This window comes from Diplotaxodon limnothrissa, linkage group LG20 (assembly GCF_057381915.1).
Source record: "Diplotaxodon limnothrissa isolate DT_005_m linkage group LG20, D_limnothrissa_male_GT1.1, whole genome shotgun sequence".
Classification (NCBI taxonomy): domain Eukaryota; kingdom Metazoa; phylum Chordata; class Actinopteri; order Cichliformes; family Cichlidae; genus Diplotaxodon; species Diplotaxodon limnothrissa.
In genome coordinates, this window is record NC_140615.1 from 14,460,903 (window position 1) to 14,532,991 (window position 72,089).

The 72,089-nt window shown below is 40.7% G+C and overlaps 1 long non-coding RNA gene across 1 annotated transcript; it reads right to left on the reverse strand.

Moving 5' to 3' along the window:
• Positions 1 to 33,384: 33,384 nt before the first annotated feature.
• LOC146610706 (uncharacterized) lies at positions 33,385 to 37,658 on the reverse strand. The gene is made up of 5 exons (XR_014905015.1): positions 37,407 to 37,658; positions 35,815 to 36,077; positions 35,550 to 35,721; positions 35,045 to 35,165; positions 33,385 to 34,740 (listed from the first exon to the last, which is right to left on the reverse strand). It is a non-coding gene; the product is annotated as an uncharacterized LOC146610706 (long non-coding RNA).
• Between the last annotated feature and the right edge of the window lie 34,431 nt (positions 37,659 to 72,089).

The following is a 72,089-nucleotide window of genomic DNA, read 5'->3' on the forward strand; positions in this document are numbered from 1 at the left end:
CTTTCACCTCTCTAATATGCCTAATCGGTGGTGGAAAACAAAGGGGCCTCTAAAGGTGTTAAAATTCAACTTATGGAGAAGATGTCTGTACGGAATTTCACAGCAATCTGTTCAATAGCTGTCAAGAATTTGTTTCAGTCCAAAGTGGGAAACAAATGTGTGATTAGCCTTTACTCCTAGCCATAAATAGGGTAAGTCCCAGTGTTCGTTTTGGTTTAGTTATCTTGTGCTGTGCACTGGCACAATCAGAAATGCTGTTTCATTACAACATAAAAAGTTTGATATGAGCAGAGCACAAGAAATGGGTCCTGCTCAAGTAGAAACAAAGGCTATTTTTCCTTTTCTCTGCTGTAAAAGAACATTCATGTGCAAAATAATCTAATTGGTTACATAAACAAAGAATAACTGTCAAGTCAGTCGATGCTGTAAAACTCTCAAAGTCAGAACACTGCTTCTGATGACTGCTTTGCTGCTTCTGTGTCATAATTGAGGGCATTGTTATTACAGTGATGAAAAATAATATACACAGTGCAAACAAGACTGCAGCATAATTCTCCGTCCAATGTGCAATTGATTCTGTGCACTGGGCCATGCCGGGGCGCTAACCCAAACTCAAGTCAAGCACGTCCTGGTTAAATTGCACAAGAGGCTGAGCTCCCTTTTGGGCAAATTAAGCCCCTCTGTCGCCCCGCTGCTGACTGCCCCAATCCTTCGCTGCCTCGTTCACACTGCTCACACTCTCTATTTTCCTTACAGACTCTGTCTCTTGTCCTCCATCCTGCACTTTCTTTTCCTAATGTGCTCTGTCCCCTCCCTCCCTCCTTGTACAGTACATACTTACACAGCTGAGCCGAGCCAAGCTGAGCTGGCCAGACCCGCCTGCTCGCCGTGATAGTAAAGGCTTTAATAAAAACACCGTTTGGGGGATGAGAATTGAATTTCATACTTGGACGCCCCGACACTACATGTGTTTCTTTTAAATAAAGAAAGAAGAGCGAGTGCGAGAGAGAGCGAGAGCAGAGCAGTGCAGAGCCACCCGGCCAGAAGGAGATAGGCCGAGGCTTTTCTCATTTCTCCTCACATTCCTGCTTCCTTAAGCTCAGCTGTGTGCCTGCTGTTCTGTGGGGGAGCCAGAGGGGACATCTGGGTTGTCAATCAGTGCGATTCCACACCTTTTCCAGATAAAGCCGAGTGTTCAGTCTTTTCAAAAACAGGCTTTCAGACTTCTTTCCTATCTCTCCTTTTATTTCTTTTAGACAGTTTTGGAGATGCTAGAAGCCAATGAACGCCTTTGCTGCTCCATGGCTGCGGCTGATTTAACACAAGATTCACTCCACTTAATGTATATGCAATTAGATTTTAGACACATGGGTTAATAGCGTCATTTGGATTTGAATAAGTTTGTTAGCGATAGCTAGCACGAGTAAACATTCACACAAAGGAGGTATAATTATGAATAACAATGTAATGATGTCGTTTACAGAGTTTTATTTCTACTACGGTACTACATCTAGTTCGGTACTTGAACTGAACAGTATAAGTACCATTTGTAGGTCAGTGGGTCAGCAACGTGCTTGGGAAGCTTTTTTCTCTACAGTGGATCCAGTGCTTTAGGCACCGAGCTGTGAAGCAGAACTGAAGTTATCTGGTCGAGGGTTGAAATGTTAAAATCTCTACTCGTAGGTTGGCACATGAGAGGCACTACTTGACACTTGGCACTCCTTGAGGTGCAGCACTGTCTAAGAGACATACATAGCACATATATATTTATAGAGAACTGCCTGGATATAATCCAAAATGCTTATGGTGACAAAGAGCCTATCAGCAGACCTGCCTGGGAAATACGATTCAGTCAGTGATGCAGTCTTGTAACTGAGTGTACTTTTTTCTTGTTATTCTTCTCTTATTACATCTATAACATGAATTAACATGGGATGAGCCAGAGCTGTGTACCGTACCTTGATGAAGTAGTAGTCAATCTCTGTGCATGTGTAGAAGAATAACTTGTGGGGAAGAATGCTGTTTAAGATTATTTTTGGTGGCCATGTGACCATTGAAAAAAAGGAATGCCTCTCACTCCTCTTGAATAATCTGCCCCCATCTTATGTCAGCAATCTCATATCAGCCCAGTAGAGTACGTCGCTCTTGCCGGTTTACTCGTATTTCCTAGAATATTTAAAAGTAGAATGGGAGACAGAGCCTTCAGTTTTCAGGCCCCTCTTCTGTGCAACCAGCTCCCAGTTTGGATTTTGGACACAGACACCCTAAGGGCCGGCCAGGTCACCCTGAATCCTTTCTTACTTGCGCTACAATACGCCTCAGTTGTTGGAGACTTCCCGTGATGCACTGTGTTTCTTCTTCACTCACCATGTGTTTATACACCAGTCTTAATCATTAATTATTATTAATCTCTTGCTCTCTTCCAAAATGTGTCTTTTGTCCTGTGTTCCTTCTCTCACCTCCAACCAGTCACAACAGATGGTGTCTTTCCCTGAGCCTGGCTCTGCCGAAGGTTTCTTCCTGTTAAAAGGGAGTTTTTCCTTCCCACTGTCATCTAGTGCTTGCTTATAGCAGGCTTGATTGTTGGAGTTTACTCTTTATTATTGTAGGGTCTTTACCTTACAATATAAAGCACCTTGAGGTGACCGCTGTTGTGATTTGGCACTATATAAATAAAATTGAATTGAATTGAACTCTCATTTAGACAGGGTTTCAACATCACTGCCCAGGGGTATTACCGATGTGGCTACAGAGTAGTAGATATCTTCTAGAAGGAGTTTGATGAGACTATTGTCAGAGATTATTAGCTTCTTTATCAATAATGTTTCTGCAATAGATTTTTCGTTCATTCACTTTTGCACAGGTTTGTTTTCACAGCCCATTTCTTCTCTCAGCGGAGCCTTGTGACTTTTTGCAGCCACGAAGAGGCCACAATGCATCTGTCATAACTGTAAAATCAAGACAATTGTTTCAATAAACAAAACAAAAAACCTTTATTTGTCCCCCTTGTCACTTCAATTCGGGGATCTATGAGAAATCAATTTCCCGACTATGTCTGGAAGAATAACCATATGTCAGTATTGTCAAGTTCCATGGATTCTGCCACTGAGTGCTGTTGTAGCTTTGCAGATGGATAGCTGAGTACAGCAAGCTTGCGTTGGTGAAGATGCAATTTCAGCATGTATAAAAGTAAAGCTCCAAGTCACACCAAATTACTGATTGCAAGAAGCAAGGAGCTCAGTAAGGTCAGGTTGTGTAATTTGATGATGATTAGAATGTCAGCGCTGAATAACTCTTTGCCCTCTCAAAATAACTGAAACGGTTCAAGCATTTCTCTAAAAATTTTCTTAAAAAATAGCTGAAAGGGGAGCCTAAATAAACATGATTTCGACCTCAGCCTCTTGTAACTGACTGAGATTTGATTTCCTTAACACATCTGACCTAAGCTTACTGCTCCGTGGTGCTGCATGGCCTCTGACACACTGGTCAAGAAACAGAGGCTTAGTGTGCTTTTATTCCTGCAGGAGCTGCTCTCACATCAAACGCACACAAACAAAACAAAGCACCACGAGTGAAGACATAGTATTTAATAAAATGCTTTGGAGACTTTGCCAACCATCTGCAGAGACTCAATAACAAGTAGCACAATTCCAAATATTGGCAGAAAAATAATTTACCCTCTGTCAAAATTGCACATTTGTATACGCGCACATACACACACACCAGGAAAGATTGCTGAAAGCTCTTTTGGATTTTTTCTCCAGTTGTTCTGCATTATCCATCATAGATGGAAGACCAGGGGAATTGCTGTTGAAGCTTGCTGTGTAGGAAAAAAGGAAGGAGAAACAAATGCAGGGAGAAAGCAATGAATGAATTAAGAAGGCAGGATAAAAAATGACAGAGGCTAACACAGACGTGTGTCGTGTTTGGCTAACAGCACCTTTCAGCACTGCCTGTCTGCTTTGAGATATGATCGGCAACATTTCCATATAAATACATGTCAGTTACTCTGTTGAGCAGAGTAATGTTGCACAATTGTGATCCATCCTTTAGCTACATCCTTTATGCTTTACGCTAATGTGATTACTTAACAGCTAATGCATTGTTATCCTTTTTTTTTTGGGGGGGGGGGGTCTTCTGGGTTTTTGATGAAAAGTTAATGTTTTTATTTCACTTTAGAGAGAAATTAAGTGTAATGACAATTGAACCAGTAGTAAGGTCTCTGATATACTTGTGCCCTTTAGATGAGTGGAGGACATGTCATGTAAAAAAATAATGGATTGGGTAGGTATTATACACAGTAAACTTTAGTTGATTAGATCCATGTCTTATAGTGTGGATTGTTTAATTACGTGGTGAACAAGTGCCTTTATTGGGAGTGTGGGAATGTGCCTTATGGAAACATACTAACAAGGGAAGTGTGTTGAGATGGTGGAAGGAGTGCGTTGAGAGGCTGACAAATGAAGAAAATGAGAGAGTGGTAGGAGAGGTATGGATGGAGGTAAGTCGATGAATCAGGAATTGAAGAGGATATAACATACCTGTGGATGTATGGAGATGATCAAGAAAGAGAGCTGTGGACTTATAAACTGATTGTTTAACACAATGTTGGAGAGGAATCGAGATGAAGTGCACTATAACTGTTTTTCAAGATAAAGTTTTATCCCTCTGTTGTAACTACAGCTGCTGAAGCTAGGTTCAGAAGGGATGATCTGATATCGTTGTGTTGGTGTTGTTTCCAGATCATCATGAAAATGTTGTTCCAGGTTTAACATTGCAAGTGACCAATCACATTGTTGTGACGTTATTCTTTTGGGCACCAAGCCATTCCTGCATTTATGAAATTCCAATGTTGCAAGGACAATATTAATTCTGCTCACCGTTTATTAAAGGGTTAGGGTAAGGGTCAGTGTTAGGGTCACGGTCCGTTGATCGGCGGACAGAGGCGGTTTCTCGCAGCTTAAGTACAGTGTTTTGTTTTACGGCGGTTTTTCCCAAAGTCGCAAAAGTAGGACGTCACAACATTCTGATTGGTCACTTGCAATGTTGATCCTGGAACAAGATTTAGTATGATGATCTGGGAACAACACCAACACGACGATATCAGATCGTGCGTTAAGAAGAAAGGTGACGATCAGGTCACAACGGTATGGTTTCATGCTGAGAAAGAGCACCACAGATTTGATGTTTACTTTAAGAATATTGATGGAGAAGTATGCCTTTTGCAACCAGAAGTGGTAACAAATAGTAACAGCAATCAGCTAATGCTAGCAAGCTTGGTTAGCAAGTCAAATCGTAAGCTGTGAAATTTCTCTCACCAAAGCTGGAGCACAAACTTCCTGCATGGTCTTTACCACAAAACAAGCCATCTCATTTGAAATTTAATTAAATTTAGCACATGCCCCAAAAATACAAACACAGCTGCTAGTCCATTTCAGTAACTGGGAATAGCAAGGTTCACAACTTTAAGACATGCCAGTATGTAAGTGATGTAAGTATAGCTATAAAAATAAATTCAGCCATGGTACCATTTTTATGAAAAGGCAAACCATCCACAGAGACTAAAACTATATTTTTATCACACTGTAAACTTGTCTTTTGGTGCTGTTTAGTTAGACATTTTAACATGGGAGGCTACTGGGATTGATTTCCCAGCCTCAACTGGTCATTAGAGGAACTGCAGGTTTTGTTTTTTGTTTGTTTTTTACCCTTATTGAGTTCACCTTTAAACTTCTGATTACATAGCTCTGCCGCATTTGCTGCCTACAAGCCAACAACAAAAGTCGATGGGGATTTCCTACATTGTATAAATGGGATTTGTAGACACCGTCTTTACACGTGCCAAGTTAGTTGTCAGTCTTTATTTCACGGAGAGCTTGCCTCTGCTTGTTAATGCCACCTGTAGGATGCCTGGGATGGTTAAAAATGAACACATGTCAAAAATACAAGAACAGAAAACCCCCAAAGCAACAAAACAAAACAACCAGGCCATCAATTCTCACACAGTGCAATAGAAGATAAAAGGGAGCCATAATAGAGGCACAAAAAGAGAAAAGATTGAAGTGTGTTTTTATACTGTATATCACTGCAAGTTAGCCCTGGATATCAGGCTATCATGAGAGCATGCAGGCCTTAATAGAAAATGGCTGTGTTGTCTCCCACTGCATATGAAATGTGGTGCAAGATGACAGTTTTTTAAGTTGCATGCCATCTCAGGAGGAGGAGAAAACCTCTTAGCACACACACACACACACACACACACACACACACACACACACACACACACACACACACACACACACACACACTCATAGACAGTCTTTTAAGAAAAATGAATAAATGGATGACATGTCGCATGATTTTGAAGGCAGGAAAAAAAATACCTGGGTGAAGAGGCAGATGAGAGAAGGGCCAAGTGGAAGGAAAAAAGATTATGAGATAGAAACAAGAGTGAGCGATAGTGGAAGGAGGGAAAGAAGGAGGAAACCGGTGACAAATTGCAAATGCTGCCTAGCAGCTCTGACTGACAGGCCAATCATCTTGCTAGCACATCTCGAGGCAATGCCTGGCTGACTGTTATTAATTGAAATGTGATTGGAGGATAGGGGGTGGAGGGGTGGCCATGATGCTCACATCTAATCCACATCAGAGCAATTAATAAAGCACTCACTCGTCTCGTCCCCTCTCTCATCGCCACTGATATTTCCAATGGTGACTAGAAATTAGAAAAGGAGGGAGAAATAATTGAAAAGGGATAATTCCAAAAGGGGAGCTGGGGGCGAATGATGGAATTGGGAAAGGGGGATTAATTTGTGTAACAATTCAGAGGGCCGCCCAGGAGGGGATTTTTCTTTTAATTCCCGCAGAGATTTTTTTTTAATGGCTAAAATCTCATGACTCACTTTCATTCATTCCATGTCCAGAAAAAAGAAGAGAGAGGAAAGAACAGCAGCGAGAGCCAGAGAGAGAGAGATTGAGGGAGGGAGAGAGTTCCCAGGTTCATTAACTTTCTTCCTTCATCAAGCTTTAAATAGGCAGGTAGTGTTAGCAGAAGTACTTATTCAGATGAAATCAGCTTCAGGTCACAAAGTAAAGGTCATATTCTTCACGTTCCTGGATGATTCTGCGCTCTTTTCCCCCTCATCTTAACAAAATATAACATTATACTAATAGATTACGCATTACTATTGTAATTTCCTCCTACGAATTTCTGGAGGAAATGTAGTTTCTGCCTGGATTACATTCACTGGCAATATTTGTATCCAACCTAGGAGGTGTGAAATTATTATACTACCAAAAGTCACAGGAGGCTGAGTGGAGGATTGGTTGGGTGTACAAAACACAGGATACTGACATCAGAGAGTAGGATTTGTATTCTGGGTCCCAACTGCAGTCAGTGAGTATGTTATACATCCTGTGTTGTGCAATCATAGAATAATGCATTTGTAGGACATAGGAAGTAGATTTACCAGACATGTGGTGCTGTTGAATCCCAGTGTAATGACTTTCTCCCCCACATGTTGTTCCTCTACTCTAGGTGGCCCAGTACCACACCAATCAGGCACAACATTATGGCCACCTGTCTAATATTGTGTCGATCCCGTTTTGCTGCCAATAAAAGCGAACAACTACAATGCACTTGCTTCTGAAATCCTTCTTTCAGAACCAGCATTAACCTTTTTGGCCTCAGTAGCTCGTTTGTTGGATCCGACCACACGGCCCAACCTTCGCTCCCTACATGCATCAGTGAGCCTTGGCCTCCTATGACCCTCTCACTGGCTCACCATTGTTCCTTCCTCGGACTGCTTTTAATAGATACTGACCGCTGCAGACCGGGAACAGCCCACAAGAGCTGCAGTTTAGGAGATGCTCTGACCCGATCATCTAGCCATCACGATTTGGCCCATGTCAAACTTGCTCACTTCCTTACACTTGCCCATTTTTCCTGCTTCTAACACATCAACTTTGAGGTTCACTTGTATGTTGCGCTCACTAAGAGGTGCCATGATAAAGAGATCATGTCACCTCTCCGTGGACATAATGTTATGACTGATCAGTGTACACTTACAGTGTGGATGAGTTCTTAAAGTTCTTGTTAAAAGGTCCAATTATCTCTAAAGCATCTCTCATGCAAGACTCGAAATTGAACTGCAAGGGTCAGCTCACCCCACAGAGTGGTTTGAAACAAAGTTAGAGCTGCTTTTCCATCTGGTTTTAATCTGACATTCTCAGTTTTGGAGAGCTGCTCTATAGTTTTACACAACAATAAGATAACAGCATTGTTTTCTGGTTTTTACATGAATAACTTGCCATGCTCTGGCATGCTCGGCACAAAAATCAGGTTAGATTTCTTCTCCTGTCTTTTCCTTCACATGTACTCACATTACACACATCTCACTCTATATAATGCTATTTATCCAGCCTAAAGTGCTTGTAGTCTGCTCTGTATTTTCTCATTTCATTTTGTTATTACTATATGTTCCTTAAAATCTGAATCAGGCTGACTTTGCAGCTCCATTCAAATCTGTCCAAACACAGTAAACCCAGAAAGATAAAATCAGGCAGCATGAATATTGGCAAAACCAAGCACTGAACTGACTATAGCTGTAAGCATGCTTTGCACAGGTCGGCCTTGAACCATCCAGGATTGGCTGGAATGCCACATCTGGCAGAACCGAAACGACATATCACATAAAACTGCCAAAGCATGGTAGTGGAGGGGTAATGATTTGACTGCAGGCCCTGGGCCTCCAGTGACATTTGCTTCCTAGAGTCAAATGTGAGGTCATCTGTCAGACAGCTAAAAGCTTGACTGAAAGCGGTTCATTCAACAGAACAATGATCCAAAGCACAGCAGCCAAGGTACAACAGAATGACTGAAGAAGAAAAGAGTCAAGGTGTTACAATGGCCCAGTCCCAAAGTCCAGAAATCAACCAGACTGAAATGCTGTGGTGGGACATAAAGAGAGCTGTGCATCAACAAATGCTGAAGCAATGTAGTAAAAAACGATTGTCCCAAAACTTCTGCACCATGATGCCGGAGACTGATAGATTCATAAAGAAAATGATCGCTTCACGTTATTGCTGCTAAAGGTGGTCCTACAAGCTAATGAATTATGGAGTATACTGCACTTAGTTTCTCACAGGACCATGGCTGGGCCGTCAGGCTTGGTCATGGAGGGTGGGTGCTGGCCCTGCTGCTGATCCCTGTTGGTTATAGCCTGTTCTCACTCTCGAGGTGTAATATACTGCCAATTTGTCAAGTCCCAAGGCGTTCCTGAGGAACGCGAAAGGTGGCCTTCCATGTTCCAGCCCAACTATAGCCTTAAAACAAACGTACATGTGTAGATTAATTAAACAGCTCTCATATTTCCTCATTTTTCCAATTTTGTAATGTAGGATGTGTTGTGTACCCGGAAGCGTAAGATATCATAAGATATCGATGATTTGTCACCTAGCGTAAAATGTTACGCTTTAGGAGTGAGAACGTGTTGATTGCTGCTTTTCCAGGGATGTGGGAACTTGGTGAGTACTTTGAATTGTATCTACATATTTCTTGGTTGAGTGGCTGAACAGACTGTATATCAGAATACTTTTAAAAACATCTTATAAACAGCTTTTATATGCTGGACTTAACAATTTCATCTGTTTTTTTCCTTTCTGTCAGTTACGAGTTGCTTCTCCCTTCCATTTTCATCAATTTGCATCATTTCCCTTTATCCGTATCTTTCTTTTGCTTAGAAACTAGCTTTCATTTATTTTTGTGGGTTAAAGAACATCAGTGCTAAACTGCTTGTTTACTTCGCCTTAGGCTTTTGAGAAATCCCAGGAAACCCAAGAAAAAGTTGATTCAACTCTAATATGAAGTCAGCAATGTGGGTCTCAGTGGATATATGCCTTTTGGAGTTGATTCTGAACATCATATCACAAACATTTCCTGCACAGCATGTTCAGCTCAGTGGAGTCCCAAATAGTTTCTCCTAGAATCTAACCTCTAAACGCAAGTGCCAGGCTCAGTTGTTGCAATACAAATTCTGGAGCAACATGGCTCCAAAAACACTGCAGGGACATTAAAATTCTGTTGATGATGATAGGTGAGTGTGCAACCTGGCCTTGAGTGGCAGCTTTTAATGTGTAGCAATTTATTAGACATATTATTTTCTTTTAGAAAACAAATCTTTTTGTCAGTTTTACCCTGACATTCTCCCTCTCGCTAAGAGCACTTGTTCTGTGTAGGCACACAAATACACAGATTGTGAATGCCATCTCAATAAAATGACTCCTCTATTGAGAAAGGGCTGTCATTATAAGTGAAGCTGGATTATTGTGAACCTCTATGGTGGAGAGTGAAAAGACTCTGAAAGCAGTACAGCAGCACATAGAAAAGCCGTACAAAAACTTAAGGTCTTCGTTCTTTCTGTGGCAACCTTGGCCCTTTATATTCAGGGGAAAAAAAAACTACACTCTGAGACCTCAGAGTGTGTTTATCATGTGAAAATGGTTTGAAAGAGACGTGAAAGAAAGTAATCTGGTGTAGTTCTGTGTGCACAGACAGGCACCAACACTTGACGGGTTTCTAAAGTTTCTTCTGGACTTTTACAACCTACAAATTCATTGACGTAACGCGGAAGATTTTTCATGAACAGGACACAAAAGAACAGAATATTACAAAGTAGTTTGCAATGGGAGCAGGATCGATAATTTGACAGCAATAATAGATGTGATTTCAGCCTTGGGCGTGTTTTGTTGTCTCGCAGAACATTTTTGATAGTCGTGCAGTTTGGAGTGTAAAACCTTGAGAAAAACGTGGAAGCACAAATACATCCCTTTGTTTTTGGGTTTCCGCAATCTTCATCTGTGCGTCTTATGAGTCGGCTGTGCTTTAAGCCACTGAAAAGCACAGATCACAGCTGAAGATCGCTTCCCTGACTCTCTCTTCCTCCTCTCAGCAAGCAGGAGTTTTGTTTGTTTTGCCTTCGATAAACTTTGTTACTTTAATTAATCTAGACTAATAGCCATAATTTCCCCATTTGATAACCTAACTGTTGAAGCATCCCTGTTGTCAACAAATGCAGGAAAAAAAGCACAGAGAGTACGCCTGATTGTAGACAATGTGTCAGTGAGAACAGCCTGTCTGTTTGCCAGCCTCTGCAGTGGAAGACTTGTTTTTAAGAATGCAGGGCGAGGTGCCTGTCTCGGATTAATCGCAGGGACTGACTGGAGGAAATCAATGAGCTAAATGCTGCCACTTTGGTCAGGAGACAGACAGACAAACTGGGCTGAAGACAAGTCAAGAGGTGACGCCTTCAGTGTACTGAAGGAGAAAGATCAGTGAGTGTGTTCCTTTTCCCATCATAGTTTTCCCATAGTTAACGGACAAAGGATAGGGCTGTTACACAATAACACATATTCACACACATTTTATTCATTTGAATAGTTTCTCTGGTGTGGCATGCACAAGAAAATGGTGTCGCTAACAGTTCGGTTGGTTGGCCGTTTTTTTCTTCACACCTTTGGTCATTCCACCCTCTGCCTCTCCAGATCTCTCATTTCAGTTAAATTCTCTTTCACTGGCATTAATTCAAAGCACTTCAATATTTTATTATTATCTCTGTTACACATGCGAAAGATGTAGAGTTATTTGGTTGTGACTAGTAGAGCTGGAGTGAGTGATCGCAACTGTACACGAAACACTTTGCTTTGGTTTGAAACTTGTGTTTTTTTCCAAATGTTATGTAGCATTACCTAACTTATCAGGTCATGCTAATACGCTAATATGGGTGCATCAGAGACTTTTTATTGTCATTGTGCAGTTTCTTATACATGGTGTATGCGTAAGAAACATTGAAATAGAAACATTGTGGGGCTGTATACAAGGGCAGTTATATAATATAATAAATAAATAAATAAGGGTGGAGGGGCTATGGTCATGTAGGGTGGGGATGGTAATTCCACTGAGACCAAAATATTGCACAGATCACACATATCAGTGCTAGGTAACAGATAAAATACTAAGATTTCACAAACTCAAACTGTAGTGCAGGCTTTCTGGATGGGCCATTTGTAAAATTAACCCCATTGTTTGTCAGATACAGCAATAGGAGCCCAACGTTTTCACTCCCGAGGCGTAATATACTGACGATTTGTCAAGTCCCGAGGTGTTCCTGAGGAACGCAAAGGTGACCTTCTGCGTTCTAATGCTACACCCTGGGATGAAATCCAGTAGAATGACACTCCCGCTGTAATACACGTTCCATACATGTATTCCAGCCCTAACCCTAACCTTATTCCTAACCTTAACCGGCACTTTAATGATGTTAGATAGTGTTTTCCAAAGCAATTTAAGTAAAAAGGAACGTACATGTGTAGATTCATTCCAAACGGTTCTCATGTTTCCTAATTTCTCCGATCTCATAATATAGGGACGTGTTGGGTGCTCTACAAGGGCCTGATATCCACTTACGAGGACATTATACTGCTACTGTTCTATCAAAATTTTAAACGAATATCCTGATATGTGGCTCTTATTTTTCTTAAAACCAAAAATAAGGTAAAAAAAATAAATTGGTAATTCTTTGTTGTTACATTCATCGGGCCCCAATCAGCCCAAATATCAAAGAGAAATTAAAAATGCCGTGGAAGAGTTCGGGTCTTAGGAGGTTAATGGTTCTGGACTCTGGATTTTGAATCTTAAAGTTTTGACTGCTGTTTTCACCATATTTGAACAAGAGGGTTAGAACAAAAAAACACCAGGCGCTTCTACTTTCAGCTCATCTTTCATAATTTGCCAGTTGCTTATCTTTTTGCTGCTCATTGCTGGGCAGGTCGAGCATAGAAACAAAAACAATGAGCTAACAGACACCAAACTGCCTTTGACTGTGTTATCATCACTAAAAATAAACTCCTTAACATGCACAGTCATTTAATCTGTTGATGGGGTGATGAATATTGATTATGACAGCTTTAAATTTATAATACTGACTGCTGGCTCTAAGCTGGGAAGAAAAGAAGGATCTCTTCTATTCTACTGTCTCCGGGCTGTTGCAGCCCTATAACGACACCACTTTGCTTGTCAGAGTCAGCAGTAATTATTCATATCATCAAAAGAGGTCCTTGTAAGGTAGATGCAAATTGTTTTTGGCATTTGAACAAGCAGTGGGTTTTTTTGTTTTGTTTTTCTGCTGAGTAGAATCACTTTATTTTCTTCAGCAGCATCATTTTTCCTCATCTCCTTCCTCTTTGCACTTCATCCCTCTTTTCTATCTGTTTTCCATCATTTCCCCATCTCTTCTGTGTTCTCACACGTCTTTTCCCTCTTTTTACAAGCCTCCTCTTTGCCCCTCCCCCCACCCCCATTCATATTTTATTTTCATTCTCTTTGCTAGTTTTCCTCTCTTACTTGATTTCCTCTGCCTCTCTGAGAATCTGCTTTTCACACGACATCGGCATCTTCCTCTTTCTCGTGCTGATACCCCCTCTTTGCGCCCTCCCTTCCCTCCATCTCCGGGTCTCCCTGGTCGTTTATGCCTCCTCGGTGAGTGCTATTACAGCATCGCTTTGCATTTAGATAACCATCGCCTTGCCACCCCAAATTGGTCAGAATGGGGAAGGAAGAAGGAGGGGGCGGCAGAGGAACGTTAGGACAGGGGGGCGGAGGAGGTGATATTGAAGTTCAAGCCGAACCGTTCCAGTAGAAATAATTGCACATGTTGGAGCCCCTGCGGACCGCGGCACATGGGGAAATTTAAGGGGGAAATACAGACCAGCAATTTCACCACCAGCAATTATGATCAACAGCGTCCCCCCCGCTTCACACTTTCATGTGCCGCTTCCCTGCTGCGTCTTTTACACACATTTATTTTGCTCCAGAATCCTTCCTATCCTTATCAGCACAGTTCTATTATAATATTTGTATCATGGCAACTGTTCCACTTTTAAAAGCCACAGAGCTGTAAAAAAAAAAAAGAAGCTCCCCAACATTCAAAGGTGTCTTTTTTTTTTACTGATGCACAGAAGAAAAACACAGCTCTATCTGTGTTTACTTACAAGACAACCCACATCTATCAGCACATGCAGCTACAGTAACTTTACTGAATCATTTTTCCAGTTGAACTTCCCAAATGAGCTGTTTATCCAAACACTAAATCAATCCATCTGATGAAGTTCGTGTTTACATGCACCACTGCATGCAATTATAAAAATTAGACAAAGGGGGGAAAAAGTCATAGATTATCTTGGATATTTTCTGGTGTTATTTGCCTCCAGTGAAGCAAAAAATAATAATATTTGTAATTTGAAAGCAATAAGTCAGCACTGAATTTTTTCCCCTCTCTTATTGAAAGCAAGAAAAAACAACAACCTGCCACATGTATTAGCGTGTTATAGCTTTAATGGATTTTTTCAGGTATGTGATGGACAGTATAAAAAATCCCAACAACTAGAATTCTCATCAATGTAAAATATAATACGCCCAGAGGAACAAGGGAGCTTAAGCAGAAGGAACACATTAGCGAGACAGTATGATTAGTCTGATAACGCACGCTAAAGCCTGCTTTGAAATGTGTCTAAAGGCAGCGATGACATAGTCACAAAGCGTCTGATAACTCAGCTCCGCATACAGTGGAACACAAGTTTTCTGCATGTGTGAGAGCGTGTGCGCGCTAGCTGTAAGCACCAGTGGCTGTGCGATGGTCCGTATCTGCTTCTGTTGTTGAATCCCAAATGAGGGACTGGAGTACAAACGCATACCATTTGCTTTAGCTGCAAGAATCAAGCCTGGCTAAGAGATGATACCGTCGCGTGCAGCAGCTGAAGGGCTCCACGTCGTCTCATCATGCGTGCACATTTCTCTGCGTGTAGATGTTACTAGTAAGCCAACATATATGCTGCAAAGAAAAAGAACAACTTTCAAAGCCAAAAATATCATATTCTGATAGCATAAGGTTAAGAGTACTGACAGCTCAAAGGTTTAATGTTGGATGCAGACATAGACTTTATATAAAAGATGGTCTTAGCTTCCAGGTGTGAAAAGTAAAGCCAGTGCAGAAATGTCTTTAACCTGTATTTTTCTTAGTGACTAGCAGGAAGCGACTCCTGTGGCTTCAAAAGCACACAAAGTAGTGTAGACATCTATGGGAAAATTGCTCTCAGCCTCCTTATTCTGACCTCAGTGACCACTGTCTTCAGAGTTTATGGAGTTTATAGTAGTTTCAAGTCTGAGTACAGCATGAAGTTAATTTTGTATGGTTTCAGCATTAGAGTCTGAAAGGAGGTTGTGTTCAATGGCTCATAACATATGCGACTGACAAGTTGCTTGCTAGTGAGTGTACGATATCCCTTTGTTTCAGTCAGATCTGCTCACACTCATGATGTCTGGTTACAAAATGCTAAAATGGTCAAAATGACAGCAACAGCAAATGAAACACCTTGAAGTTTCACAGTGGGACTTTGGAAACCAGTGGAGGACATCACAGTGACAATGCTCATAGTTTGGGCTGGATCGGGTGACCCAGAATCCTCCCTTAACTATGCTGCAATAGGTCTAGGCTTCTGGGGTCTTCACATGATGCACTGAATGTTTCTTGTTCACTCACCTTTTGTGCTTACACACCACTCTGAATTTAATCAATTCTTATTATTAATCTCTGGCTCTCTTCCTCACTGTTTTGTTTTTTCGCCTTGTTTTCCTTTTCATCACAGCAGAATACCGCCCTTCCAAGAGCCTGTTTCTTCCACAAGTTTCTTCCTGTTAAAACTGAGTTTTTCCTTTCCACTGTTGCCAAGTGCTTGCTCATAGCAGGTTGTTTGATTGCTAGGGTTTTCTCTGTATTACTGTAGTGTCTTTACCTTAGAATATAAAGCACCTTGAGGAGACTGTCTTTGTGATTTAGTGCTATATAAATAAAAATGAACTGAATCTTTTATATACACTCTCTTGATCCAATTTAGTCATGACAGTAGCTTTTCAAGTAATTTTGAGAAAAATTCAGAGCTGACCTCCATGATTAAAACAGCTTACAATAGATGAGTGTTTGGAAAAGGCCCGGGTTTTATACAGAGGGCTAAAAATATATATATTTTTAAGAAGGGCTAAAAAATCAGGGTTGTGCATTACCAGCAAAGTGTGGACAAGTTTGTAAACCTAAAGCAGATGATAATGTTACACGACACATCACAACTGCCAAAAAAGGCTACACAATCTGACAAGCCATATCCCAGTCTCTCCTTCACCACGGGGAGCAATTAAGAGACGGCACACAGTGTTGTGGGTTTCAAAATATTAGCTTCCAGAACAAGTTAGCATGACACTTGGAGACTTCACAAGATAGCTTATGATGTTACTTACTTGGAAAAATACTGAGAGCATGTTCTTCTGGTGTCCCTCAGAAAGTTTTTCGAGCCACATGCAACAGCAGAGCCCGTATATAAACATCTATTTTTATTCAAAGTTATGGTCTGAGGCAAATATCCCCTTTGGGGTTACATCAGGAAGGGCATCCGGTGTAAAACTCCAACTGCCAAATCAAACATGCGGAGCTACTCTCTGTGGTAAGGACAAGAGAGCAAATCTATTTCCAGTATTTTTACAGTATGTCGCTCATACTGAAAACTTTTTCGAATGAAGCTTGTGCTAATTATTGTGATTTTATGTATCTGAACAAGCAAAAACGTGACCCTAGGTGAAAATGGCTCTTAGTAAAGATAATGACACGTCATCTTCATTGTCATAATTTAAACAAAAACCAAAGTCACATTGAAAAAGTAAGTATTGCTCTACATTTATCACACCATCATACCCGTAAAATTTTAATTGAAGTGTGACAGTTAAAGGCTCATTCATAAATAATGACCAATTTCTTCAACAGAAAAGCTTGTATGGGACCGGAAGTGGACCTTTTTAATAGGATAATGGTCCTAAGCACAGCAAATCCACCGAGGAATGGCTCAAAAAGAAGAAATGGTTATGAAAGGGTCTAGTCAAAGCCCAGATTTGAATCCCATTTAGAGTCTCTGTTATACTGGATTTTACAGGGATTTGCAATATCCTGCTCATAAGTTACCACAGCATTATACACATTAGTACACACATGTGTCTGCAGTGAAGGTGCTGAGTCGCTCAGACTCAGGATAGCCTGGACAAGATTAGAAAGAAAAAATGACAGTGGCGGCATCAATCCAGCATTATGAAGACGTTAAAAAAGAAATCCACACATGATAATCCGGAACAAAGAAACAGGGGCGATTCTGAGTCTAGGATCAAACTTTTACCAGCCCCTTTTCACCACTGTAAACCTCAATTCAACTGCATACACGTCACAATGATGCTTTCAAGAACAACCATTGTAGGATAATTCAGAAGAATAACACAGATTTTAAAATAATACTGCAGTTTTACGGTGGATGCTTTCGGTATGAAACCTGAGGCAAAGGATCAATCGTGATGGTTGTTCAGAAGTAAGCTGAAGAACTATCTGTTGCAGATAAGAGGAGAAATATGCACAGGATTGTTTTGGTCTCCTAACCTCATCCACCGAATCATCAACCAGTTAGAGTAGCATTATTCAGTACAGACATAACAATCACACTGCCACCTCATACACCTGGACTAGAAGAAACTGGTAAGAGAGCTGCTTTTACAAGGCTTTCAAATTCATGTATTATATCCATTACAGTGCAGCCTCAACACACGTCCTCGCGCACACCAGTCCGTGTAGTGCCAGCCATCATGTTCAAGCCATGTTCAATGAATCCTGTTAAATGCTAAAATTCTCACTAATGAGTGTCCACTGACATTTTTAAACGTGCTACATAAAACATGTAAGAAATGCATGTTAAAATTCTGTGTTCTGACATTCACACACAGACACATTGTATTCAAATAGCACAACAGTAATTTCAGTTATTATTACAACAGTAGGCTGTGGCCACACGTTTGATAACAGTATAACACACTGCCCAGTCATGTGAAATCATTATCGGTGAATGTGATCAAACAGAAGCTACCTTGGCTTTACACTGTGGTGCTTACATTGACCACATGTCCATCGCTGCCTGCTTCTTTTTGCTGTCCGTCCTCCTCTCCGAGTCTTTATACTGTCAAATGTAAAAGTAACAGTGGGACAGACTTTACAACCCAGTAAAGTTTCTAACAATATTGTAAATGAAGATATACTACAGGCTGTAGTTTACAGGTAAAGTCGATTTAGCTCACTCTTACCTGGATTGGGAGCTGTAAACGACCACTGAAGGACAATTAGACCAGAACAGGAAAACTTTAACAAGCTAAGACAGAGTACATCAGTCCTTGGCTATCAACTACTTATACATCAGCAGCCTAGAGGCTCAGAAGGTTAAAATTTGCTAAAAAATCTTAAGTTATCTCGCTCAGAGGTGTTCACAGAAGTATACAGAAGCTGTGTCCCAAAACCTAGGCCGCATCCTTCGGAGGACCCAGCCTTTGCGGTCTACGTGGGCTGGGTCCTTCGAAGACCGAGAAGGCCGGAAGTGCTGTTTGACGTTTATTCAGCTGTGTGAAAATCCTGGAGGAACCCACCCGGTGGATTAATAAAGTTTTATTTAATCTAATAACTTTGATCTCAGCCAAACCAATTTACTCTGGAACAAATAAAACACAGAAAAAAGCCAAACAATAACATTTTTAAGTTATCCAAGTGACTTATATATCATGTTTAACCTGAGTAGCGAAGACAGCGGGGATCTGAAAACGATGAAGCCGGGATTCTGCTGCTCTCGCCGGCTCGAGTGACCATTGAACCCCCCGGCTAGCTATCGAGCGGGTGGGTAACAGGCGTCTCCGAAAACGTCGGTGCACTTTTGCAAATATGCGATGTCTTGATAAACCAAGCACATATTTGAAGTTTACACAGCTACTTTCTCACCTGAAAATATGTTAAAAGTTTATTTTGTGACCCAGAAAGATTAATAAGAGTGATATTAAAACTTAGTAGCGGCCGCCATTGTTGGAAACTGGAATTGGCTGGGATATGGTGGGCCACGAGGACACACCCGACCCATCCTTCAAATTCGGGGAAATGAAGGACGCATTTGAAGGAGTCGAAAAATTGGGACAGCCTTCGTCGCCTGGCTGTGACTGCGGAGGATGCAGCCTACGTTTTGGGACACAGCTAGGTCGTATCCCAATTCAGGGTCTGCAGCCTTAAAGTACGCAGCCTCAACGATCCTCAAGGGCCGCGTACTCAAAGACCGCTAAGGCCGGAAGTGCGAGGCTTGTGAAATTGGACGGTCTAGCCTCCGTTGCTCTGCCCAGGTTGCCTAGCAACCATGATACTAACAGCTGGAAACGTTTCATACAGCTTTGTTTGACAGAAATGAAGGAGAAAATCTTTTGTTCATTTGTTTGTTTGTTTCTACATGAGCTTTGATCATTCTCTGTAAGATTAAGCTCAGCTATTGAACGGCGTATATTTTAAAGTAAAGGCTTTAAAACCAAGTTAGTACAAACGTCACTAATGTCACATAACTTTGCCGACATGTGGCCAACAGTAATGTTTAATGTTCTTCGTTATTAAACATTTGCACATAAATAAGTGACATAATATTCAGTACTTAGGCGATCGTGGCTCAAGAGTTGGGAGTTCGCCTTGTAATCGGAAGGTTGCCGGTTCGAGCCCTAGCTTGGACAGTCTCGGTCGTTGTGTCCTTGGGCAAGACACTTCACCCTTTGCCTACTGATGGTGGTCAGAGGGCCTGGTGGCGCCAGTGTCCGGCAGCCTCGCCTCTGTCAGTGCGCCCCAGGGTGGCTGTGGCTACAATGTAGCTTACCATCACCAGTGTGTGAATGTGTGCGTGAATGGGTGGATGACTGGATATGCAAAGCGCTTTGGGGTCCTTAGGGACTAGAAAGGCGCTATATAAATACAGGCCATTTACCATTTACTAAGTTACTCTTTGGGCGCCCCTCATCCGCAGTTTTTTTTCGGCAAAATTATCCACACCCACCGCCACGCTATGCATTCTGGGATATGTTGGGCCACGAAGTCTACACCGCCACGTCCTTAAAATTCAGGGAAATGAAGGATGGATTTGAGGGCTGCATTTCGAGCAGCCTTTGAATTGGGACAGCCTTCGTCGCGTCGCTGTGACGTAATCGGCCTTAAAATGCGGCCTTTAAGGCTGCAGACCCTGAATTGGGATACAGCCCTAGAGAGATAATAAGGGGATGGGGAACAGGTGGGAACACACCTGGGACAAATAAGACCTAACGAGACAAGGGGAAGCAAAACTAGATACACTGCACACAGGACAGGGACTTTCACAATAAAACAGAAAACAGCATGGAACGCAGGCATGACAACACGAACTTGACAACATGAACAAGAAGACAAAAACATGAGAGACTAACACAGAGGACCTAAGTAAAGCACAACTAGACTAAATTTAAGGCAACCAAATGATAATCCTTTTACTCAACATATTTAAACCCACTGCCATTCATGCTACACCAAAGTAGTCAAGTAATCAATAAACAATAACAGGTACTATTTATTACTATCAGGTTACAGTATTACAGTTCTATCTATTTATTTATAATGGACAGCTTTCTTTAATTTACTATAGCAGCATTTCTCTCATGTAAAAAAAACAGAGACAATACTGTTGAAACTGCACTTATTTTCATATTAAATGGGATTAAATGTGTAGCTAAACATTTTTATGCTAACAGAAAGGGGAGTGTCATTTGTTATGTGGCCCATGATGTAAACAAGCTGGACATCGCTGATCTAACTGATGTAGCTAATGTCTTTGACTCAGAGAGCAAATATACTCCAGTACATAAACAAACACTTTTTAAGTTCTGTAAATCTGTACTGAAACGACCTCTTCATCGTTTATGCAATGCAAGTTTTATTCATCGCTGCGGAAGCACACGATGCCTCTGTGTGAGTGCACTGCAACATCATGACATCAAGACATTAAAACCTGTTCTGTCTTCAGTGGAAAGGTTGGCAAAACATAGAATATTAGAAGACGATGTCAGAAAATAATATTAAAATGCATTACTCCTGCGACTGTTACGGTCATTTTTAGGGGTGCTATGTTGAAATTTATGGGAGCTCGAGCACCTCAAAAACGGGTCTAAACTTGGCAATGAGCGGAAATATTTAGAGAACGTCACGTTAAGTGAGACGGTTTGCAGAAGCAGACTGTAAAATTCATCAAAGCTTTACAGAAAATCAGTTCCACATTGTGTAGCCTTTATCGAGCAATGTAGTCTGAATAATTTAATCCTGTGTTATTCAGAAAATGTGACTTTGGCCTCTAATTCCTCTGCAATGAGTGATTATATTCCACCTAGGTGAATTCAACAAAACATCAGCAAATGAATGAATGTGAGGTAAAAGAGCCATAGAGGGGGTTGGGGTGGGGGGTAGTGTGGAGAATAACCAATGATGGGATGAAAGAGAAGCTGAAACGCTGCAGATGAGCAGGAGCAACAGTCCCATCTCTGTTTCTCTGCAATTATTTGAAACAACGAGAAGAAAACACTTTCACCTTGCTTGTTCTCTGGCTTCCATTTACTGGCTTGTGCACACACACACACACACACACACACACACACACACACACACACACACACACACACACACACACACACACACACACGCATGCTGAAACTTTCAAAGGTCTAAAGTTCCTAGTTAGCCGTAGCATTAGCTGGCTCCCCTGGCTGTAATTACAGATGCTTCCAGAAACAGACAAAAAAAGGAGGAAGCTCGAAAGAAGCGCGGCCTTTTAGCCCAGTGTGTTGTTACACCTGTGTTGTGAGTGTGGGTGCGCGTGGCGTGTGAGTGATATAGATCAAGCGAGGATTAAACGGAGAGCAAAGAAGCCCGGTCATCCTTTGAGCGGCTGCTGCGTTTAAAAGTCACCCGCCACCCACTCTCTCTCTCTCATTTTCTCTTTTCCTCTCTCTCTCTCTGATTGCCATCATCCTTTTTTTTCCTTACTTACTCCCCATCTCTCTCCCTTCATCCCCGCCCCCCCCCCCGTCCTCGTCTCTTTTTTCCGCTCCTCTTTCTCTGCGTAATTGCTGCTGCATTTTGCTTCGCAGTCGTGTCTAACATCGCAGGAATCTGATTTTGTCACAGATCAAAAGCAAAAAAAAAAGAAATGAAAAAAAAAACATAGGAAGAACTTGGTAAGTGAAACAAAACAAACTGACAAAAAAAATGAAAGGAGAAAAAAAAGGATAATTTGCCTCATTTCAAATGCGCAGCGACCTTGACTTAAGCACAAAAGTTAAGATAGCTGATTTGATTTGTGTCTGAAAGCAAGAAAAAAATAATAAATGGAGAAAAGTTTTTATTTTAACGCCTAATTAGCTTCTTCTTCTCTTTTTTTTTCAGGCAGCTCTCAGAGGAGATTTTAATTATGATTTGGCATCAGTCTGCGTTTATGGGATAAAATGGACGTTGTTGATCAAGGCTCTGTTGGAAGGAGGTAGAGATGGAGGGAGATTCGAGCAAACGAGGGAAGGAGAGAGATTCCGGAGCTGGTCAAAAACACGCCATCCTCAGCTACTTGCTGACAAGCCACGCGAGCCGGGACCCCACGCTGAAAGCGGGGCCGCCATGCTTCCCGCAGAATTTTCCCTAAAAAAATAAAAAATTTAAAAACCAAAACATCTTTACAGAAATGTCAGTTTTGCTTATTTTTCTATTGTCAGTTGATGCAATGATTCAACTGCTGGCAGCAGATGAAAGGCCTTTCATTTGCTGTGTGAAGCACTGCACGTCTGATCTCTGGGCTTTCTGTTTCTAGTCTGTTGGAAATAAATTAGAGATAAACAAATAGTGAGCTACTATGTAGTCAGCAGCATTAAGCTGGAATCAAAGTTATGCTGAAATATATGGCAAAATCCCCACATCTTAACCAGAGGAAGGAATTTATGGTAGCAAACAAATGATAAGGACGTCTGCAAAATGTGAGGAATAAATAAATCCCCCCAAAACAACAACAACTATATTTTAGTCAACATTTTAACTTGAGCAGTGGGACATTAAAGGTGGCTTCCTGGCAGGGCTCATTCCTTTTATATAATTGTATATTAACAGTAAAAGTGTGGGTCTGTGTGAAATAAGTCCCTCCTAATTTCTTGACATGAAACAGAAGAGTCGACTCGTAGAGATGCCTTTGATGTTGGTGTTTTTCCTTTGGAGATTGGTTATGTCATGTACTGAACGTGTGGCAGGCAGCATGTGAACCCAAATGCCGAATTAGGAAGACAGAAAGAATTAGGAAGCAGTAGGGTCAGGAGACCAGGAATCCACATAATCTTGAAAATGGCCCAAAAATCTTCAGGGAAACTCAAAACAAGGTGTCACACAATTGCAAGGGCCAACGTGACAAAAGACAAGGGGAGACTTGGATCAAGATAACAATGGGAGAAGTGATAAGTACAATATTAAAGACACGCAAGGGACAGACAGGAAGTCAAGGAGTTGAATATAAACCAAACTTTGACCGTGAACAGAACTAGATGTAAATATAAGACCAGAGAATATCTATATAAAGAAACCCACCAGGAAATGTCATTATTGGAAAAGTACCAAGAACAAAACCCTAAATAAATCTAAAGTACACTAATGCTCAGCCATACCAACAGGGTTTGTTTTTTGATAGTGGAGCGGAACAAAGTAGAAATAAAGTACAACATTGGTTGGTAATGAGAATACTTGCTGGTAGAGTCCACATTGTTATTGCTCCTTCTCAGGTTTGCTGCCCAGCGTGACATCTGTGTTAGTCCCACCCGTGGCAGTTATTGGCCAATTAACAGTCTGGCACTCATTGGACAGTTTTTCAACCGAGAAACTGCTGTTTCGCCCAACACTGCCAGGCAAATCAAGCATCGTGATGACATGGCAAAACCCAGGCATTTGTCAAAATTGGGGGTAAAATGCACACGATGTAATGCTGGATCACGCAAGAGCCCAAGATGAAAGAAAAAAAGCTCAAACAAACAAAAACAGCAGGTATAAGAACAGATTGATCCGTACACCAAACAGCTCCCATTAGGAATCCATTAGCTGGGTAGGTTCTTCTTTCTGACAGACAGAGAGCTGCATTTAAATACCTACAATCCATATAAACAAAAACACACTGTGAATTGCCATCAGTCATATTTAAAATACACATTCAGTGAATACGTCCCAGTCACATAACAGGGAACTGTTTTAAAAGATATTTATATATGTACACTTTTCAAAGATGTAGTGTTACTTGTGTCACTCTCTAAAGCAACAGAGAAATAAACATTTCTAGTTTATATAGTATATGCATCCCAGCCAACGCAGCATGAGCCCTACTGGAGTGCAAAAAATTGGAGTTGCATGGTTTTCATAAAATGTATTAAAAAGAAGGCACAGCGTTCTTTTTGCATAGGTTGTATATGACGCATTACTCGGAAACATTCAATTACATGCTTATTGTGCATGTTTTGAGTGATGGCACATGTTTTTGTTGTGGGTGTTTAAGATTGTCATTCTATATTTGTCTGAGGAAGAGCTTTGTGTGCTGAGGGTTACACAGCAGATAAAATCCTTAAATTGGAGCTGTTCAGTGTTGTAATGAACCCAAGGAGAATTATTCTCCAACTGTGCAGTTCCCCGAAAAAGTTCGGCTTTTTTTAACTCATTGTTTTAACGTTTACAGTAGTGTGTAAATGTCGTGAAACACCCATCATTTCTTTATATTTTTGCTAGGAAAATATAACACATAGATCCAGGATTATTGAACGTTGTATAAGCCCACGTGAAAATACATTATCTAGGGCAAAAACTGAGTTTGTGCAATTTTAATGAGCTTTAAAATCAATTTTTGGCATGAACGTCTTTATTCTTCAACACAGCCTGAACTCTCTTCTACAGCATTCTTGTGATATCTTTAGGTAGTCTTCAGGAATGGATCTCTGGGCTTCTTAAAGGACATTCAAAGTTCTTCTTTGGATGGTGGCTACCTTTACATTAATAATGTTGAGGTTTGGGCTTTGGGGAGGCCAATGCATGACTGACAGGGTTCCAATCTGTCTTTCTATCCAAGTATGTTTTCACTGCACCGACAGTGTGTTTAGGATGATTGAAATGATGAAAAATGAAGCTGTTTTCAGTCAGACTCTTTCCAGATGGTTTTGAATGGTGGAACAAACTTTGCATTCATATTTTCATTCATTTTGACAAAATCCCCAACAATGGTTGAAATCTGACACTCACCTTTGGTTGTAGACACATTTACTTTTGTACGGCTCTCCTGACCTCTTCAATACATACTCATGACAATTTGGGGGCAAAAAATAACATAAAATAGAAAGTTCAAATTTTCATTCATCACTCTAGAAGACCTCTTACCACTGATTTCTTACTTTCACTGATTTCGTAATTTAAGATTTTCTCCATTTTCCTCAATCTTGAGAATGGTTTTCTATCAGCCAACCTTCCACTAAGACCGTTTCTCATGAGGCTTTGTCAAACAGTAAATGGATCAATTAAAGAACCAGGTGCATATCTCAGGTCCTGTGTCAGGTCTTTTTTCCCTATTCCTTAACAACATGAGTTTCAGATACTTTGTCCTCCACTTGCCCAGTTTCCTCAGTGATCTTTGCTAAGCTTTTTGTTGTATGTTGACACAAGACTGGATCATCCTTTGAGCTGAGTGCAGTTTTTATGCTTGAATGGTTCATATGTCAGTGGCTTAACAAAAAAAAAACAACATTCCTGTGAAAATGGTTATGTATGTCAAAAAAAAAAAGAAACATTCTGAGTGACCTTCAGAAAGCCTTGAGAACTAATGATCAAGACCTCTTAAAAATAAAGAAAATGCAAAAGAGCTTTGCTCTGCACTATCTGTATCAGAATCAGAAACTTTATTGTCATTGTCATGAGAACAACGAAATTAAGAATGGTCCCCGATCATTGCATCATCCCTAGCAATATCAAAATATAAATAAAACAATAAAATTCAATAAATAAAATAGATAGAATACTTAAAATACTAATAAGATATAACAGTAAAACATTCACATACATTCCCACACACATGCTTCAGACCGTGCATAGATTAACACAAGAGTGGCGTGATGGACATTTTTTTGTAGTATTCAGATGTGTTATTGCAGTTGGATAACAGCTGTGTTTGAGTCTATTAGTCCTTGCTCTGATTGCCCTGTACCGTCTGCCTGAGGGCAACAGTTCGAACAGGGAGTGGCCAGGATGTGAGGTGTCTTTTATGATGTTTTGGGCCTTTTTAAAACAGTGGGCGTTGTGTAGAACTTCCAGTGTGGGGAGAGGGCAGCCAGTGATCTTTTGGGCGGTGTTAATGATCCCTTGGAGTGCTTTCCTCTGAGCCCCTGTGCAGCTAGTGTACCAGATGCATATGCAGTAAGTTAGAACACTCTCAATGGTGGCTCTGTAGAAGGACACCAGCAGTCTCTGTGTGATGTTATTCCTCCTGAGAATTCTCAGGAAGTACAGTCTCTGTTGGGCCTTTTTCAGCAGCTCGGAGGTGTTCACACTCCAGGAAAGGTTCTCCTCTATATTGACTCCCAGGAAGCGGAAGCTTGCCACCCTTTCTACACAGTCCCCATTTATGAATAGTGGTTGGATCTCTGCCTTTTTCCTTCTGAAGTCTATTATGAGTTCTTTGGTTTTTGAAGTGTTGAGGAGGAGGTTATTGGCCTTACACCATGACGTCAGCTGCTCCACCTCGTCTCTGTACGTAGACTCGTCTCCCTTGGAAATGAGCCCCACCACTGTGGTGTCATCTGCAAATTTCACAAAGATGTTGCTGTGGTGGCGAGGAGTGCAGTCGTGTGTGTAGAGAGAGTAGAGCAGTGGACTGAGCACACAGCCCTGGGGTGAGCCAGTGCTGAGACTCAGGGCTGAGGATGTGTGATGGCCAACTCTGACTCTCTGTCTACGGCCCGAGAGGAAGCTATTGATCCACATGCAGGTGCTGTACAACTACATCTTTTCTGCTTGGGTTTCATCTCAGCACTCTTGTTAATTCAGGCTATAACGCTGTTAAAGTTGTATTTGTCATTGGATTACATAATTCTTTGAAAGGTAAATGCATATTTATATGAAAGATGCAGTGGTAACTCACTGTACTCCTAAGGCTATAATTTGTTTACCAGCATCTTTACCTGCTGTGAATCTACCTTTTTCATATTCATAAGAAGGTTGGAGGTGACGCATGAAATCATTTTGAATGTTAATGACCTGTCACTCTTATTCAGTAGTATAAAGCATATAAATACAAAAAAAGAAAAGAAAAAACCCACAGTGTGCCCTCTGGTTCATGCTGTTGATTGTGTTGTTTTGTCACACAGTGAGGTACTAAACTATGACAAATAAATTTTAAAAATGTAACCTTCACCTCAAGGCTTTAAAACTGATTTTACATTTAGAAACAGTCGATCGATATGAGCAGGAAAAAACGATGTGGCTAACAGCTTGACAAGATGTGAATGACTCAGGTATTCTTAGGATGAGCCATGAACTCTGTATCACACTAGTATCACATCAAGCTGCGTAAGACCGTAAGAGTTAGCAGAAAGGATGTACGCACATAGGCATGGACATATGCGGTAACTGGAGCAGAAGAGTATCATCTGTGTAACCACATCCTTGTCCTCGGAGTGGAGAGAGGGAACCCGATATCCATCGTCCTGTAAAACTCCCCAGTCATCACTAATATGGGCAGGAATATCCCATTTAATATGCACAAGGGGACCGCAAAGGTCAGAGCAGGGGGGCCCGGGGTGAAGAAATGCTGCAAAAAATTCTTGCAGATAAAACAAAAATGATGTTTGGAGCACAGAGCGGCTATGCTTTCTCCTTTATGGTGCAAATTAACTTCCTGACTCCAAATCTCTCAGGGCTGCAGCGCAAGTCATGAGAAGTCATGGTTAAAAGCCATTGATGACTTTACTGACACAATGTACAGCTTATCACTATATCCAACAATAACAAAGCCAAGCAGAATAACTTCACATAGCGCCACTATTATTGACAACATTTTTACTAATGTCATGGATTTCCAAATTAATAGTGGTCTGCTTGTCTGTGATATAACTGACCACTTACCAGTTTTTACTTTGTGTGACTGTGATTTAAAAAAAATAGATACCAAGATCATGATAGCAAAGCGAACAATAAATGAAGAAGCAATTCATGCCTTCAATTTCGATTTAGCACAACAAGATTGGAGTTCGGTGTATGAAGAGTCAGATGTGGACAAGGCTTATGATAATTTTCTAGATATTTTTACTATGTGGTACAATAAACATTGTCCTGTAAACGAACACATGACAAAGAAAAAAAAGATAAAAAGTCCTTGGCTCACAAAAGGAATTATTAATGCTTGCAAAAAGAAAAACAATCTGTATAAACAGTTTATCAAAGTAAAAACAAAAGAAGTGGAACAAAGATATAAAGCATATAGAAATAAATTGACTGATATTATAAGAACGAGCAAACAACTTTATTATAGAAGAAGATTATATGAAAATAAAAACAATATAAAAGGAACTTGGAATGTGTTAAACAACTTAATTAAACAAGGATCTTCTGGAACATCATATCCTGAATATTTTACTGATGCAAATGGTGAAAATCACAACATGAGTAATATTGTCGATGGGTTCAATAAATTCTTCATAAATGTTGGCCCTGAACTAGCAGCGGACATCCCGTGTCATAAAAATGAAAATATCAGTAATATAAAATCAAATCCCTTTTCACTGTTCCTCTCAGCTACAAATGAGCAAGAAGTAATAAATATCACATTAAAATGTAAAAGTAAGTCTTCAATGGATTATCATGACATAAATATGTCTGTAGTTAAACAGGTTATTCTGAATATTGCTAGTCCCTTAACATATATCTGTAATTTATCATTTCAGTCCGGTTGTTTTCCAAAAAAAATGAAAATTGCGAAAGTAATACCACTATATAAAAGTAATGACAAACACAGTTTTACCAATTATAGGCCTATTTCTCTACTGCCTCAATTCTCAAAAATTCTAGAAAAACTTTTTAATTCAAGATTAGAAAAATTCCTTGAAAAACATCAAATAATAAATGTTGGTCAGTATGGTTTCAGAACGCAAAGAACCACTTCAATGGCGATAATTGAGGCAGTAGAAGAAATTACTGATACACTGGATAAAAATAAATATGCAGTTGGTATTTTTGTTGACCTCAAAAAGGCCTTCGACACAATCAATCACTCAATTTTACTGGATAAATTGGAAAGATATGGTATTCGAGGGAAAGCTGGTAACTGGTTAAAAAGTTACCTAACAGGTCGGGAACAATATGTTAGCATAGGGCATTACCATTCAGAGAAACTTGGTATTACATGTGGTGTTCCCCAAGGGTCAGTGTTGGGACCAAAACTTTTCAATGTATACATAAATGATATTTTTGATGTTTCTCAAGTACTTAAACTCATACTGTTCGCAGATGACACCAACATATTTTTCAGTAGCGATGATTATACTGATCTTGTAATGACTGTAAACAGGGAGCTAAAATTAATAAAAAAAATGGATGGACATAAATAAATTATCATTAAATATAAATAAAACTAAAGCAATGTTTTTTGGTAATTTAAAATATAATATAGAATTACCAATTATCATTGAAGGTGTACCAATTGATAATGTGAGTGAAAACAAATTTTTGGGAGTTATAATTGATAACAAAATTTCATGGAAACCCCACGTCAGACACATAAAAACCAAAATTTCCAGAAGCCTCGCAGTTTTGAACAAAGTGAAACAATTCCTTGATAAAGATGCACTTCGTACTCTGTACTGTACCCTGGTTCTTCCATATCTTACATATTGTGTGGAAGTGTGGGGAAATACATATAAAAATACAACTAATCCATTAGTCACAGTACAGAAACGAGCACTGCGTATTATTCACAAGGCTGGTTATCTAGATCATACTCACAAATTCTTTCTTCAGGCAAAGTTACTTAAATTCCAGGATCTGGTTAATTACAATACATCCATAATTTTGTATAAAGCTTTTACTAAACTTTTACCGGCAAATTTACAAACTAGATTTGAAATTCGAGAAAAGGTTTATAATGTGAGAGGCTTTGGAGAATTCAAATTACCCAGAACTCGAACAACCCGTAAAGGCTTTTGTGTGTCTGTATGTGGTGTGAAAATCTGGAACAGTCTGAGTTTACAATTGAAACAATGCAAAAATATTCATAGATTTAAATTTCTCTACAAACAGTTGGTCTGGTCACAGTATACTCAATGATGGGTTTTAGTGTGCTCTGTAATGTCTGTCCTCTTACCATTGCTGGTATGGATTCCAAAATAAAAAATAAAAAATAAAGTGTGCGTATGTATGTACATATATGTACTTGTGTGTGTAGATATATATGTATGTATATGTATGTGTGTCTGTTACTTGTAGTTATTACTGCCTGTTACCTGTGGTAATGCAATTTATAATTTATATATTCTGTATTCAGTTATGAAGGCTCTAATTGTTGGTTGCGAGCTGCCGCTTAGATGCTTGTATCTGCCCGGGGCTGTTGATGGGTCTGTATGCAATGATGGGCGTAGCTGTGGGAAGTTTATTGTTTTTTTTGTTGATGAGTGAGTATAGGGGTGGGATTTAATAAGTTTTCTTCGTCCCACTCCTTTTTCAGGCAAGTTTTGTTTTTTGTTTTGTGTATTTTATGTTCAATATAGGTATTTGTTGTGCCTGAAAATGAATAAATAAATGAATGAATGAATGAATGAAGACAACCCAAAGACTTTGATTTGTGACTGTCAGTTAGAAAAGAAATACATGTCTTTCCATGCAAATGGTCACCTGGCAACAACTGTCATCATTTGAGAGAGCTTAATCGGTGGTGGTGGAGGGGTGGGGATAATGATGGTGTCCCATATGTATCATTTGCGAAAGCCTGATGATCATCGTCTGAGATATTACAAACAACGACGCGCATAATTAAAGCTGTGTCTGTGGAGACTCACCTTCAGGTAGCCAATTAGTTTTATATTGTTTGTTTTGTATTACTATTTAATTTGAGTATTAAAGTATTCAGGCAATTTGTGATTTGAAAAGGAGAAAAAATATTATTATATTATTATATTATATTTATATTGCTGTTTGAAGATCTGCTTTAAATCAGCCACAGCAGCCAGGGGTCTTTGAAGTAACATACAAGGCCGACACTGCCGATAGAGATGATTTGTCAAGTTTCAGGGGAGCTGACCTTCAGCATTGAACGGCATCGATTAGACAGAAGCAAGTGTGCACGCGCGCACACGCACGAGCGCCCAGCACGCCGAGCTTCCGATATGCATTCATGAGCGCTCGACTACAGCGCATGCACTCATGAATACATACCAAATCTCCCACACAAGGGTGCACACGCATGTACACAGCAAAATCGCCAGTGTTAAATTGACACTGTGAGTGTTAAATTTAACACTAGAAAAGTGTCTATATGTGTCCACTCTTTTGAGTGTTAAATTAACACTTTTCAAAGTGTTATATTTTTAACAACGAGCTAGTGTTATTTTAACACTGCACAGAGTTAAAAAATTAACACTGAGTAACACTGACCAGTGTCAAAAATATTCTACACTGGTGTTAAGTGTTAAAAATTAACACCGAATAGTGTTGGTGGTACTTTACACTAGCCCTGGTGTTAAAAAATTCAACTCTGAATAGTGTTAATTTTCTAACACTAACACTAGTGTCAGTCAAATCATTAATACCACCAGATTACAATAAACTCCCATTAATCTCTGATATCTCTACTGCTACAATTAACCCCCAACATCCACCCATTACAAAGAAATACAAGACATTAACGTTCCAAAATACTTTGTATTCAGATACACCACAAGTAAACAAGTCATACAAAATTACAGTATGGGACAATGTACATTTTGTCATCAGTGCCATTTGAAAATTGCCTATCATAAGGTCTATAGTACACCAGATCATCTACAGAGATCAGTGCAAAGACATCTAATCCATCCTCAATAACAAATGCATTTAAGTGATCATTGAAATATACTGTTGAGACCTTACAAGTTAGAAGATAAGTATTGAAATCGCTAACAATTATACTGACAATCTTACTGAACAAAGGCATCTCATTTTCAACACCAGAACAAACATACATCCCAACTTGATATTCTGTACCATAACTTTTGACCCAGGAAGTTGTAGAAACAATAGAAGAAACATCAAACATTTTATTCAGTGCTTCACTGCCTTTTAAGCTGCTGGCCAAGACTTCATTAATGGGGCCGAACTGTAATCTTTTAAAATAAAAATTTTCAAAATGAAAGGCTAATTGATTCTGATGTTTTTTTACTAGTGTTTTTGTGATAATTTTTAAAGTTCTTTACAGATCTTTTGAAGAACTTGTGCTTTGCTTCAAATCTCATGCACCACATATGTATGAGTGGCCCAATTTTTCTAATGCAGCGTGGGTAATGGATCATTAGGTGGTGCTTTGGAATCAAATTCCGTTCTGGAAAGAGAGATTTGAAAGCCTTGTGATGATCGGCAATCAGATGTTTCAAATAGCAAGTCATGCCATGAGTTATAATGGGTGAAAAAACAATGTTCACAATTTGAACTAACAAAAGTAGCAAGTTCCAATGTCCATCATTTCTGCAAACGATATCTCCAAAAATCAATGGGCTATTCCGCAAAAGACACCATGACTGCACAGCATTAAGCCCAAGATCTTTGCTGTTGTCATCCAGTTTTAGCCCACCTGGCCTGTTCCTTCTCTGTGCATATCCGTAGTTAAAGCTTATAATTCTCTGTGACAATGAATTCAAGGATATCAAAGAGGTCTTAATCAAGTACTGAAACACAAGCTTTAACTCATACTGCACCACTCCCTCTAGTAGATCATGCATTATGTCTACAGCATAGTTGTCTGAAATATGGAACAGCCGAAGTGAATTGAGTAAACAATTTCTTTTTACACCAAATGTTGAGGCCAAAGCAGGATTTTGTTGAATGGCACCACAGTGTTTGTAATGAAGTTCTTTGGAACGCAGTGTTAAGCCTACATGATCTTCACTAAAAACTGACTGCAACTCTGTCTTATCAGTTAAACAAAATCTACAACAATAGTTTGCACTAAATGATTCAACAAAACCAAAAATGCTATGTAAAGCCAAGTTGTCACCTGTAATCTGAAAAAGCGAACCTCTCACAGGTGTGGCTGAAAAGGGCACTTGCATTCCTTCAGTCTCTAAAATCTTTAGATCATCAACAAGTGGCTTTAGGATAGGATCAAACCCATATTTTTTTAAGTCTTCTGATTGAAAAAGGGCTACAAGATGAATGTTCATCACCACAGAATTTAACTCTGGTGGCAAATTTCTCAAAACAAAATAAATACAACCAAGTTTGTGCACCCCCTTTTTTGAGCCTAAAGGATTAGCAGTTTCAAAATCGTCATAGTAGAGCTGGATCTGGAGAGCATGTTCTTGTTGTGAGAATAAACTGTGATTTTTGAAGTAGGAGCCGTCATTTAAATCTCTGTACAATCCCTCCATGTTTAGTTTTTTTTTCTGGAAACTGCTACAAAGTTCACTGTTTCGAAACATAGATGAAAGGGATCCCATGATAGGAACGTACATGAATTTATCATTGACAGGAACTTGCCTGTATGTCCCTGTTGTTCTATCTTTGCGTACATCAAAACGCACACCAAGAACATGCTCTATGGGTTCAACTATTTTCCATTTTTGCTCAAAATATCTTATCCTTTTAGATTCTGTGTTAAGACATGAAAATGGATTTTCAAGCTGATCAAAGCAATCCTCAACTTTTTCTAAGGTTTCTCTTGATGTATCAGTTGACAAACAGTCGACAACAGATTGTTTTGCATGTGCATGGATGTCATTAACCAGTTCCTCCAATGAACCAACTAAACACTGTACAGTACTTTCAGGAACTCCTGATGATTGTACTTGAGCAATAACAGAGCTGCACATGTTCAGTATTTGCCTTTTTTCAACTGGAACCGGTGTAGTTATTGTCATGGGATGAGCCACATTTACAGGCTGTGAAACAGAGGTTCCATCGTTAGGTACAGGCTCAAAATTGTTGATGACCTCAGAGTGAACGCAGTCTCCATGTGCTCGGAATAAGTGCCGCTTGTAACCAGAGTACGTGTGAAAGATAAATGAACATCCAGGCTCTCCACAGGTCAAACGTAAAAACTTTCCTGGGTACAAACCATGCTGGAACTTCAAATGTCTAAATAACACTGAGCAACTTGTGTGGTGTATCTTGCAAATGTAACAGATGAACATTTCCAGTCAAAGTGCTGAATAGTGGATATCTTTAAACCGTACAGTGAAGACTTCCTCTTGTTTCATTGACCCGAGGACTGTCCTTCACGCTGCCAACATCAATGCCATACACTTGATGGTCTGGATGAATGTGTAGAAGTTGTCCAATGCCTTATCAAAGGACACGGCAAATTAAAAAATGTGCCTTGAAAAGTTTTGCCTTGTCAAAACCTGCATCTCCCATCTGTGTCACACAGGGAATGACCTTTTGATCTAGGACAATGTAGAAACTTTGGGTAGAAACTTTGGATGATGTTCTTTCTTTCTCCAACCCACAGGACGAATGGCTGAGTGGGGCCAGCCTTAAGAAAAGCCTCTGTGCTACCTCCCACCTGAGGGAGAGAAAGAAACCAAGTGATTCACATTAAACAAAATTGATAATCTGATGTTGAGGCATTGCTGTTTGAAATTATGACAATATTAAAATGTTTCACTCCGCGCGCACAATTATTTTTGTTTCAATGTGTACATTTAGTTTTAATAGAAACAATGACATGTCAGTCCTGCAACACCAAGCTTGTCTGGGATAGATACATCTGCTGCAGGTTGGATCACCTTGCCATCTTAAAATATCAGCCGTTGATAATTTGCATCTGTTCTCATCAAAAGAGAAATATACAATTCTAAAAAGCATACCTTGATGAATTTCATTAGGTGGTGAGCAGCATCTGATGTGCTAATCTTTGAAGACGTCCTTCCCTTAGATGATGGAGTGAAGTGAAGCAGCAAAAGAGGGCAGCCGCCTCGCAGTCCCAAACTACAGAATAGAAATTAAGATCATCACAATTACTGTCATTTAAAGGACCACAGCAGTCATTTTTCCACGTTATGTAATACCATGATGACATTTTAGACACCTGATAATTTTTCTAATAAGGCAGTTTTCCAGCGCCTTGGTATAAAAATTCATTTCTAGAGACTTAAAATCTTCTGGCCACCAAGTGAAGTAGATATCGAGTCATAACAATAGTAAGATTATGTAACTTTTTTTGTGTTCAAACTACATTAAATGTCATTTCAGGTTTAACATGTTTGTAAGCTTGTTTTCATACCATACAGAAATGAGTGATATATTGTGTTGTGGGAATTAAGCAAATGCTGTAAAGGCATGCAAAATCTACCATTTCCAACTTACACTTACCAGCCTCGTTAGAGTAACGCTGTGCAGAAATGAGCAGCTCATCCAATTCTGTACTCTGGGACAGATTTTTGCAATCTTTGATGATCCTTGGCTTGAAGAATGTTGGCCACTTTGCAAGGAACTTACCAGACACTTCCTCCCCAAAAAACAGCATTGTGAAGTCTTGGTCAATCTTAAACACAAAGTGTAACAACAGAAACAACACATTAACAAGAAAACAAACAAAGGAACCACAAAGCAGTCATTAAATTATTTTATGCCTTACCAAGCCAGGTGTATCCAGAAATCTTGGGAAAAGGTCCAGGACAGTAGAAGCTATGGCAGGTTCTTGAACCACTTTTTGCCTATGTTGAAATGTCACCTTCATGTTGTCTTTGACATGTTTCATGTCAGTTGAGTGCCTCTTCCTTGCATTTATCACCTGACAACGGCCTCACATTTGAACACAAGTTGCGAAGAGTCTTGGGGCTGTCTTGAAAAGCTGACTTTGATTAGTTCATCTCTTCTCGGGAACCAGCATATCACCACCTGCCAAGAGTAAAATAAGGTCCAGCATATAACACCATTTCTTTGCAAAATATCTAGCATGTCTAGTCCCTTTAGACTGAGTTAAAATAAATTTTGTTAAGAAAAACATCCTTGGTCCATTTTTTAAGTAGTACAAGCTGTGTAACATGACTGCAATACAGTATTCTCTCAACTATCACAGGGGTTAGTAGGAACCATATTTCTATTTTATTATTTTTTATATATTTTAAGCGATAAAAACCCTCCCCACAAATATTCCTGACAATGTAGCGTTTGGTTTGTTCGTTTTTAAATTTCAAATATTGTATAACAAGACAAAACTGCAAATATGAACGCATCCCCCCCTCTCCCTCTTAACTAACCGATGCCTTTAATTGAACTACCAAATTAACACAATGGTCCTCTCTTTCTGGTCAGACACTTTGCAGCACTTCTGCTGTAATTTTATTCATATTTAACAAAATAAAAATGCAGAAATAAGTGTACACATTAGTTTTTGACTCTCACTGAACTAACAAAGCCAATCCCTCCACATGTTTGTACTCTCTTGTTACCTCGGCCAGGTCCGCGGCTCTGAACCGTGGTAATGACACCTCTGGCCAATACGCTGGGTTGTCGGGCTTGTAGCTTTACTGTCAGCGAACACAGTGTACAGTCGAATCTTAACAGCTTTCTTACAACCAGGCACTCATTTTGGCGGCAGTGGTTATTATTATATTTACATGCGCTCTTCTTCCATTTCTCATCGGTAACAGCTCTTACTTTCTCCCTCTCTCGCGCTCAAACACACAACGGGAGGGGCAGTTCCACACGTTCTCCCCGCAGCACGGACTACACTACCCATGAGGGCCGGTAACACTCTGCCCTCATTGCCTTTATATTAAATCATTTTTGGCTAATGACAAAAAAAAGTCACTTTAAGGGCCAAATTGCATTATACTTCTTCACCTCACCTGACGTGGGCCGCAAGTGGCCTTTGGGCCACGAGTGGCCTCTGGGCCGCGAGTTTGAGACCACTGACCCTAAGGCTTTGGCAGTTTAATTCGAAAATAAATAAAAGGCATTTAATAAAAACTGTGAAATATATTAACATGTAATATTCATTACAGTCTGCCAATAGCCAGATTATGCTAAATGAATATTAGGAAAGAAACTGGTACTTTGCAGAGTTCTAGCTAGCAGTAGCCCAGCTTAACAAAAACAGTTAAAATTCAAATATGACACTTAAAGATGATGTATTTTGATATAAATACTATTTCTTTTACTAGTTATCATGTTACTTGTTCTAACATCAATCTAAAACTTAATATTTAACCGAATAAAACTTACCGCATCAGCAAGAAAAAATGGCGACCGAAGATTCTGGATTGCGAAGCTCCACAGGAAATGAAGGTGTGGTCTAATTTAACACCCACAGTGTTAAAATGCAGTAACGACTAAAATCTACACTTACACTTTTCAGGAATCAACTCCCGATGTGTTATTTTAACTCGATTAAGTGTTGAACTAACTCGGAACTCTGTTGAAATCTACTAACACTGAAAAATCAACACTGGCATTTTTGCTGTGTAGCGGCTGGAGGAGGACTATCCTCCGCCTGTGAGCGCTTTGGCACGAGCGATGTGCCCACGGCAGCACCCACTGCTTGTTGATAGTAAGAGCAACAAGCGCTTTCACGTCAAAAGTCGTCATAAATAAGCCTCCAATAACACCAGAAAAAGTCGCCAGATTTGTCGCTAGTCGCTTTTTAGAAAAAAAAAAAAACGACGCTAAGGGGGGTTTGAAAACTCTCTAAATATAGCGACAAAATCGCTAAGTTGGCAACACTGTTTTCAGGGTATTTAAAAAAATTCAAAACAAAACAAAACCGTGCATCTCAATGTGTATTCTCTGAGCATGCGCAGAATTACGCACAGCTGTCATGTGATCCTGTGATCCTGTGATCGAACAAAGGATCAAAGGCTCAAAGAGCGCTGACGTCAAATTCGCAGCCACGAAAGTCTATAAATAGGGATCAGAAGCAGCAATTTTAAAATCAGTTTGTTCACAGCCTTCAAACGTTCGACCAGAGATACATTTGGAAATATTTCTAAGCCTTTTCAGAGTCACTGTGCACAGGCTCCAACATGCCTCCACAAAAACGCCAACAAACACAAAAAGATTATGCTGCCTGTCCTTTGTGTTCTGGCCGGCCAATCTCTCCAGGAGAAATGACCACGGATGGTGTCTTATCAGTCCAAAGAGCATTACATGAAAGTCAGAAGGAAAAATCTGACCTACATTACAAAATTAAACAAATTGAAGAAGAGAAGCTTCAACTAGAGGAAAAGTGCAGACAACTGGAAGCACGAAATAAAGACCTGGAAGAAAAACAGCAACGCCAGCCTGATATAAAAATGATCAATGAGGGCTCGGGAGTGAAGTTTGATGAAGGACGAGAGAAGATCTTTTCTCGTTTTCTTTCATCAGGAACACAGAGTGCTGAATTAAAAGAAACATCTGCCCAGCTTCAACGAAAGAAAGCTAATATTGAGGAGATACAGTGGGATCTCCAAAACATTGAGAAACAGAATCAGGTGCTTCGAGGAAAGCTCAATGAAGCGGAGAAAACAATTGAAAAAATCCACCAACAGAAGACTGAACAGGAAATACAAATGCAGGACGAACTCAAAGCCATGCAGAACTTGTACAACGATCTGATAGTCAGGTTTGGTGAAACAAAGTGCAAAAATGAAGAGCTTCTTGAAGAAAAAAAGCAACAGGAAGAAGAAAAACGTATTATCCAGGACTTTGAGAGAAGGCATCTAGAATTGCAAGAATTTTATAATAAAGAATATGACGAAACACTTAAACTGCAAAGAGAAAAGGAAATACAAATGCAGGACAAACTCAAAGCCACACAGAAATTGTACAACGATCTGATAGTGTGGTCTGTTAAAACAAAGCTCAAAAATAAAAAGCTTCTTGAAGAAAAAAAGCAACAGGAAGAAGAAAAAAAGCAACAGGAAGAAGAAGAACGTATTCTCCGGGACTTTGAGAGAAGGAATCTAGAATTTTGTAATGAACTGCAAAGAGAAAAGGAAATACTGGAAAAACGATGTTCAAAGATGCAGCGTAGGATTGATGGAATGAAGAGGAAACACTCAGCGGTCATTAAGGAGATGTTGTTGAAGTCCAGTGACTTGAAGAGCCAAATAATTGAAATGCAGGCACAAAAGCAACAACAAGAGAAAATACATGAAGACCTGCAGCGTACGAGTCAAGAAATCCAGAGAAAAAATGAGCTGTTAGAAAATCTAATGGAGGAGGCAGCATACAAAGACCTGACAGAAAAGCTTAGAAAAAAACAAGAAACCTTAAAAGAAATGGAGCAAAGATGCCAGCAACTCGAGCAGCAGAATGCAGAAACAAATGATCAATTGAGAACCCTTATCCTGGAGAACGAGCTCATGGAAAAATACCTGAAAAAGAAGAAAAAAGGCTGGTTCTGCCGCTTATTCAGATGATTTAGCCTCGTCCTCCACCACCTGTGATCCATCTTACTTTTCACCTCTCCTGTCCCCCCTAACACATATTCTCCACCTTCTTCATCTTTTTTCTTTTTTCACCCTCCCCCCCCAACCAGTCCCAGCAGTTGACTGTCCCCTCCTGAGCCTGGTTCTGCTGGAGGTTTCTGCCCGTCAAAAGGCAGTTTTTCCTCCCCACTGTCGCCTCGTGCTTGCTCAGAGGGGGTTGTTGGGGTTTTCTCCCCTCCTTCTTTCCCCCCTTCATTTACTTATTTGCTTGTTTAACTTTTCTTTTGTTGTTTCTGTAGTTACTTGTTTTCCTTTTTCCAACTTATGTAACAAAATAATAAACCAATTGAATTTATCCTTTGAGTATTTTTCATCTAATCTTTACAGAATTAAGCTCTGTCTTTTATTTGCTTGTTAAAACCCCATCAATGGTGAAGTAAAAACCCTGGGATATGGTTTAAAACGTTGAAATAGACTAACCAGCTAGTCTAAAACTAAGAAACACTTAAATATTACGTTAAATTGAAAACAGTTCAAAAGAAATATCCCCATTCGAAAATGTCATGCGATAATCTCATTGGCTTATGGAGTGATGATCATCACTCCAGCACTTCAATAAGGCTGATAGAAGGGTACAAAGAAAGGGGCAAGGCAAACTGATGCAAAACTAAACTTTAACCTAAACTGGGTGAACTAAAACGCAACATGAAGAACCCTGACATGAACATGAACAAACCTGGACATGAATACATGAGACCGGAGTGAGAGTAACAGTAACATTAAGTGTCTTGTAGGTAACAGAAATGTAATTTTAGTCTGCAGTAGTAGACATCTACCTCGTGTGGAACTAACAGTGTCAAAAGGTGAAATGAACTATTTCCTGAAACATTGTACAGCTTAAGCTGCTGCACATACTGATCTCACGCATGGAGGTAAAGCACAAGCAACTAGGGCTAATCTTTTAGGATAGTAAGTTACTGGCTTCATTTGTGGAAGAAGTGCTGTTAGTTATTTCACAGTCACCTGGCATTTGTGCTGTTCACAGAACCACAAGTCCATCGCTGGACCCCCGGTACACAGCTGTAATAACCCCCGCTGACTTCTTTTACTGAGGTTATATTTATCAGTGTTTTATTTCCTGATGTTCTTATGTGTCCTACGTGTTTCAGTCGCCAATTCTGAATTATAACTAACATTAAAAACATGTTTAAGGAGGAGAGAGAGCAAATAAATCTGTTTAACATCTGATCTTTGGGTTTTTGTTCAGTAATCAGCGTGACCTGTGTATAAACGCATAAAAGAGATAACGTTGGTGTTTCCGTCATGTAGTAACTGCTGGCTTTAACTGTACAAAGGTTGTTCGACACTATGAAACACATACAGACTTCATGATGTTCGGCTAATATTTTTATTGTGAATATTAATCATGAGGGTAAACGGCCCTGTACACCACGGAGCGAGGTCAGCATATCCACGATATCCTCAGCTCCATGAGTTAACACAGAGTTTCCCAGCTGACTATCTAACTGCCAACTATTCCAGAGACGTGAAAATATATAGCATAAAGAAAAGTGTAAGAGACTCAGCAGCAGATTAGAATAACAGTTATACATTTAATAAATCACCAAATGAATCCAAGAAACGAGCAAACCTGTTCCGACAATTTGAGTTTGTAACTTTAACCTCAGCCAAACCGATTTGCTCAGTTGTAAATAAAACAGCGAAGTAAACGTGACCCGACAGACAGAACCTGAGTGAATGAAGTCATGCGTTTAACCACTGAGAGCTAAAACTAAGGTGAGGTTTCAAAGCTGTGTGCCGGTGATTGGACATCAGCCGCTGATGAAGCTGCTTCGCCTATAAAGTGCTCTGTAAGGAAACAAGCTCCAGCAGCTCTGGGAAAACACTATATTTACTTATCTTGTGCAGAAAAATGCGCTGACATTGCTTTATATCGAGCACCGGCTGCCCAGTTACTATCACTAGGTATCGTAGGCGTGTTTCTTGAATTAGCAGCAGGTGTTAAACAGCTGACTGATGAGGAGGAGGATGCATGCAGGTAAACTGAGGGTCTGTTGAGCTGATCGCTGGTTTCATGAGAAAAATGTCAGCTCGTTCTTTATGCTCCTGAACCTGAGGAGCTTGTTTCTCCAGTCTCAGAACCATCTACTGATGTGGTCCCGACACAGGAGAATCTTGGTCCTCAACCTGAAGAGCTTGATTCTCCTGTCTCAGAACCGCTAGTACTCATCATCAGCGGTGATGCAGTCAGCCTCTCTGACCAGATCATATAGACCAGGGGTAGGCAACTCCAGGCCTCGAGTGCTGGGCCCGTATCCCTAAAGATTCTGAGAATCCTCTCAGAGAGCTCCTAACTTAACCTAAAAATTCCTTGCCAGGAGTTTTAGCTTCGAAGTGATTCCAGAACATTTTCATTGAACTCTGAGCAAGGAATGGTTGGGAAATCCTATCTTAGTGAGGAGGTGTGGTTGACCCCGTTGCTAGGTATGAGTCATTATTTCAAAAGCCGTGATTGGTTGATCCTACAAGTTTGATGGAAATGAGCTTTTGGTGATAATGAGCAGAGGATGTACCCTCAAATCAATAAACATAATTATACACTCTAATCTTATGCTGACTGTAATTGTAAACTGGCATTTTTGCTGTGTATACATCACATGGGGCAGTGAGATATAAAAACAGAGCAGTGCTGCTCTGCATGAGGCCAAGATGAGCAGAGCAATCAATCAAAGTGTGCGTGAGGGTCCCTCAAAATATATATATATATTTTTAAAAAAGTATATCCTTTGATTACTGCTGTTCAGCCAGTGCAAAATGAGATTAAGAACACAAGGGTCCAATGCTGCCACCTACACACACCATGGAGTAGTGCGCCTGGACACCCGCTGTAACGCATTTGCGCCGCCAGGTGACGCACTCCTGTCACTGACTCTCTCCCTCCCTCTCCCTCTCTCGGTCTCTCTCTCTCCTCTTTGGGATGCCGGAGTCTGACTGCAGCTCTCCTCTCATTCATGTTGAGCGCTGCTCTCGTGTGCGCACGGAACTGCAGAGCTGAGCTTTTGGAACCGTTGCTGCAGCTGCTGCTGCTGTTGCTGTGTGACCAGTCCCGGCGGGAATGGAAACATCTTCTGCTGCAACATCCTAAATCTATATTTACATTTTTTTTAAAAAAGAAAGAAAAAGAAATGCCATGCAGCACGAATGCAGAGGACGGTTTGATCAGTAAGTACAGCCAAACTTTTCGTGGTTGATTGTCATCTCTCACCTCGTCTCGGAACCTTTTCTCCCTCTCTCTCTCTTTTTTGTCTTCTCCTACATCCGAAATGTTGGTGACATTTCTTCTCCCTCTCCGACCCTTCCTCTCCTTGTCGCCCTTCGTACCCCTCTTGCCGATGCCTCTCTCCCAACTTACACTCTAACCAGAGCACACATGGACCACTCAGTGCTGCGGGGGGTGATCGGGGTTTGTGTTTCTGTCATTTTTGCGCTTTGGAGGGGAAGCAGCCAAACGCACGCTGAGGTTGCACATGGACTATCTGAAGGTCTTTTCTTTTTCCTGCTTTTGGAGGAATTGCTCAATTTGTTGAAGGTGAAAGATTGCATTACTTCACTGGCGAGGAGCTGCTGCGGATTTTTCTTTCTTTCTTGGATGCAAAGTGGCAGCATGAATGAGGCAGTTATAGTGCAAAGATGCGCGGCGGTGTTTTATGTCCAGCATGTCACAGCTTTTAATGTTGCTGTGGTGCGTAGTGAGGACGGCAGGAGTCTGACAGGAACGCTGTCGCAATGTAATAGTGGTGCCGTTTAGAAGAGCGATCAGTCACCGAAACCTCTGCTGAGCACAACCGGCTCACCAGAAAATTATACCGGACTTTTTAAAGATATTTTTTTTATTTTGTGGCCTGTTGTGATTTATCATGACGATTGTTTGCTGAAAACTTGTGATGTCGCTCAAGACACGAAATCAACTTGGAAACACGCGGAGAGTGCGCGTGCACGCTTGCATGCATGCAAGGTCTCATATGTTTGGTTGTTGTGTATGCGCCTAGACGCAAAATGTAAATGTTTGACCTATGAATCCGAGAGCTCGTGGGTGTTGTTTGCTTCCACGGCTGTGTGTGTGTTTGTGAGATATGAGTGGACTTGCAGATTTTGTGTTCCTGTGTGTTTGTCCCATACCCTCCCACATATAAAAATATATATCCAGGCGGGCACACACGCACGCCCATAGCGTCATCATTTTTGGAGGCACGTCAAACCTGCTCTGACAGTTTTGTGTCACCTTATGAATTTTTGACTTGAAATGCGTAGGTGAGGCAGACAGGCTGATTTTGAGAGACTTACGGGCATCAAGCCACCAGTTTGCCTGCCAAGCACACAGAAAACGGAGGGGGGGGGGGGATATATCTCTTTAGTGTGTGTGTGTGTGTGTGTGTGTGTGTGTGTGTGTGTGAGAGAGAGAGAGATGTGAGCCTTCTCTGCATATTCCATCCTCATCTCCCTCCCTCTATCTCTACTTTTCTCTCTCAAGGGTAAACTTGTGAGCATGAGCGTGAGATGAAGGGAAATAGAAAGAGAGAGAGACCCCCTTTCTTAAGTGTGTGTCTGTGTGTCATGTTGCGCCTGTGCTGGGACCCGTCGATAAAGCAGGAAACCCTGAGCATCACTTCCACTCCGGGGCCGAGGCGTGACATCCAATGTGACTAAGTGACTGGGGAAAATATTAGTTCCTGGTTGCACCCAGAGAAACGCAGTGGGGTTTTTGTTGTTCTTGTGCTTTTTTTTTTCAAAGTTTTTTAGGCCAAAATGAGTCACAATCAGACTCCGGCGACAGCGGTGCTGGATGTGCTTTGAGGTGCTTGCAACCTAATTATCTAGTTTATTCTTGGAGTCTTTTATTATTAAATTGTTCATAGAGGGTATGATATTCTCTCCCCCTGCTCATTATGCATCCTGTTCTACCTACAATAGACGTTCTGTGGGTAAGCAGTGTTGTAGTCGCATCGAATTGGACTTCTAGGATTTCTCATGTGGCTTTTTAAAAACAACTCCATACTCTGTTGGATTAAAAAAAAAACTTGTCAAAAGTTAGGGCGACATTTAATTAACACTTTCTTTGTGGGTGTTGTGTCACACGTGCCTGTAAGCAGGTACTTTTCTGGCATTTTAACCTCTTTTATTTAACCCTAAAACTGTAATATACTAAAGCTTTGGACTCATTTTTGAAATTGCAGTATCCCTTTGAGGTTAATTAACTGAAATTAATCAAAGTAATTAAGTAATTACCGCATAGTACTTTTTAATAAGGGGTATTTGGATGAGCAGCCTCATTTTGGGTTGGTGGATGCGACTTAATTATGTAAGCCTCTGCTTTTTTTGGCGCTTCCTTGACATTGAATCACTATAAGCATCTTAGACGCCTGCCTGTAGTTCGGAGATGGTTTTGTTTGGGTGAAAGCAGCAGCCACCGCAGGGAATCTGTGTGTGTAGGAGGGTCAGGTAGTGGTGGTGTGGCAGAAGGGCTGCTGGAGCCCTGTCTTTACTCTCAACCCTCAGATCCCGGCTGAGATGAGAGCCGCAGACAATCGACAGTGCACCCTGCGGTCCGTACCTCGAGTGCTTTTAACAAATAAGGCCAGGAGGAGAGGGGGGCGAGCAGAGCTGCAATAAAGCAGACTGATAAAGCAGTCTGAACTCAGTCGGTGTGAGAAACACTCACAGGAAGGGTGGGCTATGGTAACGTGTCCGTATGATGCAATGAAAATGACATTTAGCCGACGGTTTGTTTTTTATTTTATTCCTGTCGCCTTTAGAGATCTCCATTTAAATACTGTATGTGCAGCTCCGGTGGGAGCCGAATTGCCGACCCAGCGGTGTTAGAGCTGCGCGCTCTCTCCTGTTGAGCTGCTGATGACTAGACTGCCAAGAAAAGTGATATTGTGTGTCAGAATACCAGTCTGAATGCAACAAACAACACATTTTTTTCCTTCCACTGCTTGAAAGGCAGTTTGTCTCCCTAGTTTAGCTTATGCATGTGGCTCGGATAACTCAGTGACAGACTAGAGCGCCAAATACGGTTTATCAGAGCAACATTCCCACCAGGTCACATACTTGATTACAACCAAAAACAGTCAGCCGACGATGGGATTTTCCCTCCGCTTGCTGCCTATACTTAGCTGTCAGTCGTTCCAATAAGGAGATCTGTTTTTAAAATCAAATCAAATCAAAAGTGATTTGATTTGATTTAAAATAATAACTTTACTGTTTTGTTATATGTGAGCCCAGATAACCAAGTGTAGGACACCTTCAGAGTGGTGGAGTTCAGTGGTTCCACTGAAAACCTCTCGATCAGATCAGAGCAGCGTGGCTGTGCGAAGAACGGGTCGTGGTTGCCCATCTGTCAGTCACTGTTTCAAAGAAAGAGGATTGAATGATCTAAGAATGAGAGGAACATTAAAAAAAGGAGCTTTCATCGTTTATGTTTAGCCACAGCTTTATGATTAGTGCTCATTAATATGAAGCATTTAGTAAGAATTTAAGAATGTATTTTTCCTTTTTTTAACGATCAGCCACTGACAAAGTGTTTACAGCACCCAATTTTAGGCTGAACAACAACAACAAAAAAATCAGACCTGGGAAGGATGCAAGAAGAAACGATTGGAGCAAAAGAGAGAGAGATGGAGAGAAGCGATGGGGCTTTTAAGTTCCCCGCATCTTTTTGATGCAGCCTCTGCGCTGAAAGGCCATGGCAGATCAAACGGGGCAGGCAGATTGAAGTAGTTCCTCTTGTAAGGGGGAAGAGACGCTCCGACGCCGTGCAGATGCGACAGGTAACCGCGAGACGGAGGTGGGAGCCATTTTCGCACGCTGCGTAATTGGAAGCGCTCGCTTCCCCAGTTGAAAATAAGACTTGCAAAGGAGCTTTTTGATTATCGTTAGCATCGGCGTTTGGAATTTTCAAGCGAGACGAGCGGCAAGTGGGTGGGTGGGCGGGTGGACGGGGGGGGGGGGGGGGGGGGGTATTTCCTATCCGGGTGAGCGCGAGGATAATTCTGCCGCTGTTTTGTCAGCAATTAAAAGAATTTCAGCATCCCAATTTCTTGTGCTGCTGCTGCTCCAGACCACGCAGCTTGTATTTGTTGTCCCAAATGGCCAATTTCTGCCTTATGTTCCGTGCTGTCTGAACAGTTGAGGCAGCAAAATAATCTCTCTCTCTGTGTGTGTGTGTGTGTGTGTGTGTGTCTTTGTGAGCGTGTGCACGACCCCTATCTCCATGTGCAGCCAAACAAAATCCCTGAACTTCCTGTTCTTATGCAGCATCAATCCAATCAGCATATCCCCATGTTTCCCATACTCGGAAAAGTGTGTCTGGGAAATACACACACACGCACACTTGAATATCCTCCCTTAACCCTCCTTTCTCTCCTTGTATATATTTAGTGCTGGGCCAAGGTCAAAGTTGGAGTGCTTCATTCTTGCTTTTTCCGTACATGGCTTTCAGATGCAGATCTGTCTTCTGTTATCTGTAATCCTGGTTAGACTTTCCCTGGGCTATGGGGACGTGTGGGAGGAAGGTACAGCAGGGAAATGATAAAAAGGAGCAGAGGAAAAAAAGGATGACAGAAGGAAGGATAAGGCGGTTACAAATCTGTGACTTTTTGGGCATTGCACCTTGATTTAATTTTAACAGACATCAGTATGAGGACTTGATGCGCTATAAAAGGTTCCACTGTGATTAAAAAAAGAAGAGAGAGACTAGATGGAAGGGGTTTCCGAGTGATAGGTTTGTCTTATTCATCTGAAATCAACCCCCCCCTCCCCCCCGCCAGCAATAGGTGAGCTTTAGTGATAAAGTACTCCTTTTCTTTGCCAGAGTGGGAGGAAACTGTACTATATGAAAGTCGAAACTCACAATCCACACAGCGTGACATAAAATAAATATCCAAAAAACAGATACAACACCTTTCTCTACATGGAGCTCTTGCTCGGTGTTTATGAAGCAGTTAAAATTTTGCTCTTGAGCTTTATCGCGTCCTTTGGAGAGAGAAGAGAACGTAGGTGACATCAGAGAGAATCAGTAACAGCGGGCAGGGACCGATTTCGTTTTTTAAGTTGCTATAGTGGCACCATGAAAGTGTTTGTTGAAAAAGGAGAGAAAAAAAAGCTCACAAGGATGGGCTTTAGGGGGGCTCGCTGATGTGTGCAGAGGTGAGCGGATAGGTGAAAACGGTAATTTACAGTGTGCTCGGCTAGTGCTCGGTGAAGGGGTGTGGGGAGGGGGGAGTAAGCGGGTATAAGAGGCCGGAGAAATTAGAATGTTGTTGAGGTGAGGAGGTCGGATGCAAAGGTAACGGCGGGTGTTACACTTCTCTCTGTCTTGCTTTCAGACAATTTTCAGGTAAAGCACTTCACAGTTGCAGAGAGGAAATTGAAAACAATAAAGTGGGTTTCAAGCAGAGCACCGGGAAATGAGGAAGTAGCCACAAGGCCCCGAAGAATCTTTCAAATTAGGCAAGTTGTTTTTGTTCCTTCATATATCATGCTGTCTGAAGATGAACAAGTATGTCTGGCAGCTTTTCAACTCGGTATGTAATCTAATGGAGCGAACTCTCAAAACACACTGAATCATAGCTGGTGGCACACTCTCTTCTGCCCCCCTTAAAAAAAAAATATATATATACACACACACACACACACACACACACACACACGTGTGTGTGTGTGTGTGTGTGTGTGTGTGTGTGTGTGTGTGTGTGTGTGTGTATATATATATATATATATATATATATCAGGGAAAGAAGAAGAGTAATTGCAGAGGGGGGAACAACAGAGCATCAGCAGAGTAGAGTCTTGGAGAAAAAAAAACGCAGATGAGTTTTAAAGAAAGTGAGAAAAAAATTGAATAAGAAACCGGAGGGCAGTGAGGCAAAGACAGAGTGACTGCATTCCTGACAGCGTGTCTCAAATTCTGAGACTCTAAGAAGAAGGAGGAGGAGGGGATGGATAGAAAGTCACTGAGGTTGAAATCATGCAGCCCTAATTCAGGTTTTCCTTGAAGTGATTAGGAATTCAAAGGCATCAGGAGAGAAGGGAAACGTCACAAAGAAAGAGCTGAGAGAAGACACAGCAATGAGGGGCCAATTCCAGTGTGGCCCCTTTGCACTTTAACTGTGAAGGGTCTGCCACATTTAAGTGCTGTTCCAAGCTAAACAGCCTCTAGTGGCAGTGGGTTAGAAGGCCTTCAGGCTTATGGACCGCAATCTATCAAGTGCAACACCTTATTTTGTGTCTGATATGAAATTTCATTTGATTTCAAGATTCAAGGTTTAATCAATTTTTGTTCATGATCAGGAATTTTATTGCCCAAATAAAACTGAATGGTACAGTCCGTCTTTTTTTGAGTTTATATATTAGAAGAAAGTTGTTGAGGGTTTTTCTGTAATATTGTAGTAGGGCTGAACGATATATCGCATTTGCGATAATATCGCGACATGATCAAGTGCAATTTTCTAACTGCAAAGGCTGCGATTATACTCTGGACATGTCCAAATTCATGGGCTGCATCCTCCTGAGGCCGCATTTGTAGACCGATTACGTCACAGCGACGCGCCGAAGGCTGTCCAAATTACTACCATATCCCAGAATTCATAGCGCGGCCCAGCCAAACTCCAGTTTCCAACAATGGCGGGCGCTACTAAGTTTGAAAATTACTCATACTAATCTTTCTGGGTCACAAAATAAACTTTTAAAATATTTTCAGGCGAGAAAGTAGTTGTGTAAACATCAAATATCTGCTCGGTTTATCAAGATATCCCATATTTGCAAAAGTGCTTCGACGTTTTCAGAGGCGTCTGCTACCCACCAGCTCGACAGCTAGCCGGGAGCTCGAGGGTTACTGATGCGGCCGAGAACGGCACAACTCCCGGCACATCATTTTCAGATCACCGCGGAGTTTCGCTGCTCGGGTTAAACGTAATATATACGTCACTTAGACAACCTAAAAATGTTATTGTTGGGCTTTTTTCAGTGTTTTGTTTGTTCGTGAGTAAATCGGTTTGGCTGAGATTAAAGTTATTAGATTAGATAAAATAAAACTTTATTAATCCCCCGGGTGGGTTCCTCCTTGGTTTTCACACAGCTGACTAAACGTCAAACAGAAAACTGATTAAACAGAAGTATGAGACAGTCGAGAATTTACACCAGTGTCTGGTTATATTTTAGATAGCAAGAAGCAGACGGCCGAGTTTATTAAACTCCACCGAGACAGCGGTGACGCTAATCAGAACTAGCCTTCTGATTCAGCAGGCTAGACCGTCCAATTTCACGCCTTTAAATTTTAAAGGCGTGTTTGTGTGTGTGTTTATAGTCGAATTTCCCAGAGGAACCCACCCGAGGGATTAATAAAGTTCTATCTTATCTTATCTTATCTTATCTTATCTTATCTTATCTTATCTTATACAATTGCTATTATGTTTGCACTTTATGTGTAATGTTACTGACTGCAGAGATCAGTAAGATGTGTGTATTTTTTATTTATTAGTTTTATTTATTTAATATTATTTTTTAATTGAATGACTGTCTAGTAGTTCACAGATGTCGAAAAACTGAGTGTGGTAAAGCCACTGATTTTGTTTATGTATATTTCTGCAATCTGCACATTGTACTGACTTTCATTTTAATGTTTACACCAGGGTTCCTTGTCAGCACTTTATGCTCAGATGTTTGTAAGCTAAAAATAAACTATTGTGTATGTTCAAATATACTGTTGTGATTGAAGAAGTTAAATAAAAATGTCAGTCATCAATTCATGCATCACCTCATGTCATCATAACAGAGGTCTGTCTTCCAGGAAAGAACAGTTTAAAATTAATGTAATATAGTATTGGCCATACTATATGATGTATTGCTTGTCTTTGTTTAATAATACAGAAGACAAAGACCTTAAAAAATAATCGCATATCGCATCGCAATTGCAATATTGGGGCAAAAAAATCGCAATTAGATTATTTTCCATAATCGTTCAGCCCTATATTGTAGGGTCTTCAAATATCATATATGTTGTCAGTTGGCGTTATATAACGTCAACTAAATTGAATTGAAGTAAAAAAGTATATTGAACTCATAAATATACACAGGCTAGTGTGTAATTTCACCTCCAAAACAAATGAATACATCCACTCAAGGCTTTAACACACAAACATTTCCCCAAGCATGTTATTTATTATCCATATTGTTGCAATTACTTAATGTCAGCAGATTAGACATGAAGCCCTCTAAGCAACGAAGCTGGTTAGAAGCTAACATTATGCTAGCTAATGTTAGCTTTGAGTTAAAAAGTAATACTTTCCCTGTGACGAACAGTTTGATAAAATTCTCACATTTTGTGAGAGTTTATTCGCTAAGTGTCTGAGTTCAACGACGTTAGAGCCACTCCACATTTCAAAGAAAGTTTCATTAACGCTAGCTAACAGAGGCTAACAGCAGCGCTTACCAACAGAACAGTTCAGGATACAATAACTCACTCAAGTATCACTGTTACTGGACAGAAGTGAGTTTCACTGACTGATCAACTCATATTGGACTCCTTTCACAAAGTTTTACGGCTTCTTCCAGAGTAAATAAACATGTACATGGAAATGATATTAGGCTTCCATCTGTATCTAAGCTTTTAAGATTCAAGTGTGACATCATACGGAGTTACACTCTTCCAGGATTGGGAGCATGCAGCCCAAAGGTTGGAACAGGTCCAGAGTGACATGGGTGACTCATTTGAGAAATCACGTTTTTCCGTCTCTGGCGATTTGGATCACAAGATTTATTGTCGTAAGTCAGTATCCGTCTGCTGATCACTTTCTTGTGATGGCCTCATGCTTCTTTACTCGAGTGCAGCTTCAGAAGATTTTAAGTTAGAACACAACATTTAGAAATTTCTCTACTTAACCAACAAACAGACTACAGGGAGTGCAGAATTATTAGGCAAATGAGTATTTTGTCCACATCATCCTCTTCATGCATGTTGTCTTACTCCAAGCTGTATAGGCTCGAAAGCCTACTACCAATTAAGCATATTAGGTGATGTGCATCTCTGTAATGAGAAGGGGTGTGGTCTAATGACATCAACACCCTATATCAGGTGTGCATAATTATTAGGCAACTTCCTTTCCTTTGGCAAAATGGGTCAAAAGAAGGACTTGACAGGCTCAGAAAAGTCAAAAATAGTGAGATATCTTGCAGAGGGATGCAGCAGTCTCAAGATTGCAAAGCTTCTGAAGCGTGATCGTCGAACAATCAAGCGTTTCATTCAAAATAGTCAACAGGGTCGCAAGGAGCGTGTGGAAAAACCAAGGCGCAAAATAACTGCCCATGAACTGAGAAAAGTCAAGCGTGCAGCTGCCAAGATTAGAGATGGACCGATCCGATATTACGTATCGGTATCGGTCCGATACTGACCTAAATTACTGGATCGGATATCGGAGAAAAATAAAAAATGTAATCCGATCCATTAAATATCACGAAAGCACCTCACAAAACTTGCAATACGCCGTAACTCACCTCAGAACGTTAGCACGTTGGAGCAGTATGCATCACGTGATAGAGCGGCTGTGGCATGCGGGACCTGTCGGTGCTCTGGATAGCATTTGGAGCTTCGCTAGCAACCCGGCATTTCATCTCCGACAAAGTTATCCCCGAGAGAAGTAAAGCAAGTGTGTAAGTCCATCTCTGAATGTTTGTAAAGCATTCCTGCGTTAAGCTTAACAAACGATATATGGAGCGACTGCCTCTTCTTGCTGCTACTTCAATCATGAAACTGCTTAACGATCAGCTGATCAGCTTTTCTGTCGTGAGTCCGTGTCTCTAGTTTGCTTTTGGCCCACTTTGCACCAGAAAGAGAACAACAGAAGCACGTTTAAGCTTGATCAGCTGTTGTTAGAATGTATTTAATATTACTTTCTACTCGAGGATCTTTTTCTACGTAGCTGACGCTGGTAACTATGCAGGGGCGGATCTAGCAAAGTTTAGCCAGGGGGGCCGGTAGGGCATGAACAGGGAAAAGGGGGCACAAAGACATACTTTTCTTTCTTATTCTCATTTAAAATGTCAAGCTTTTAATAAATAATTATCTGACACCCAAAGTTTTAATTTGATGCAAAATGAATAGAAGTCAATTACTGTATATAGTAACTATTAAGTCTAATATATATACCCTAGTAAGCTATAGTACTTTTTCCTTTGGGAAGGTACCATCTGTGCAGTCTGCAATTCTGTTGAAGAAAGATGTTGAATCTATTTAATATTTCTTGAAAAATAATTGATTTCTGTGCATTTTTTTCACACTGCATCAAATTAAGGTTGATTACGTCGATTAAGCATCATGAGGTGGAGCGTGAGGGGTAGTTCCCTATTTTTTATTTATTTATTTTTGTTGTTGCTGGGAGTTGGAACCCTATTAGTTAGGTTGCTTAATATTTACGCTAAGTACTCTTTAAAATACCAGAATAGGGAGGATGGTGTAGGTCTAAGTTTATTAGATTGATCAGTATTGCTGAACTATGAAACATTTTTTTTGCATACAGGTATAACAGAATAGCTTTAGTGTAGTTGTTGTTTTAAACTTGAGTATGAACTTATACAAAATGCAGCAAGATATTTAAAAAACAGTTTTGTTGATTAAAAAACACTATATCGGATTCATATCGGTATCGGCAGATATCCAAATTTATGATATCGGTATCGGTATCGGACATAAAAAAGTGGTATCGTGCCATCTCTAGCCAAGATGCCACTTGCCACCAGTTTGGCCATATTTCAGAGCTGCAACATCACTGGAGTGCCCAAAAGCACAAGGTGTGCAATACTCAGAGACATGGCCAAGGTAAGAAAGGCTGAAAGACGACCACCACTGAACAAGACACACAAGCTGAAACGTCAAGACTGGGCCAAGAAATATCTCAAGACTGGTTTTTCTAAGGTTTTATGGACTGATGAAATGAGAGTGAGTCTTGATGGGCCAGATGGATGGGCCCGTGGCTGGATTGGTAAAGGGCAGAGAGCTCCAGTCCGACTCAGACGCCAGCAATGTGGAGGTGGAGTACTGGTTTGGGCTGGTATCATCAAAGATGAGCTTGTGGGGCCTTTTCGGGTTGAGGATGGAGTCAAGCTCAACTCCCAGTCCTACTGCCAGTTTCTGGAAGACACCTTCTTCAAGCAGTGGTACAGGAAGAAGTCTGCATCCTTCAAGAAAAACATGATTTTCATGCAGGACAATGCTGCATCACACGCGTCCAAGTACTCCACAGCGTGGCTGGCAAGAAAGGGTATAAAAGAAGAAAAACTAATGACATGGCCTCCTTGTTCACCTGATCTGAACCCCATTGAGAACCTGTGGTCCATCATCAAATGTGAGATTTACAAGAAGGGAAAACAGTACACCTCTCTGAACAGTGTCTGGGAGGCTGTGGTTGCTGCTGCACGCAACGTTGATGGTGAACAGATCAAAACACTGACAGAATCCATGGATGGCAGGCTTTTGAGTGTCCTTGCAAAGAAAGGTGGCTATATTGGTTGCTGATTTGTTTTTGTTTTGTTTTTGAATGTCAGAAATGTATATTTGTGAATGTGGAGATGTTATATTGGTTTCACTGGTAAAAATAAATAATTGAAATGGGTATATATTTGTTTTTTGTTAAGTTGCCTAATAATTATGCACAGTAATAGTCACCTGCACACACAGATATCCCCCTAAAATAGCTAAAACTAAAAACAAACTAAAAACTACTTCCAAAAACATTCAGCTTTGATATTAATGAGTTTTTTGGGTTCATTGAGAACATGGTTGTTGTTCAATAATAAAATTATTCCTCAAAAATACAACTTGCCTAATAATTCTGCACTCCCTGTATAATGGGTGCGGAATATGTTCAGCAGCAACTCTCAAAAGCCTCGTTCGGACAAGATCGCTTCCTACAAGAATGCGAGCTAATCAGGGAGTGATGGTACGTTTGTCCGAGCCTACAGCTGGATGTAGTGCTACATGGGATTTGATGAGGAGGTGAAGCTGTGAATGTACAGAGGTGTTTAGAAGTCAGTAATATTTCATCTGAGTTGGTCTTTTTGTGGCATTTGATTTGGACGAGCCTCAAACAACCTGTCAAGCATGAAGAAATAATGACGTTCACATAAAAAAGTGGGGTAGTGGCATGAGTCTTAATTAGTTTTTCCCACACAACTACACTGTATTTGAAGATGGAAGAGCAAACAAAAATAATTCCATATATAGACCTAATTTGTCACTAAATCTGATGGAGGGATAATCGCCCGGCCTCTCCAGTAACTTCCTCATTCCATGAGCAGACTTCAACTCCACCATATTGGAGTTGGATTTGGTTGCATCAGTTGTCCCTTTTCTGCTCTGTAGCCTGTCTTTGTGAGCTCACTCTACTGGCAGCAGGCACTCTACCTGCTGCAGGTTGTAGCTGGAGTGCCTTTACAGCTCTCAGTGAATAACCAAGCAGAAGAGGGACAAACATCGCCAGCTGCTGTTTAAGATGGAGGGATTGGGGTCTGTCAGATTGTAGATCGAGGAACTCCTATAGGGAAACACTTGACGGTAAGGATTGGATGTAGCGAGCTTTCAAAATAAGAGGGAGGATATTGCCCAGCGGTAACTCATTTGTGTTGCTGTGTCAGACAGTTGAAAAAATACAACAAAATACGCTTGGAAGACTGTCAACATACCTGGGCAGCCTGTCCAAGTATAGTCTATGTGTGAAAAACACGGTTATTGTGACTACTCGCTGATGCAGCTACAGTTTGAGGAATATTTTCAGACAGCCACTTTTTCCTGGCAATTTATGGCATTGATTTTGCCAGATGATTTGAAGTGTTAAGTTGTATTTGTATCCTAAACGGTTCCAAAAACAGTGTACGGTGACATCATTTTTATCACAAGTCACGAAGAAAGAAAAGAATAAATAAAGACTGAAAAAGAGTGTTTGAGTGTTTATTACGCAGCCAACAAAACCAATTTAGCAGCTGGAGGAGAACATAAGGTAAACAGACATAGTTATCGAGAGGGATCCTGGCAGCTCCCCCTTGGCTTTGCTGTGAGGAAATGACAGGAATGACAGCAGAAATGCTGAGTCAGCGAGTGCAATGACACTCCCCGAATCATCACACACATGGCTGTTTGTGCACGCTCAGACACACACATCTCATTTTGTTGAGTGCTCGGTCAAACAGAAACCTGAATGCGTGAGGGAGGGGTGGCTGTAATGTCGTGTGAGTGTGTGTGTGATGAGAAACAGGATCAGAGAACCATTTGCAATGCGCGCCGTCATCTGTCTCTCATCTTGAGAAAAGTGTAACTTCCAGGTTCAGCATTTTTCCTCAAGGCCATCCCAGCAAACGTCCTTGTTTCTTTTATGTATCATCTATAGGCTCATATATATCTTGTTGTTTGACTGCTTTTGAATTTGAAATGTTTAATTGACTCTGAGCCCAAGTGGTGCAATGAAATTCAATTGATCTCAGGTTTACTACTGGGCCCGTCAACTCGAGTGGGCATTTATCTGGGCTGAACTCAGAGAGGAAGGAGAAGTACATTAAACACGCCAAAATGTAACCACCTTGGCTTTTGTTGTGATAGATTAACTTCTTCCTTGGTTTGAGAAGTGAACTTTCCCCTCTCGGTTTAAGCCTCTTTGGGTTCTGCCAATCCAACTCGGCTTTCTTTCTTCCATTTGCCTTAAAAGCAATCCTGGCAGCTAGAAATCACCCGGAATTCTGTCGCAAAGACGGATATGGTTTATAAGACACAGAAACAGTGCAGTATTGATAGTAAATGCCTCCTCTCAACCACAAACAAAAAAATAGGAGGTGATACTGCGTGGGTCAAAAAACATCTTGAAATCCATTTAAGGCACCTTGAATTTTCCTGTTTGAAACTGGCGTCTCCGCGGCCATTGAGTATGCTGCTTTTATAGGGTGGTGATGCATGGGAAACCATTTTAAGGTGGTGCAGACGGGCAATTTAGCTTTTAACAGATGCAGGGGGGTGCAAATGGACGGAAATTGGAGAGAAAGTGTTGAGTTCGGTGGAAGCAGCAGTGACACAACCACAGGAGAAGCTTTTGTCTAGCGAGATGAATTTACTCAATAACCTCTGCCTAATGGGGTTGTCTGTTATTTTCTGTTTTTGTGCCTATCTCTATTCCTCTCTCCTTTCTCCACAGCTGAAGTATTGTGCGCTCTTATTTCGTGTGTTATTCTCACCCCCTCTGTCTCTTTATCCTCTGTCTGCGTGGCGCTGTCTTTCTTTTCATTCAGGAGGCTCACATTGCCTTCTAAAAGCCCAGAGAATTCTTAAGTATTAGCTATTATTTCAAGCCTTTTCATGTTTCTCATCACACAGCCGCAGGTGCTTTTGTCCACTTTTCCGTTTATGCAGATCAGAGTTGCTCTTACCGCCAGCTACAATCTAATTTTACTGTGTGAAGGTATATTGGTATCAAAAAGCCCAAACTCATTGTTCATCACATCAGAGAGCCAAGTGTTTTGAAATCAAGGCGCTATATTGTGTTATAGGCTCATTTTGGGGTTGCTGGTAGATAGGAATCTAAAGTCACATCAGACTCGTACACGTCTTGTTTGGATTTCACTTTTAAAACATTTTTTTTTTGCAAATCCTACAGCCTTGTCTCTACATGCTTGTCAAACTTTCTGAGACTTGCTTTCATGTAGTCTTGGCCTTTGGTCTTGTGTGAGTAGCCACACCAGCATCACAGCTCTGGAGATGGTTATGTCAGCCTGCCTGTCTATTACTTATCCACACTGGGCAAAAAAACAGAAATGAATGGACCAAATGGCATTCATTCTTGCTGCATAAATTTTCATAAAAACTTGAGTGATCTCTAAGTTTTCCTCTAGCAACACTGTGAGGTTGTCACTTGTGGTTTTGCTATAAAATTTGGAGCAGACATTCAGATTCCCCTTAAAGATGGCTAGTTGGTCCAAAACTGATTACATACAAGCGTCTGACACTCTAAAGCAGTTGACATTGATTTGATGCCTTCTAAACATTAACATGTATGCAGTCTCGCTATTCTTTAAGTTCTCGAGTAACATCTGCACTGTTCTGCAGTGTTATTTGCAGAACAGTGCAGATGTTCTGCAATTAAGACATACTAACAAATCACAACAATAGTTGCCTTGAGGCACTTTATATTGTGAGGTTAAGACTCTACAATAATACTGAGATGACACTCTATGGGCAAGCAATTGGCAACAGTGGGGAGGAAAAACTCCCTTTTAATAGGAAGAAACCTCCAGCAGAGTCAGGCTCAGGGAAGGACAGCCATTGGCTGCGAATGGTTGATTAATGATTAAATGCCGAGTGGTGTTAAACACATAGAGAGTGAAAAGACTTCTGCAGTGTTATGTACAAGTGCAGGTAATGTCTCATTTTTTCATTGTACTTTTTTATTGTTTCACAAGAAAGCGTCCTCGTTTTAGGCAGTTGGATTCATGTGCAAACACATGGCAAGATTTCATACCTCTGGTTATTTATGCAATGTTGAGTGAGTTCTGACTCATGGCTTCGTGACTTGGTGTATCGCCCATTTGGACTTTGGACACCCAGTCTATTTTCTGACAAAATCTCTTGATGATCTTTGTGCCCTAATCCTATAGGATGTGTAGCATAAAACATGGATCTCAAAAATCCTAAATCTTAACAAATAAACAGTTTTAATAGACCTCTAAATGTCTTTTTCACTTCCATATAACTAAAAGCAGTGGACAGTGATATGTTGTTATCAGCTGTTCCACCAAATTTAATGGTTGGATTGCTTAAAAGGTAAAACAAAAGGTACAGAAATTGGCAAATGAACCCATCCTGATCTTGGTTGCTGTTGCTCAAAAAGCATAAAAGACATCATGTAGCTAACTTTAATGCAGCATTGTTCACTTAAATATATCACACATCCTACTGGCAAATCTGGGATGTGCTGTTCAGCCTGTTTTGTTCTGGGATTCTTGGGGTCTCACTGCTCTTCTTTCTGCCTCAAACTTTCCATTTATGCTCATAATACTGCAAGAAGGTGTCCTCATCTTCCTGACTTATGCTTCCCACATATGCATACGGAGAGGCAGGTAGGTCCCCAAAGAGAGCCATTCTGCCAAATATATATTACTGCTAATGGAAATAGCAGTCTTTTTTAATATAGTGGTCTTGAATTAAATACTGCCAGCATAAGTCATCTCAGGGCACTTCATATGGTACGGCTGAGACCACAGAGTGTTATAGAGAGAGAAACCCACCAGTTTCCTTTGAGCAAGCACTTGGGGTGGGGTTTAGTGATTTGTAATCTTAACCTCCTTTTTTGTTCTTTGCTTTGGCCGCCCATTACATTCCAGATGAACTGTCACACTTTTTAAATTGAATTCGTTAAATTTGAGATACCCCGAAGACACTGCTCAAAGCGTGTTTGTGCCACCCTTCTTATGACGGCAGTTCTTCTTCCCTTCAGCCTCCTCATCTGTTTTTTTAATATAGATGCCGTGTAAGATGTTTTATTCCTCCCTCCTCTCTCTGACTAGTACTGTTGGTTTTAGAGATCTCAGCAGACTGAATAGAGGAGGCTTTGCTGCAGGCGGCTCCTTCTCCCTAATGAGAGAAATGGAGCCGTTCGCTGCAAACGTGCACATCTGTGTTCGGCGCGCACGTGTGTGTTCGTACCAGCGCCTGCCTGTGTGTAGGCAGTCGGAGCAGCTGAGTGTTTATGTATGTGGTTTTGTGAAATTGCTCGTGTGAAATATTATGTGTGTGTTTGAGTCAGCGTGTTTTTGTGTGTAGCTGTGGGGTTTGTTTTTGAGTGTTTTGTGTGCGTGTGTGTTTCATGCCTCACGTCTCCACACACTGTTTCAAATTCTTTCCTCTTGTGAAACTGAGGAAACTGAACAGTTTATGTGGCTGTTGAACACAACATTTCATTTTCCCACTGTGTGCTGATGTAGTTGACTGGCTTCCCTGTGTGCTCCTGGAGGAATTCAGCTCCATGTTTCTTCCTCTCACTTTGTGTATAACGGCAACTGTGTGTGTCTTGTGTGTACAGTTTATGATTAGCAGAGTTCTTGGATTTCTGTCTTTTTCTTTTAAACCAATCATAAATATTTAGGTAATGAGCCTCAAAATGTCATTCAGTGATTGTTGTAATTAACTCAAGAATCATTTATACTAATTGTTAAAAACTATGAAAAATGCCCTTTACTGCCTTAGGTGAGTCTTTGCTTTTTGATTCACTGATGCCAAGTAGTCTGTTTTTATCTGATGCATTCCCATAAAAGAAAATCCTTAAAATTTACCTTCACATTATGTTATTGGAGATAGCTACCAAGCTAACAATGAGAAGGCAAATCAAGGAAAACGCTGAATCCTCAACTGCTACAATGAGACTCCCAAAAGGTTGATTCTGTTCATCTGGACGTAGCGTTTTGTGGGAGAAACGTTTCGTCACTCATCCAAGTGACTTCTTCAGTCTCAGCTGACTGCAGGTTCCCCCAACTTTATAAACAGTACATTTGCACTGTGACTGAAACCAGCCCACTGAATAAACAATCGACTGTGAGGTCATTTCCTTGATCATTAACATACAAATCGATTGAGCATGCATCAAGACTGCTATAATGAGACGATCCGGTCATTGTCCTCTAGAGAGGAATTCTGCTGGAGTGGTCCACTTGTATTGGTATTTACCAAGTTGATTTCTGTGATCACCTTTATCCTATGATAAAATATTTCTGTCATGATGGGAGCGGTGCCTTCGGTTTGAGGAATGGTGTTCCGTTAATCCAGTAGAGCTCCAGCGTCTTGGAAAATCAATTCCACTGAACACTGGAGCTGTTCTGGTGGGACATCATACTGACTCCTCACCTTATTAAGACACTTAAGGGCTCGTTACATCTGCATTTGTTGCCTTTGAGAACAGTAGCACACTCCAAAATTGTTGTTGTGGCCGGGCTGAAGATACAACTGTTTTTTTCTACCATTCGATCCTTTCGTCTTCAACCCCCCGAATCCCAGCTGGTCACGACAAATGGCTGCCCCTCCCTGAGCCTGTTTCTGCCAGAGGTTTCTTTGTCCTGTTTAAATGGTTTTTCCTTCCTACAGTCGCCAATTGCATGCTGCTGAGAAAATATTTGTTTTTGATTGAAATTCCGGACTTTTACAATCTCCTGCAACAGTGCAAACACTTAGCTGCCCCTGACTGGAAGAACCCCCTCTTGTTGCCGGTCTGCTCTGGGATGTTAAAGTGAAACCAGCATATTTGCAGCTTATCTGAAGACTTTCAAAACGTATTTCTGAAAACATTTGAAGTGAGAAATAAGTCAAGAACCTTTAAATTGGTTTTTATTTTGGATCAGTGTTCTTATAATTTTTTTTAGAAGTTTCCAGTTGCCTCATGTCAAGGCTGATGCCCCTGATTCACATAGGGAAAGCCTAGACTTAAACTGTATGCAAATAAGAAGGAGGCAACACGATGCTTGGGCTCTTGAAACCCAACACACCGAAGAGAAAACAAAGGTGAACTGCAATTTGAGGCTTAAGTAAATGTGATGGAAATACTAATTACAATAAAACAGAAGCACATAAGAACTAAACTGGTTAAAAAATAATTTTAAGTCACTGCAGTTTTTTGTTGAACAGCTTTAAACGTAGAACCAAAAGTATCTGGAAAACCTAAAAAGAAAAGAAGCTTTTATGTGAGGTATAGCTGAAATCAATCACACCTGTTCACGTCACTGCATGTCAGCACCCAGTGCTGTATGACTGCAGTATATCACCATGCTCTTCATGTCACTGTCACCGTGTGTGATGAGTGTGTTCCACACGTGCCTCATGTTTTGCCACAGCAGTTGAGAGGATTACTCTTGAGGCTACACAGAGAGAAAATACAACACAAAAAAAAGCATGAAAGAGTGTGAATTGACCATAAAGTGCTGCCGCTCTGAAGGGATTAGAAGGGGTTAAACTGCAGGGTGTGATAAAGACTAGCAGACAAACTGCTGCTGTGCACACGTGTGCGTGTGTTTGTGAGAGAGATGTACAAATACCATGACCTACTGGAACCACATTGTCATTCTTGAAGAAGTGGATTTTTGTGCGTTTATGCTACTGGATATGTGTGTGTTTTTCAAGGAGTGTGTGTATGTAAGCGTGACACCCCAGAGACACCCCAATTACCACACCGAAAAAATATATAGAGAAGAAGCAAGATGTGTTTGTGTTCATGAGGGAGCGCTCGCGAGACAGGGAGAGTGAGGAATTGTTGCAAGTGTGCCGTTTAAGAGTGACTTAGTGGCTGTTAGGAGTGTAGCATGCAGCAGGAAGACTGTGCAAAGCCTCAGTTCATCATGACAAATGCAAACACTAGCACCGTGGCAGTCAAGTTTTGTTTGTTACCTTGGAAAGCTGAAAAAATAAAACACCCTCTTATCGTAAATTACAGGCTTGGATTCGTACATGTCCTATTGATGGATTTTTTTTATCAGCTTAAAATAGGTTGCCTTTTTAAACATCATTATACCACTGGCAAATTAGCTGTGGTGGCTTATTACGTTGTTCCTAAAAACAACAGAAACAGATGGTTTCCTCAGTCTCATGCTGTTGACGCGTTCCTTAATTAAAACCACGTTCCCCACACATCTTGTTGTTTTGTTGTATGGAAAAGGGTATATTTTTCCTTTGAGGGCATTCCTCAGTGCTCATTAACAACCACCAGAGCCCTCTGAATAATGCTTTCTTTATATTACAGGTTCACGCTAAGTCCAACAAATTTGATTATTTTAACTCTGAGAAGTAATGCCCCCTGACCTCTCTCGCTCTTGCTATGTTGGCACAGATGCTACTAAATACTACAATACCCATGAGCCTCACTGTTTATCACTTTTAAGAAGTCAGTCGAAAAGGATTTGGGGTGATCATTATGAATTCTGCAGCATGGCTCCAGAATTCATCTAAAATTATTGATGACTTTAGTACGGTGGCCCTGAGAGGTCAAACGCACTGCAACACTGCAATCTGCAGGTGGGCCACCGTACTTTAGGCTAATATTAGCCTTCACGCATGAGTCGACTTGCCTCCTTGCTATGGCGTTAGCTTGGGCCATGCTCTCTGATTGACCCCAGTGTGTGACTCAGGTTGTCTTGTGTTGGAGTGTCTGTTTCCTTGTGCGTTTTTGGGTTTCCCTTGAAGTGTTTCATGTCAGTTGATTTCCTGTTGTAGAGTTTTGTGTCTTGGATTTCTGCATCAGCCTGATTAAAGGTTTGTTTTCTGTTAGCTCAGTCTGCCTTTGGAGTTTGGGTCATCTGAAATTCATGATGCTGCTTGTGTTTCAAACTGTGCATGCCCCTGGAATGAGCAAAGTCTTTCACTCGAATTAACTTTGGACACAAGCAACAGACCTAAATATACAATTATAAGCTACTGTGTAAGTTGTTTAAATACAGAAAAATCCTTCAAATCCTCCAAACGCTAAATTGCACTGCTTATGTGCAACTTTCTTCTGTCTGTGTATTGGACTCCACATTATGTAGCAAATAAAACCCTGCTCGATTTGCACGTAAAATGCTCAACCTTTGTAACAAAGATCCCAATGCAGTGGTCTTAGGAATAAAAGGAGTACACAATATAGAGTATTACATGGTCCCCCTCCCCCCCCCTCCCCCCATATTGCCGACACGCTCCTGCAGACATGACATATTCGAGCTGGCTTAAGATCAGACGAGCTCCGCAGTTATTACAAATTCCTAACAGTCCCCAGGCAATACTAGTCCTGTGTGGCTACAGGGTTCTGGGAGGTCTCCGACCATTTGCACCACTAAATACAATTTGTGTAATTTTGCACCTCTACACAAACTTTCAGCTTTAATTAAGTTGGTTTACAAAAACTGTTTACATTAATATCATTAGTGATTACTATTCCATTAAGCGCGTAGGAATTGAAGTCTTTTTTTCTCTCCTTTTTTATACACTTCCTTTATTTTCACAGGCTCAAAATTAATTGGAAAGTTGACCATTTTGGAGTTGTATGGGTTGTTCTGTCACTATTGCAAGACATTGAGCATTATTCTCTGTATATTGTTCACATATTTTTGGGGCTTGATTCGAGGGGGATTTCACCACTAACAGCTTGCACAACTGTGCGGCAATCATACTTTCAAACATCTCATTCTTGCTTTCTTTTCGCTCTGCTTTCCCATCTTGCCCGTGTTTGGCGGCCCCTGTTTGGCTTCTGGAAATGATTACGTACCAGACAGACCAATCAGATAAGGCCCCTACAGTGACTGCATAAGGTCATGGTTTAGGGTGAGATGTCACATTCCTCCCCTCTCTGATTAGATCCACTCTTCACACTGTTACACTGTAAACTGTCACAGCTGCGGGACTGCATTTGCACCGAAATCAAGCCCTTGCCTTACTACATCGTAATTGTTTCAAGAGGATACTTGGGTGATGTCATACTTGCAGACAACTCACTTCACAGGCAACTTTTGCATGATGTGCATTGTCACTGTTGCACACAGGGAGACAAGAGGGGCTGTGAATTGGAATTTGTTTTATGTGCAGCTGTTGTACTGAAATCCATTTTCCATTGCCAAAGTCAACCAAACCAAGTTGTGCCAGGCTAAGCTTGAACATGGCTAATGGAGCCATGGATTTTTATGTGTTTGTCCTGGTTCAGTGTTTCTGGCACTACATGCTTGGAGTCTCTGCACATTTTTTCCACATTTTGTAGGCTGGAAAAAGAGGCTACAGGGCCAGAGCAAGGGCTTTATACTACTGCACACACACATTTCTGTTCAAGCCCTGTGACCTGGGTTGACCTCTTCTCGTTGACACTTGCCCATCTGCACATGTGCCAGCTTCAGTCAGTTTTCAATACACAGTTTCAGTTACATCTCATTCAAAAATCAGCACAAAATCATTGGAGCAGCCTGATTGTTGACATTTGTGTGTTGATTAGGGCTTTACATTTATTGTTGCTGATGTTTTGTTTGTGCGAAATGTGTGCCTGCTGGCGAAAGACGATGTCAGCTACAATGATACGGTGAAGGGGGATTACTACTCAAATGCAGCGAGTATATCAACTCAAACATCTGGTTCCCTCTGAGTGTGAGTGAGCTGTAGACCTGAGTGTTACCCCACTCCAGAGGTCCTTCAGGGAAATGAATGGGGCTAATGCACAGAGAGGGGCTGACACAGCCAGATTAACAGATTTTTATCACCACAAATGGAACTTGTTTCGCTATCTGTAGAGCCTTCCTTTTTCACATAGTCACACAGGCATAATTAGTATGCTTCACATGAACGGCCCTTGTTTTCCCCCCTCTTTTCACAGTCTCTTGCTGTGTAAGGAGAGAGCTTTTTGGGCAGATGCTTCTGGTTTTAGTGTAGTGCATCTTTTTCAGCAAAACAAAAGTCACGGATACCTGGCTAAATTAACCAATGAAACACAACCAGGAGACTCATTATGTAAAAAAAAGTTTGTTAACTTTTCTGAAAATGTTTTAGTCATTCTTTAAAATGAGATTCCTATCCAAACATTTCATAATACTGATTATTCCAGAAATCTCTGTATGTCCATCCATCTGTTCTTTGCCTATCTTGAGAACTGTTCAAACTTGGTGGGCTTATTTTGGGGGACATGAGTAAGTGGATACAATGCCCAGTTTGATGCAGTTTGGAAAAGCAGCTCACATATTATTCAATTACATTTTATTTGTGTAGCCCCAAATTGCTTTATATTGTATATGTGTTTCCCTGTAGATTGACTGCTGCCTGCTCCACTCTGTGTGTAGTGCAGGGGCATGCATATACACACAAAGGTATGCTTGTTTGGCTGTCTCTGCAACCACATTGATTGACATCAGTGTGTCTCTTAAACCCTCAGTGCAACGTGCACATTTGCTCTAAAATGCTTGCAAAGATTGTCGGATAAGTGTACAGAATCGTTTTTATGATTTTATCTAATTTAATTTACCTTTTTGTCTTCGCTTTCCCATTAAAAATGTTTGCATGAGCAGTTCTTCAGAAAGCAGTAAGCCACAATCTGGCCCCTCAGCATGCCATGTTTTGGACTGTCTATACAAACTAATAGTAATTTTAATAATAATCAGGATTGCATTTTTTAATGAATGAGTTCTGAACTAATGCTGCACAATGTTTTACTTATTTATGTGCTCACATTTTGCATAGGCATATTTCTGCTTCCTGTTACATCTACATTTCCTTCTCTTCTTTCTTTTATTTTCATGCATTTTTATGACAGGACTGTTTTTGGGTTGAAGCTGAGCCATTCATCTAGCATTAAAAAAATGTGCAAGTGAATGTGTTAAAAACGTCTTACTGCTTTGTGATGGAAATGTTCAAAAAAGCGTATGGGGCCAGGCAAAAACAAATAAACAAATTGAGCCTGTGAGACGATAGCTGGTCATTGCCAAATTACAGCAACTGAAAAAAAAATGTTTCATGAATTGACTGAAAATGTTCCAAAGCCCTTGAAATTTGGGATGTGAGGCTTTTTGACGGAAGTTATCACTTCTCTAACACTGGCACCGGTAACGGATATATGTTCTCAAAACTGGAATATGGCCTCTCACTCTGTGCCAAGAAATCCTGGCAAATAAAACCAATGCTTGTTTCCAGACTGGTGGTTTCAGTAGCACAAACATATGGCAAAGGCAAAGTTGTCCTAAAGAAGAAACGGTCCAACTGAATCATTCAGCTGACTGTAAGTTATACCTAATTTGGAAGCTAAAGTGTTACAGGCAGACATCTAGTTTAAAAATGTTATTATAGTCAAAGTATCTTTGGCCAAAATGTGGAACCCTGAGTTGCACCTGATGTGAACAACTCTGTGGAGTTATGGCTGTAATTTGAACTTGGAAGGTCTACAGTAACTGCTCCTTGTACTTTTTAAAGTTGGCCTACCTCAGTTTTAGCTCGTCTTTAGTGTGAATGGCTGTATGTGCTAAAATAAGCTTGACCCTGAGTGGTGGAAGACTCAGGTCGGGATGTTGTCTGTGTTGTTGTTTTTCAACACCTGCGAGACTCATCAGAAGATACCAAATGTACCAAATGACCAAATATCACCAAATGCCATCCCCGCTTTTTCACCACATGGTGACATCCAGACAACATTGGTTGATAAACCAAGAAAACTTCAGGTAGCGCAGATCCCAAAAACGTCCCTTAACTACAGGTTTTGCATATTCATAAGAAGATATCTAATTATAGAGAATTAGGTATCTCTTTAAGAGTTCCAAGAACAACTTGTTTTAGTGGACTCTAACCTCATGAACTCCTCTGTTAAAACCGTCTCTCAGTGCCTCAGGGAGTCGTCCTTTCCAGGTTAAGAGTAGGTGGCATGTTTACAGTATTGGATTGCTCCCTTGGAGGAGGTCCACCGAGACACAATCCCTTCAGTCTCTGTCCCCCACCCTCCTCCTTCTTCCCTGTCTCTCTCCCATCAAGGCCTTTTTCATGATCTCACGCCCTCTCTGACCCTAAGGCCCAGGGGAGTCCTCTCCGCATGCCTGAAGGAAAAACAGTTTAACAGCAGTATTGCGAGGACGCTAGCTGTAACATAGCCTGACTGAATATTTATACAGCAGCAGCAGGTCGCTTTCTGTGGATGGATGATAAGAGCAACCCTGTCATTTTGCTGCTGAACACTATTTTCATTTTCCCAATGTGCTCCTGGCAGGAGCCGTACCAACTGGTCAACATTAACAGTGCCTAGGGTGTGTGTGTTTTTTCCACACTGACCCTCTTTATCGGTACTTTCAAAAAGCTAGAATTACTTTGGAAAAAGCCTTTTAGAAAGTTTGCCTTGACTCTCCTTTCTGCTTTCTGTCTTTATTATGTTGTCTCATGTGCACTTATCACTGTGTTAACTGCTTAAAGAAGAAAGCTTGTTATTATTACAATTGCTTAAAGAAGGGCAAGCAACAGTGACAACAGTCTGTACCTTATAATTTGACTGAAAGTGTTTTTTGGGGGGGAGTTGCGCGTGCTAGAATGATGTTTTCCGCACTTAAAGAAAAAGCAAATCGAAGGTGAGTTCCAGTACATCGCTGCTTTCAACGAGGACAGCTAACATATGTGGTTGATTATTTATGAACCCCTATGGGCTTGTGTCTGCCAGAATCTACGCCGCACTGCTGCACCAATCTAAAATATGGCTTAAAGGTTAACAGGAGCAAGTCATGAATATCTATAGCTGAGTTACAGAAGTGCAACAAGCTGCTGGACGGCCTCCAGGTCCTCTAGATAAACATGCAGTCAGAGCATGGCGCGAAGGCTTTGGGTTAAGACAACAACAACTTCAGATTGTGGTGAGAAATCTAATTTGTGGCAGGGGAGCTTGACCTACATTTGTGAGACTGTGTAAAGGCCATGTGCTGCTACGATTAGGATGAGGATTTCTTTATAGTCATAGTGTTATCTGCAGTCTGGACAGTTTTTTAATGCCCAGTTATTTGATTATTTGCTTGAAATTCTAATCTACGTTCTAAATTCAGTGATTCGCACAGATTTAGATTCTATTCGTGGTGGGCGAGAGGCACGTGCTCACTTGCAGTTGTGTCCATTTGCATATGTATTTCCCTTTAGATGGCGTAAAGAAAGAGGGTTTCAACCACTGCAAACATGCTTCCTTGCAGTACTCTGAAATCCTGTGTAGGTCATGCTGTGCATCAGTTGAATATTGATTGGTTGACAAGTGGGCCAGAACAGGAAAGCGAGGGGTAGCGGTGTTCACCAGGAATGGAAGAAGCAAGAAAGAAAGTATGCTATGACTGCCGTTCTTGGCAGTGGGCAAAAGCAGTAAAAGTATCCCACACACGAGTTGTACCACATACTTTGTCCACTGCCTCCTTCAACAACAGATTCTCTCTGCAGGTAGATGGGCTGTCCACACAGTCACAGCAGACTGCCAGCATGCTGCCACTGTGGAACCATAATTGTTGAATAATATGGAAAATTAATTAATTAATTATTAACAAATGAATAGCTGGAAAAAAATCATCTACTTCTCTGTGTCTAATACTGCCAAGAAACATGCAACAGTTGTACTTGTTCTGCTTTGCAACTTGTGGAGGCTTGGACTAGCAGCAGGTAAACCAGTTCCTCACATGCCTGCAGGTTTATGTTACAGTAGAGTGGATCTCCTGAGCAGTAGGACAACCTTTGCCAGGTGGAGTCCAAGATGGTTTATGTTCACATCTCAGACTCTACAGAAAACGTGAGACGAGGTTGCAACCACTGAACTCACAAAATTGTTGCATGTCAGATAATAAATGGTAATTTAACAAATGACTTCTGACGTCTAACTGAGCAGCAATTAATATACCTAATTTCACAAGCCTGTGTGTAGACATGCTGTCTCTCACCCCAAACCAATTGCCCCTCCTCTCTCTGGTTCTGCTGGAGGTTTCTTCCTGTTAAAAGGGAGTTTTTCCTTGCCACTGTCACCAAGTGCTTGCTGCTAGGGGGTCGTCTGATTGTTGGGATTTTTCTTATTATTTTTACTTTAATATTTATAATATTAAGAGCCTTGAGACGAGCCGTGAGATGAGTTGTGATTTGGCGTTATATAAAGAAAAATTAAATTAAATTGAGGTGACGTTAATTTAATTAAATTAATTTAAACATGCTATTGAGCATTTTATAGAATATGTATAATATGTATGATCGGGCTGCCAAAGTTCAAATGTGTTGCAAGAGTAACAAATTCCAAGAGTCATTTTTAAATTCTTCATTTACCTTTTTGTTTCTTTTTTGCTTTTAGCCCTTTTTGTTTGTCTGTATACTTTAATGAGGCAAATGGATACACATCATCTACAGTTGTAAGTGTAAAAACCTCCAGCTATAAATCTTGGACTGCTCATGACCTAGGTTTGAATATCTTCTCTGTCATTTGTTTCACTGTCCCAGTCATCAGACAGCAGTAATATCCACAATGATACTTTATTTACTCTTTATAGGAAAATGATTCTTCTACTTAACCGCAGAAAGGTCAGAGGTGAAGTTCAGCTACAGAACAGCAGCTGTGGAGGGATTTCACCAGTGGGTTCTTAATGATTTAGTCTTCAACTGGAGATCGTCATGCTGGACTGTCATTCACACCAATATCAGTTCCTCTTTCGTTCTTTCCAATTAAATGAGAATGAAAAGAACGTTCACACAATGGTTTAATCTGTTTCCCTGCTAAGCTGTGGCCCTAGCAGCAGCGCTGGAATGTTGTCAGGTCTTAGACGTTATAATCAGAACCAGATTCGGCAAGCCAGGATCCCGTCCAATCGCAATCAAGTTAAAGCAACGCCTCAAGAATTCGCCCCTCTTCCTCTGTGACTGTAACCTCACGTCAAGAAATGTAGCTCCAGATTTGATTAGCAGTGGAATTGTAGCAGACACTTTCAGTGTTTCTTTGTAAGAGTCCTCCAAGTCAAAGCAAATTAGGCCCCAGCCCTCTGTTTGATGAGATTATTTCCCAGGGATCTCTCAAGGAAAAGAGGTCTGTTGTGGATTTAGTGTCAAATGTGAATGAAGTGTATTGTCTGCTTGTCCAAAATGTAAATGAGAAGATGGGTGGTGTGGAAATTTTCACATGAAGAGAATCAATTTTCCAATTGGAATTCACTTATAGCACGGCTGAGTTTTTCACCGTTCTGACACAGAGCTCTTGGCTCTCGCTCATCAGGGCATCACTGGAACCACTTTGGCAGCCACCGCATCACAATTTATTACGACGGGAAGTGAGGGCGGGTTAGAAATATTATTTGTGGACACTAATCATAGAAAAACATTCACTGAATGATTTTTTTTTTTTTTTTTGTCTGGAGCCACTTGAATTTTTTCTTTTTTTGTGACTTGGACAGAAAGCTGGAAGACATAATATTCGCCTCAGTTTACAGCTTGGACATCACTTTCTACATTGGTCTGTCTGTTTAATATTTGTATTAAAGTAGCATCGATGGTAGTGATTGATTTGTGTTTGAGATTTAAGAAATGCCTTTGGATTTAAAGATTTTTTTATTTAGAGATCGACTTTGTCTCTCTTGAATGCCTCTGCTTGCAAAAAGGAAAGGAAAAAAAAACAGGAAAACTTCCAAACCAGCCTAAAGAGTCCTCTTTTTGTATTACTGTGAAAAAGACCTTTGAGTTCCTCCTTTAAATATGAGTGCTAGTACTAATGAAACAAATGTATTCACACTGGTGTGATATCTAATCAAAATGTCACACGGGGATCATCTTAGGTTAAGTGCTTCTCAGTCTCCTTGAGACCGCCAGTTGGTACACTGCAGCATCTCAAACTAGCTCTACTAAATGTGGAAATACTGTAGGATTAATAGTTTGGGTGATGACCGATAATAGCTTTTAGTACTTTTATATCCTCCATAGAATATACTCCAGACGTCAACGTAACGTCATTCAAAAATTAACCTGAGAAGCTAAATGATAATCCACGCTTTTAGAACAGCGATGTAGTTGTGCATAATAAAGCCGTGTTGGTGTTGTTCCTATAACTTTATGATAAATCTCCCCGCACCATCACGGCCTGACCAGTCATGTTTTTGTGATGTCATAGCAATTTAAGGGAATAAACCACTCATGGGACCAATTTGCCTTTGGGGTTTTCAGCAAGAAAGCCAGGCTAGAAAGGCTTTTTAGTACATGATTATGTTGTTAAAGAGTCTATTTTACTGGGTAATGTTTTCTGGGTGTCGTGGTGGTTTGCACCACTGCCTCACAGCAAGAAGATCCTGGGTTTAAATCCACCATCTGCCCTGGGTAACAAAAAAAGGGTTTTAGCAGATTTTTGGACTAAACCAAAGTAAAGTGTAACTCAAACAATAATTTCATATTTATTTTTGGTCTCATGTGGAATAAAAGTGTTGGTGTCTTTCGCAGCAGTGCTGTGACAACCCTGAAATGTGATTGGTCAGTTGCAGTGTTGGTCGTGAAGCAGTATTACTGTAATGTTTTTAAAATGAATACAGTGAGGTCAGAACCAGTAAGACTGTATATTCAGACTGTTTTTTTTGTAAGACACAGCAACTAATTTAAATCTGCCACCTTGGGTTCAGTTACAATTAAAGTGCCATATGCTGATATGTGTGTGTGTGTGTGTGTGTGTTTGTGTGTGTGCAGATGGAAGAAGATGAAAGTTTGGATTTACTAACACGAAGGAGGCGCGCGAGGGGTTAAACGGTCTAGATTTAGATGAGCTCTTCCTCCATCTGATCTGAACTGCTGTGTGCACTTTAATAAGCACTTTCATTTATATTAAAGATGCAAATGTAGCCTTTACAGGGAGATTGATATGCATGGAGGAAGTGTGCGAGTGTATGTGTGTGCACCGCTTTATCAAGGTCCTCTGTTCATTAGCCTAGTGTAATTGTGTTAGCTGTGTTG